Below are 72,089 nucleotides of genomic sequence, written 5' to 3'. Positions count from 1 at the left end.
AAGAATTTCTCCCAGGTTGTCTGTTTTATTGGCATACAGTTGCTTGTAGTAGTCTCTTATGACCCTTTGTTTTTCTCTGGTGTCCATTGTAACTTCTTTTTCATTTCTGATTTTATCGATTTTAGTCCTCTCCCTTTTTTTCTTGATAAGTCTGGCTAAAGGTTTATCAGTTTTGCTTATCTTTTCAAAGAACCATTGATCTTTGCTATTGTTTGCTTCATCTCTATTTCATTTATTACTGCTCTGATATTTATGATTTCTTTCCTTCTACTAACTTTAGGTTTTGTTTGTTCTTCTGTCTGTAGTTGCTTTAGGTGTAAGTTAGGTTGTTTATTTGAGATTTTTATTGTTTCTTGACGTAAGATTGTTTTGCTATAAACTCCCCTATTAGAACTGCTTTTGCTGCATCCCATAGGTTTTGGATTGTTGTGCTTTAATTTTCACTTGTCTCTAGGTATTTTTTGATTTCCGCTGATTTCTTCAGTGACCTCTTGGTTATTTAGTAGCATATTGTTTTGCTTCCATGTGTTTGTGTTTTTTACATTTTTTTTCCTGTAATTTATTTCTAATCTCATAGCATTGTGGTAGAAAAAGATGCTTGATATTATTTCAGTTTTATTAAATTTACCAAGGCTCACTTTGTGGTCCAGCATGTGTTCAATGCTGCAGAATGTCCCACATGCACATGAGAAGAATATGTATTCTGCTGCTTTTGGATGGAATGCTCTGTAAATATCAATTAAGTCTATCTGGTTTAAAGTGTCATTTAAGGTCTCTGTTTCCTTATTGATTTTTGTTCTAGATGATCTGTCCATTGATGAAAGTGGGGTGTTAAAGTCCCCCACTACTGTCGATTTCTCCATTTATAGTTATTAGCATTTGCCTTATATATTGAGGTGCTCCTATGTTGGGTGCATATATATTTACAAACATCTGCTTCTTGGATTGATCCCTTGATCATTATGTAGTGTCCTACTTTGTCTTTTATAACAGTCTTTATTTTAAAGTCTATTTTGTCTGATATGAGTATTGCTACTCCAGCTTTCTTTTGATTTCCATTTGTGTGGAATACCTTTTTCCATCCCCTTACTTTCAGTCTGTATGTGTCCCTAGGTCTGAAGTGGGTTTCTTGTAGACAGCATATATACAGGTCTTGTCTTTGTATCCATTCAGCCAGTCTATGTCTTTTGGTTGGAGCATTTAATGCATTTACATTTAAGGTAATTATTTATAGGTATGTTCTTATTGCCATTTTCTTAATTGTTTTGGGTTTGTTTTTGTAGGTCTTTTTGCTTCCCTTCCTCTTTTGTTCTATTCTCTTATGGTTTGATCACCATCTTTAGTGCTGTGTTTGGGTTGCTTTTTTCTTTTTTGTGTGTGTCATCTATTGTAGTTTTTGGGTTTGCTGTTTCCATAAGGTTTTGACATAGCAGTCTGCATATATTCAAGGTTGTTTTAAGTTGCTTTTTTCTTTCTCACCTAGAGAAGTACCTTTAGCATTTGTTCAAAGCTGACCTGGTGGTGTTGAATTCTCTTAGTTTTAGCTTGTTGGGAAAGCTTTTGATTTCTCCATCAAATCTGACTGAGAGCCTAGCTGGTTAAAGTATTCTTGGTTGCAGTTTCTTCTGTTTCACCACTTTACATATATCATGCCACTCCCTTCTGGCTTGCAGGGTTTCTACTGAAAAAATCAGCTAATGGCCTTATGGGAGTTCCTTTATGTATTATTTGTTGGTTTTCCCTTTTTGCTTTTAATATTTTTTCTTTGTCTTTAGTTTTTGTCAGTTAGATTACTGCATTTTCTCAGCATGTTTTTCTTTGGGTTTATCCTGCTTGGGACTCTCTGCACTTCCTGGATTGGGTGACTGTTTCCTTTACCATGTTAGAGAAATTTTCAGCTATTATCAGATATTTTCTCAGGTGCTTTCTCTCCTTCTTCTCCTTCTGCGACTGTTATTATGTGAATGTTGATGCATTTAATATTGTCTGAGGGGTCACTTAGTCTGTCTTCACTTCTTTTCTTTTCTTTTTTTTTTCTTTATTCTGTTCTGTGGCAGAGATTTCTACCATTCTGTATTCCAGCTCACTTATCTGTTTTTCTCTCTCACTTATTCTGCTATTAATTTATTCTAGTGTATTTCTCACTTTAGTTATTGTATTGTTCATCACTGTTTGTTTGTTCTTTAGTTCTTCTAGGTCTTTGATAAATATTTCTTGCATCTTCTCAATGCTTGCCTCCATTCTTTTTCCAAGATCTTGGATCATCTTCACTATCATTATTGTAAATTTTTTCCAGGAGCTTGGCTATTTCCACTTCACTTAGTTGTTCTTCTGGGGTTTCATTTTGTTCCTTCATCTGGGATATTCCTCTGCCTTCTCATTTTGACTAACTTTCTGTGTTTGCGGTTTGCATTTCACAGGCTGCAGGATTGTAGTTCTTGCTTCTACTGTCTGCCCTCTGGTAGATGAGACTGTCTAAGAGGGTTGTGCAAGCCTCCCAATGGGAGGGGCTAGTTGCTGCCCAGTGGTGGGTGGGGTTGGTTCTTGTCCCTCTAGTAGGCAGTCCATGCTCAGGGAGATTTTAAGCCACTAGTCTGCTGATGGGTAGGGCTTTGTTCCCATCCTGTTGGGTTTTTGGCCTGAGGTGACCCAACACTAGAGCCTACATGTTGTTTGGTGGGGCTAATGCAGTCTCTGGGAGGGCTCATGCCAGTGAATACTTCCCAGAACTGGTGCTGCCATTGTCTTTTTCCCTGCAGTGAGCCACAGCCACACCCCCACCTCTGCAGGAGACCCTCCAATACTAGCAGGTAGGTTTGGCCCAGGCTCTTATGGAGTCACTGTTTTTCTCCCATGCATCCTGGTGCACACAAGATTTTGTATGTGCCCTCCAAGAGTGGAGTTTCTGTTTCCCCCAGTCCTGTGGAAATCCTGTGATCAACCCCCAATGGCCTTCAAAGACAGATTCTCTGGGGACTCCTCTTCCCATTGCCAGACCCCTGGCTAGGAAGCCTCACATGGGGCTCAGAACTTCCCATCCTGTGGGATAACTTCTGTAGTATAACTGTTCTGCAATTGGTGGGTTGCCCACCTGGTGGGAATGGGATTTTATTTTATCACAATTGCACCCCTCCTACCATCTTGTTGTGGCTTTGTCTTTGTCTTTGGATATAGGGTGTCTTTTTTGGTAGGTTCCAGCATTTTTTTGTTGATGCTTGTTCAGCAGTTAGTTGTGATTTTGGTGTTTTTGTAAGAAGGGGGTGAGGTTATATCCTTCTACTCCATCATCTTGAGCTGTTCCTGTCATCTGAAATTTTCATTAGCCTTTTCCAATAAGCCTGTCAGTGAAATTATTTTGGGAACTTGACGTCTTTTGGAGTCTTCTGCCTGCTAATTACAACAGAGATATCATTCTGTTTGTTTGAGTTGGGAAACTTGCTTTCAAGTGCACTTCTTAAATGGATGATCTTGTCAATTTGAAACAGTCCCCATAATGGCTATTTTAATTTTAGGTTGTCTTAGTAAGATTTTGCCACTTTGGTATATATCTACAGAGACTATTGTTTTTAAACATAAAATATGCAGGTGTGCCAAAAGGTGGCATGCTTAATTATTTGACACTTGAAGATCTTATTTCTTTAGCTAAGCTTTGGATCTCTTCTAGCGAAATTAATACCTAAGAGGGATGTGTAACTGGGTTGGGGATTTTGTGTTGTTTTACAATGCACCTTGTTCCGTGGAAATTTTCTTGAAGTTGGTGTGTGACTTACTGTAGATCTAACTCATTCTATGATCAACTTATCCTAGCAAGGGGTTCTCAGAATTAGGTCATGAGCACTCTAACAGCTTTTAATTGCTCAGTCCCATACCCGTCAATTTTGCATCTTTGGCTTCCAAGGTTCCCATTAGCAATAGATCTATTACTATTTTCACAAGGATATATCTTTATAGTGACAGATGCCCTAAGGGCTAATAGTCCAACTTTTGTGTCTACTTAGATTTTGATGTGCCATTGGTTAAAACAGTCTGAATTTCTTGTCTTAATTTATTTCCCCCAAGTGCCCCCTAGGTTTATGCTTTGGACTTACCTTGAAGCTTTGTGGGTCTCCTAAAGGTTGCCTCCTTTTGCCAACTTGCAGTATAACTACCCTGGAAACTCTCCAGGGTCTCAAAACATTTCTGGGAACTTTAACAAGCCCCAGAACCTTTTCAGGTTTTTTATTTTTTATTTTTTTGAAAAAAAAAATTGTTTGGATTGGAGAGCTGCACACAAGAGAGAGATCTCAAATGTCAGTGAGTTACCCTAACATCCCTTGGTAATAGCAACCAGAAACAGTGAACTCAAAGTGTTCAGTGGGTCCCTTGCCTGTGAATTCATTATCCTGTAGGCTGTTAGCAGTCAGCTTCACAATCCATTCCTTCTTACCAAAAACTATTTAAAATGATTGAAGAAGACAATTTAGGTGATACAAACAAACTTTATTTAGCACTTCATGAAGTGGACAGTCTCCATTTAGAGAACTGAAAAATGGAGGTGGATAGAAAAAAGCTTTCATAAGGTAAACAATAAAGGGTAAGGAAGTATAAAGCACAGAGTTGGCTTGGCATTTTGGGAATGGCTGGCTGGATAAACTGTGTTTCTGGTCAAGAACATCAATTACAGATGTATGAAAGTTATCTAAGTGTGCTGACATGGCACTCAGGCAGGAGCAGCTCCATCTTGGGCCTAGAAATTTATTTCAACACTTTTCTAATATAATTTTTCTTTGACAGCAGCAGCAGTAACTTCCTGATATCCTGAAGCACAGTTGCAGTGATCGCCTATCTTAAATTTTACTCCTACATCCTATCAGATAATTTTGTAAATATCTAATTCCCTATGTTAAATCTATTCATTTTTGAAATAGCTAGAATACTGTACCCTGTTTGAAACCAAATTGAATCAAGAACCAAAAGGAGTACAAGATCTTTCCGGATACTACTATAAAATTTATGGAAAGATTAAATAATAGTTGAACAAAAATAAATGCTCAATATTATTATCAGTAATCGGTAAAATGCATAAAAACATCCACTCAATTGGTAAAGAGTAAAATTCTGAAAAGTAAAACATCCGGAAATCTACACTCTGTGTGAGAGTATAAACTGGTATATTTTAGAAAATTTGTTACTATAACCTATTATGATTGCACATGCTCATTTTTCTAATGCCTCAGCTGTGGGACATTTATAATAGAGAAAAATTATAGACATGCACCCAAAGAGACAAGTGATAAATATTCAAAGTGACTTTTCCATAAGAGCCAAATATGGAAATAATATAAATTACCATCAGTACTACAGGGGGTAAATAGATTGTGAGAGTTTCATGTCATTTGTTCAAAATCGGTGATTATGTGGGGTTTTTTTTTCCCTATAACAACAATTGTTATATCAAAACTCAATTAAGTGGGCAGAAACAGTCAAAAAGGAGTTCACAATTAAGTAAGATGAAACTTGTAATTTGAAGGATATGGTGGGTGGGATTAGAGTAGACAGATAAAATAAGAGTAAGGAGGAGACATCCTTTCAAGGAAGTTACAGCAGAATATTATCATTTTACAGCTATTGCATCAAGATGCTTATGAAACAATAACAATATGTTAAACTATGCATAGTTATATAATAAATATTATGAAACTTATGCATATATTTTATAGAAGTTGTTTACTTGTCTAACCTGCAGCCAAACAGATTATTATAAGTGTTTGAGGTCAGAGGCCAGTGTACGTATACCTTGTACTATAAAAAACTGTGACTTATTCATGATTAACAAAGAAATATATGCTTAATTTAAGGAAAGAGGAGGAAGTCTAGATTTTCCAAAGAAGAGAAAACTTAGAATTTTTGAATAAAACTTTGATTTTGATTAATTTTATAAAAGAATTATTTTATCCATAATAGGGAAAAAGTGTGGAGACTATCATGAGCATTACTGAATATAATAGAAAGTTCTTGAGTTGGTGAAGCACTGAGAGACTGAATGAGATATTTCCTACTTTCATTTTCACATGTCCCAGTAAAAATCAGCATAACCAAAAATTTAAAAAATCAGTTGGGTTGAGGACATATCAGATGTTAAACTGATAAGAACAGATACTACACTTGATGTCACAGAAAAAGGCCAATATCACTGCTGAACATAGATGCAAAAATCCTCAACAAAATACTAGCAAACAGAATCCAACAGCACATTAAAAGGATCATACACCATGATCAAGTGGGGTTTATCCCAGAAAGGCAAGGATTCTTCAAAATACGCAAGTCAATCAATGTGAGACACCATATTAACAAACGGGAGGATAAAAACCATATGACAATCTAAATAGATGCAGAAAAAGCTTTTGACAAGATTCAACATCCATTTATGATAAAAACTCTCCAGAAAGTAGGCATAGAGGGAACTTTCCTCAACATAATAAAGGACATAAATGACAAACTCACAGGCCACATCATTCTCAGTGGTGAAAAACTGAAACCATTTCCTCTAAGATCAGGAACAAGACAAAGTTGTCCACTCTCACCATTATTATTCAACATAGTTTGGGAAGTTTTAGCCATGACAATCAAAGAAGAAAAAGAAATAAAAGGAATCCAAATTGGAAAAGAAGATGTAAAACTGTCACTGTTTGCAGATGACATGATACTATACATAGAGAATCCTAAAGATGCTACCAGAAAACTCCTAGATCTAATCAATGAATTTGGTAAAGTAGCAGGATACAAAATAAATGCACAGAAATCTCTTGCATTTCTATACACTAATGACGAAAAATCTGAAAGTGAAATTAAGAAAACACTCCCATTTACCATTGCAACAAAAAGAATAAAATATCTAGGAATAAACCTACCTAAGGAGACAAAAGACCTGTATGCAGAAAATTATAAGACACTGATGAAAGAAATTAAAGATGATACAGACAGATGGAGAGATATACCATGTTCCTGGATTGGAAGAATCAACATTGTGAAAATGACTCTACTACCCAAAGCAATCTACAGATTCAATGCAATCCCTATCAAACTACCACTGGCATTTTTCACAGAACTAGAACAAAAAATTTCACAATTTGTATGGAAACACAAAAGACCGCGATTAGCCAAAGCAATCTTGAGAAAGAAAAACGGAGCTGGAGGAATCAGGCTCCCTGACTTCAGACTATAGTACAAAGCTACAGTAATCAAGACAGTATGGTACTGGCACAAAAACAGAAATATAGATCAATGGAACAGGATAGAAAGCCCAGAGATAAACCTACACATATATAGTTACCTTATCTTTGATAAAGGAGGCAAGCATATACAGTGGAGAAAAGACAGCCTCTTCAATAAGTTGTGCTGGGAAACTGGACAGCTACATATAAAAGAATGAAATTAGAACACTTCCTAATACCATACACAAAAATAAACTCAAAATGGATTAAAGACCTAAATGTAAGGCCAGACGCTATAAAACTCAGAAGAAAACATAGGCAGAACACTCTATGACATACATCACAACAAGATCCTTTATGACCTGCTTCCTACAGAGATGAAAATAAAAACAAACAAACAAAAAACAAATGGGACCTAATGAAACTTAAAAGCTTTTGCACAGCAAAGGAAACTATAAACAAGACAACCCTCAGAATGGGAGAAAATATTTGCAAACTAAGAAATTTACAAAGGATTAATCTCCAAAATATATAAGCAGCTCATGCAGCTCAATAACAAAAGAACAACCCAATCCAAAAATGGATGGAAGACCTAAATAGACATTTCCTCAAAAATATACAGATTGCCAACAAACACATGAAAGGATGTTCAACATCACTAATCATTAGAGAAATGCAAACCAAAACCACAATGAGGTATCACCTCACACCAGTCAGAATGGCCATCATTAAAAAATCTACAAACGATAAATGCTGGAGAGGGTGTGGAGAAAAAGGAACACTCTTGTACTGTTGGTGGGAATGTAAATTGATACAGCCACTATGGAGAACAGTATGGATGTTCCTTAAAACACTAAAAATAGAACTACCATATGACCCAGCAATCCTACTACTGGTCATATACCCAGAGAGAACCATAATGACTACCATTTGACCCAGCAATCCTACTACTGGTCATATACCCAGAGAGAACCATAATTCAAAAAGAGACCGGTACCACAATGTTCATTGCAACACTATTTACAATAACCAGGACATGGAAGCAACCTAAGTGTCCATTGACAGATGAATGGGTAAGGAAGATGTGGCACATATATACAATTGAATATTACTCAGCTATAAAAAGAAATGAAATTGAGTTAATTGTAGTTAGGTGGATGGACCTAGAGTCTGTCATACAGAGTGAAGTAAGTTAGAAAGAGAAAAACAAATACCGTATGCTAACACATATATATGAAATCTGAAAAAAAAAAAAAAAAAGGTTCTGATGAACCTAGCGGCAGGACAGGAATAAAGACACAGACATAGAGAATGGACTTGAGGACATGAGAAGGGGGAAGGGTAAACTGGGACAAAGTGGGAGAGTAGCATTGACATATTTACACTACTAGAAGTAAAATAAATAGCTAGTGGGAAGCAGCTGCATAGCACAGGGAGATCAGCTTGGTGCTTTGTGACCACCAAAATGGGTGGGATAGAGAGGGTGGGAGGGAGGCACAAGAGGGAGGAGATAAGGGGATATATGTATACATATAGCTGATTCACTTTGTTATACAGCAGAAACTAACACAACATTGTAAAGCAATTATACTCCAATAAAGATGTTAAAAAAAAAAAAATCAGTTGGGTAAAACCAATCATTCTTCAGTATTCCAAAGCATAGGAGCCTCAGTATTTTAGTCTTTTTCTCAGTCAAAGGGACATGGATAAAGATATTTGTATTGGGAAAGAGGAATGCAATTCAACAGAAAATTCCTGGTAAGAAAGGATGAGAGTTATCTCTCTTACTTAAAATAGAAATTTTCTATTAAATTTACTTTCTTTACTTTTTATGTTAACATCTAAGGAATTATTTCACAATTTTTTCCTATCATACTAGGTATTTAAGGAATAATTTTTTTCCTGTGATTGAAATGTTTACTTTACCCATTTTCTCTCAATAAAACACTATTTCATCATTAGAAATGGTGCAATAAACTTACAAAATAAAACAAGACACGTATGACAAGTAGTCAATTGTAAGATTACTATTCTAAAAAAATATGGTCAAAAGTAGAAATTTTACCTTCTTTATCCTGATTTAACATATTCTCAAGTTTGTTTTGGACCTAAAATAAATAACTCACAGTCTTCCCTACATAGAGGATTTATTTACACAATTGAAATGCCTGCTCTCTTTTCTTTTTTCTTTAAATGTGTTATTAAATGCAAATCTCCATAAGCAAACACCAAGCAAACCTTTATTCAATAAGCAGGTGTTTATTAATGCCCTCATGTGCATGCCATTTTACTAATTCTTTTGCAAGATGCATGAAGATATAAAACTAAATAGGAATACTGGTTTTATGTCCATTTACTTTTGAGCCCAGCCATGTAGAAAGCAATTAAGGATTGTTAAAAGGGGATTATATGGGATAAACAGAAGCCAAAAAAGGTAAAGAAGAAATTTTAAGAAGAATAATCAGTTTTATTTTAGCACAATATATTGATATTTAAAATAGTGAGGGAAAGGGGGATGAGGTCAGGGTGGATTGGGAGTTTGGGACTAGCAGACGCAAACTATTATATATAGAATGGATAGACAACAAGATCCCATTGTATAGCACAGGGAAGTCTATTCAATATCCTGTAATAAACCGTAATGAAAAAAATTGATATAGATATAGATATAACAGAATTGCTTTGCTGTACACAAGAAACTAACACAACACTGTAAATCAACTATACTTCAGTAAAAAAAAAAACAAAAAAAATAGTGAGGGATATGTTAAAAAATGAGTTTTATGTTGAAAAAGAGCCTGAATGAAAATTTGTTGACAATTAAAAATCAAAGCAATTAATGAGTATGTATTATGTGTCAGACACTCTGCCAGATACCTTTGATTAGAGAAGGGGAAAAAAATGTCTCATCTCACAGAACTGCATTCTAATAAAAGAGAGACTCTCATAAAAACTATAATACAAAGTGGTATCCATCATAACAGAATGTTTATAATTAAGAATACAATTCAACCTTGTTTTCAAAAATGACATAAGAAGGTACCATTTAAACTGAGCTTTAGGTATAAACAGAAGGATAAATGGAAGTTAAAATATGATGTAAAGCTGGGAAAATGGAAGGTGGTGACTTTTTTTTAATATGTAGTAAAGAAAATTGAAAAATATTTAATACATCTGCAGCAGTGGTAATTGAGACAGGTGTAATATAATATACATGGTTATCCTATATATATTAGTATAGCTGTGTGATTTAATTATAGAACTCTTGTCATCCTTGGTGTATTTAGAGGTAATATTTTTGTAATCTTTATATTATTTTTGTAATCAAGTTATATTAATTCCTTCCGTATGCTTTACCAAGAACCAAACATATACAGAATCCATTGGCTTCCTAGTCAATACTTAGTTCCTCCATTCTTGTGTAAAAACTATAACTATCTTGGTTTGAGGGAAGGGATAAAATTTTCAGCAGAATTTCAAATAAGGAAAGATATTTAGCTTGGCTGATAGATAAACGAGATCTTTTTCATTTAGCAGGAAAAACTTTGCAATTTAAGACAAAATAAATGGTGAGAGGCAAAGGGCAGACATGGAATGTTTTATGCAGATACAATCCAACTAATCACAGAAATAGAAAAAGAAAAAATGTAAGGACTAGTTGAGAAATGTACATCCTCATAGCAATAAGGACATGTACATACCCATGACCTCTATTTTCACAGCCAATCTTCAGTGAAATTACAAAACAAATTTACCTTTGGAATTTTTATGTTTCATTTCTCCTATTCCTTGAGATAGAAAATTTTCCATTTCCAAATATTTCCCATTCCCATTACGATTCTTCCATTGAATATCTTTTATATTATTCTTCATTCTCCAGATTTGTCTCTCTTTTACATATTCCTCAGATCATTAAGTAAACAGTTACCCTTTCAATTAGAGCTAAGTCTGGATCTGCTTGTCTCCTTAGACTATATCAAAGTCTTCAATCTGTCATACAATTGGCTAAAATATTTTTGGTTTCAATGGAAAAACTCTTTGAAGTGAGGCACGATAAATATTTTTGACACCCGTGTGGGAAAATGGGCTGGTTTTCTGTATCAGTAACTTTCATTAAATTGAATCGGCACTGTATTGCATTAGTTCTCTTTCCCACTGTTATAACATGAGAGTTCTTAATAAGATCATTTTGTACTGTATTAGACAAATTTAATATTCATGCATTATGAAGAAACATTGCTAATATGATAGAAAACTGCTAGGAGGAGCAAATGATTTCATTAAAACCTAAATAAAGCTCACTTTGCATTTTTCCCCTCCTTGAATACCTGTCTATACTAATCAGATGGTAGAAAAGGCAGATTGGACCCTAGAGACTAGGCAATACATAATCCATACTCTCATCACAATCTGATGTCACCTTTCAGACTTAAAATATTTCTACTAGATTGTAGTTGGAAGTTTTTAGTACAGAAATATTTAGAATGTTTTAATTTAAAATGATCATGAGTTGTTCTACTTTATCCTGGCCTTGCTAATTTGAGTCTATTATAGCTGCAGAAAGAAGACATTCATGAGCTGTACAATAACTAGCTGCATCTTCATGAGCTCTGAGTCAATCAAATGATGACACAAATTTCACATTCTCTTAATGCAACATCTGCTTCATCACTTGAAAGAATTACAACTCTTGCTTTGAAGGAGTCTTAATGACACAGACCAAATCTTAATAGATAAGTAACTAAGATGAACACACTCTTCCCTTCCATGCATAAGAAGAACACTATTTTAATTGGAACTGAATTAGACTGTATGGTGGATTTTGTGGATACTCAAATATTTAATTTGGGTTTAATAAGATCACTCATAATTCTAAAAATGAAAAAAAAAAAAATTAGGGCAAAGTATTGGAAAACCAAAATGTGTAAGTACATGAATTTGTTCCAGATTTTACTGGAATATCGAAGATTAAATTATCTTTCTATCCTTATTTTGAAGGTTATTTAACGGTGTGATTCAGCTACTGAACAGTCAAAATGCAGGAAAATGTATCATAAATAAGTTCTAGTTACTACTTATCACACAGACAGATATTAAGACAAAAGAACAGTTGAGAATACACCCAAAGGGCAATTGGTCATTTGTCTTTTGGAGTATACAAATCGTTTGGTAGAGAATAAATTAGGAAGTAGTAGAGGTGTGCCAATTCTGGGAAGAGTTCTTCATAGATAGAATTTGTGGAAAATTGCTTTTTAATCTGTGTGTATTTTATAAAATCATCCAAGCATAGTGTTTTACCAAAATTTAGAGCTATTCAAATTTATGTCTCAACTACAATTCTGTATAAACATATATCCAGACTGCTGAAGTTACCAATCAGTAGAGAATAGAGGAAAAGCTAAGCTAACTATGTTACATTCACAATGGTCCTGACCATTATTAGGTCCTTGGGAACACATTCAAGATGGGCCTTACATTTCTTAAGATTCAGGCTTTCAAAATCTTTTACCTAAAGAAAAAATAAGGAAAGCACATTATTAACACAACATAAAGCTCAGAAGTACCAATGCAAAAGAAAGACATTGCCTATTAAATATTGGTGCCAAATCTTCACCAATTACATGTGTAAAACATACTCACACTTGTTTGTATGTTGATGGCCAAACACTCAAATGAAAAAATTAATTTACTGATATTGAAAATTAAAAAAAGAACCCACAAACACTTTTATTACCATCCTATTGCTACTTGGACTTTTCTTCAATGTATGGTATTTAAGCTATTCATGCATTCTAGCCAAGGGTAACGTTAATCTGATTATAATGAGAAACAGAATATTATTACATAATTACATCTTTATAAAGCTCTCATATAATATTTGAACTTTTTAGATTTCACAAGTTATTGTTTCAAAAGATTCTCTTGGATTTAAACCAATCAGATATTATCTACATCCTAAATATTCTCTCACACTGTGTTATTCTCACACACATTGAACTAACTCATTGTTGATTCATGATATCCAAACTGTTTATTGTCTTACTTTCCATGTCCTTATGCTTCAAAAGAAACTGGCAAGGTGATGTAAGTCAAAGAATGCACAGAAACATAAATTTTAAGCTCTAGAAGAATTTACCAAACAAATTATAGAATTTATTTTATTTACCTGATGCAATGTACAGCTCAAGAAAATAAAATCTGATTAAAATTTAGGAGCATATCAATACAAAAAAGAAATGTTGTAGAAGTAGAAGATGATACCACAAAGAGGAATATGTCTAACATCTATTCAAAATAGAAACATGGCAAACAATTAAATTATCATGAAGTCAAATTATAAATTAGTCATCCGACAATAATGTAAAAAAGATTGCTACACCTCCAGATGTTTTGTAATATCATTTTTGGCATAAATTTTGAAGTAAGTTATACAGTTTGGAAAAATAATGAGGTCAGGAGTAGAATTCACTTTATCTCCTTATTTCTTAAAGAATAAATGTGATAGGCATCATCTTATTGATTTAGGTAATAATCTTGTAATTCCTTTTCAATCCAACCTTTAAAACATGCATATAGTTTATGCATATACTGTTATTTTGATTATTTATTTATGGTAAGCTGCTCCAATTATAGCAAATTGTAGCATCTGTGGTCTCGTTTATGGTGCTGAAGGAAAGTGATTACTGTATTATGAGGCAGCCAGACTCTAGAGTATAACAAAACATGAAATACAGCTAGGTTGAGCAAGTTCTTATTTTCCAGAAATGTGGTTTTCTCTGAGGAGTCACATCTTGTAGTTACCAGATGTTCCACAATAACTGTAACTCTGAAATTGCTTAGTTGTTATAACAAGATGATTTTACTACATAGGAAAAGATTGGCATTTTCTCTCCTGGAAGAAAATGAAATTAGCAATTTGAAAGGCAGTTTTAACTGAGCTATGTGGTTTACATTGATCAATCTATCTCATTAGAATATTAGCCAGCCAATCAGATCCTCTTCCTATCTATTTTCTAATCTCTGCCGTATGTCTAGGTCATAAAAATGCATTTTCTTTAATTCTGGCTACTATGGAATCTGCATTAGAAAACAAGATGACCTTTTCTCTTAGCCATCAAAAGTTTGGAAGATGAGTTTTATTATTTTAAGAAATGTTTTTGTTCTGATTTGAAGTACTTAAGAAGGCAATAAAGACAATTTTGGAAAATCATTTGATTTTTCCATCTTGCTTCCACTATAACCTTTTCTTATTCCTTGGTGGCAGTTTGAAATGACATAAATTGTTTGTCAATAACTATGGTCTGTCTTATATATACTTATCATAGAAATTTGAATGCATGTCACATCCAAAACTATGGATAAAGGAAACTACAAATAAATTTATCTAGAGAAAAAATATATTATGGGATTTATGTAGTGGACAAATATCATAGACACAAAAAGGAAGAGTTCCCATATTTCATTCCTGTAAATACAGTTTCTTTTAATGACATTGTAGTAGTACAACACTAGATGTCTTATTACCTTGGGACAAAATAGACTAGAAAAGTCCAGGAAAGAGTTTTCTTAAAGATGTTCAGAGAAGGTTCTTCTACTAGTAGATTTATGTCAAGCCCCAGCTATTTTATAAAGGACACAGGTAATATCTATTTAAATCAGAAATATATGGATAGGTTGATGCATCAAAAAACTCTGTGTATAGATCTCATAAAAATAAATAAAAGCATAAATACCTATAGTTCATTAAAAATATGTTTGATACACCATTTTTTCTTATTCACAAAAATGGAAAGTAAGTGCCCACCAGTAGGGAAATGAATGACATTTTTACATCCCATAGAATATTATACATTCATTAAAATGAATAGGTTAGAATTATGCCATTTAAGCTAGAGAGATTTTTCCAAGGTATTTTAAAACAAGAGTCTGATAATTGAAAATAATATCATAATCCTTTTTAAAAGCTATGACATATGTATATGTGTGTATGTGTGTCTACTTTTGGATATTGTAAAAGCACAGAGAAAAACATGAAAAGTTCTACTAGGTCATGAATGATGTGTGGATGATGACCAAAGTGAAGTCAAGTATTGGAGGGAAGCAGGAAGAAACAAACAAAAACTAAAAAACAATGTTGAAAGACTACTTAAATGTTAAAAAAAAATACTTGATATGATCATCTGAATGCATTTGGTACAGCATAACAATAAATGTCAGGCATATGTATATAGGAATAAATGAATGAGGTGAAACATTGCATTAAATAATAATTTTTAAATTGAGTCCTTCATTTATCATCCTATATAAAATTGTCTTTTTCATTAGTGTCTTTCCCAGAATCTGGATCTTTTCCTTTATAGCAGTATTCACAATTTTTATTTATAAGCTTTATTGTTATCTGCCCTTCTCCCTCACTACACTCTGAGATCAAAAAGACCAGTGACAATTTTGTTTAGTTCAGCACCTGGTGCAGTTATAAATACTTCTTTCATGAATACTGTATGAATGAATGAAGGGAAATGTAGCCATTATATGTTATGAATGGCAGATAAATAGTTAATAATATTAATGTATGTCATGAGGAAACTCAAAAATTGGAGCCCAAGAAAAAGACAAGGTACTGACAGGCCTTAGGAGGAAACCCAGAAAAGTGTGCTGTAATAAAAGCTTAGAAGACAGACAGCCTCAAGACAGAGTGGTTAGCCACTTGAAACAAACACTACTGAAAGGCTAAGCTAGAGGGAGAAAGAAAATGCCCCATAAATTTGGCATCATGGACACAGCTGGTGACATAGATTTAAGCCAAAATAATATTTCATAAAATAAACAACCAGACTAGCAATATTTAGCAATCAATCAGAATAGACAGTGTTCTAGTCCCAGAACAGGGTCATGGAGACACTCCATTATGTCAAGCATTAACCCTTTAAGTGCTAGACTTAGAAGAAGCTTGGGATGTTGAGAGAGGGGCTGGGACAACCCACACAGTGGGAAGGGACTCAGGAGCTCATGGCAGCAAATATTTCCCGGTATAGCAGTCTTTTAATACGTTAGCAAACTGTAGGGACATAGTTGTGCACAGCTGCTGAATAACAGTCTGAAATTAAGCAACATTGCAGAATGAAGGAGGCAGAAGCCAGACTGAAGTCAGTTATAAACATGGAACTTACTTTTCTGACAACACAGCAGATTAATGGTATAAAGAGTTAATATGAAAATGAACAGCATGGAAACATCTCCCTGATTAAGAAATAAAACCTTGCTGATAGTTTTGAAACTATCTGCTTGGCCACAAATACCTCATATTCCTTTCTCTTTCCACTGCTCTTTCTTGATTTTTGTGTTTCTTTGTCCTTTTTGTATTTTTAAAGATCTGCTTAATTTGTAGGTATCATTAAATAATAGTTTGTCTGGGGGTGGAAGGAGTAGGGGTTTAAAAACTTAATACAAACAGAATCATAATACATATTTATTTTTAAAATGTATTATTCAAAATAACTCTCATTCTTTCTTTCTCAGGAAGGTTCTGGATTTATTGCACTGTAATAGAGTCGATAATTCATTTTCAATGGAACAAAATCATTCCCAAGTGGGTGAAAATTAGTTTCTGGGGAAGAAAAAAACATTATTCATTTATGATTAAAACACACTATATCTGTAGTATTAAAATGCCATGTGTTGGGGGAGATTGAGGGAAAATGTTTAAAACATGCTTCTTAGGTGGACAATAATGAAAACAAAGTTAAAAGACACTTAAGTGGATTATAACAGTGGGTAAATTGAGAACAAAAAAGAAACAACTTCTCTTGTTCTTTTGTTTCTTCAAAGAAAAAGACAAAGAAAATAAGGAAGACCAGGGAATGACAGCCTTGCAGCAGACCTTCAGGCCAGCTAGTTCAGACTAGAGTAAGGTGAGCCTCAGGATACCCACTGCCAAGATAAATACCACCCGTTGCCAAGAAAATAAAAGCAAATGACTATTTGATGGCAGAACATACTGAGAGAAAAGAGTTGGGAAAAAGAAATGTATACAGAAAAATATACACATTAAAATATGATGCCGGCTATAAAAAGGGGGGGAGGAGAGAAGATGGCGGAAGAGTAAGACGCGGAGATCACCTTCCTTCCCACAGATACAGTAGAAATACAGCTAAACGTGGAACTGCTCCTACAGAACACCCACTGAACGCTGGCAGAAAACGTCCGACCTCCAAAAGGGCAAGAAACTCCCCCTGTACTTGGGTAGGGCAAAAGAAAAAAGAAATAACAGAGACAAAAGAATAGGGATGGCACCTGCACCAGTGGGAGGGAGCTGTGAAGGAGGAAAGATTTCCACGCACTAGGAAACCCCTTCGTGGGCAGAGACTGCGGGTGGCAGAGGGGGGAAGCTTCAGAGCCACGGAGGAGAGTGCAGTCACAGGGGTGCGGAGGGCAAAGCGCAGAGGTTCCTGCATGGAGGAGCGGTGCCGACCAGCACTCACCAGCCCGAGAGGCTTGTCTGCTCCCCCGCCGGGGCGGGCGGGGCTGGGAGCTGAGGCTCGGGCTTCGGAGGTCGGATCGCAGGGAGAGGACTGGGGTTGGCGGCGTGAACACAGCCTGAAGGGGTTAGTGCACCACAGCTAGCCGGGAGGGAGCCCGGGAAAAAGTCTGCAGCTGCTGCCGAAGAGGCAAGAGACTTTTTCTTCCCTCTTTGTTTCCTGGTGCGCAAGGAGAGGGGATTCAGAGCAGCGCCTAAACGAACTTCAGAGACAGGCGCGAGCCGCAGCTATCAGCGGGGACCCCACAGCAACAGGGGCACAGAGGGAAAAACGGAGAGATTCCCGCACAGAAGCTCGGCGCCGAGCAGCACTCAGCAGCCCGAGAGGCTTGTCTGCTCACCCGCCGGGGCGGGCGGGGCTGGGAGCTGAGGCTCCGGCTTCGGAGGTCAGATCACAGGGAGAGGACTGGGGTTGGCGGCATGAACACAGCCTGAAGGGGTTAGCGCACCACAGCTGGCTGGGAGGGAGACCGGGAAAAGGTCTGTAGCTGCCGAAGAGGCAAGAGACTTTTTCTTGCCTCTTTGTTTCGCTGCGCGCAAGGAGAGGGGATTCAGAGCGCCGCCTAAACGAACTCCAGAGAAGGGCGTGAGCCGCGGCGATCAGCACGGACCCCAGAGATGGGCGTGAGATGCTGGGGCTGCTGCTGCCACCTCCAAAAAACCTGTGTGTGAGCACAGGTCACTCTCCACACCGCCACTCCCGGTAGCCTGTGCAGCCCGCCACTGCCGGGGTTCCGTGATCCGGGGACAACTTCCCCGGGAGAACGCACTGCGCTCCTCAGGCTGGTGCAATGTCACGCCGGCCTCTGCTGCCGCAGGCTCGCCTCACCTCCTCCGTACCCCTCCCTCCCCGCGGCCTGAGTGAGCCAGCGCCCCTGAAGCAGCTGCTCCTTTAGCCCCGTTCTGTCTGGGCGGGGAATAGCCACCCTCAGGCGACCTACACACAGAGGTGGGTCCAAATCCAAAGCTGAACCCCAGGAGCTGTGCGAACAGGGAAGAGAAGGGGAAATCTCTCCCAGCAGCCTTAGAAGCAGCGGATTAAAACTCCACAAACAACTTGATGTGCCTGCATCTGTTGAATACCTGAATAGACAACGAATCATCCCAAATTCAGGAGGTGGACTTTGGGAGCAGGACATATTAATTTTTCCCCTTTTCCTTTTTTTTGTGAGTGTATATGTATATGCTTCTGGGTGAGATTTTGTCTGTATAGCTTTGCTTTACAATAGCTTTATTTTACTTCACTATATTATAGCCTCTTTCTTTCTTTCTTTCTATTTTTTCTCCCTTTTACTCTGAGCCGTGTGGATGAAAGGCTCTTGGTGCTCCAGCCAGGCATCAGGGCCGTGCCTCTGAGGTGGGAGAGCCAACTTCAGGACACTGGTCCACAAGAGACCTCCCAGCTCCACGTAATACCAAATGGCAAAAATCTCTCAGAGATCTCCATCTCAACATCAAGACCCAGCATCACTCAATGACCAGCAAGCTATAGTGCCGGACACCCTATGCCAAACAACGAGAAAGACAGGAACACAGCCCCATCCATTAGCAGAGAGGCTGCCTAAAATCATAATAAGGCCACAGACACCCCAAAATACACCACCAGACGTGGACGTGCCCACCAGAAAGACAAGATCCAGCCTCATCCACCAGAGATCAGGCACTAGTTCCCTACACCAGGAAGCCTACACAACCCACTGAACCAACCTTAGCCACTGGGGACAGATACCAAAAACAACGGGAACTACAAACCTGCAGTCTGTGAAAAGGGGACCCCAAACACAGTAAGATAAGCAAAATGAGATGACAGAAAAACACACAGCAGATGAAGGAGCAGGGTCAAAACACACCAGACTTAACAAATGAAGAGGAAATAGGTAGTCTACCTGAAAAAGAATTCAGAATAATGATAGTAAGGATGATCCAAAATCTTGGAAATAGAATAGACAAAATGCAAGAAACATTTAACAAGGACGTAGAAGAACTAAAGAGGAACCAAGCAATGATGAAAAACACAATAAATGAAATTAAAAATACTCTAGATGGGGTCAATAGCAGAATAACTGAGGCAGAAGAAAGGATAAGTGACCTGGAAGATAAAAGGGTGGAAATAACTACTACAGAGCAGGATAAAGAAAAAAGAATGAAAAGAACTGAGGACAGTCTCAGAGACCTCTGGGACAACATTAAAGGCACCAACATTTGAATTATAGGGGTCCCAGAAGAAGAAGAGAAAAAGAAAGGGACTGAGAAAATATTTGAAGAGCTTATAGTTGAAAAGTTCCCTAATATGGGAAAGGAAATAGTTAATCAAGTCCTGGAAGCACAGAGAGTCCCATACAGGATAAACCCAAGGAGAAACACGCCAAGACACATATTAATCAAACTGTCAAAAATTAAATATAAGGAAAACATATTAAAGGCAGCAAGGGAAAAACAACAAATAACACACAAGGGAATCCCCATAAGGTTAACAGCTAATCTTTCAGCAGAAATTCTGCAAGCCAGAAGGGAGTGGCAGGATATACTTAAAGTGATGAAGGAGAAACACCTACAACCAAGATTACTCTACCCAGCAAGGATCTCATTCAGATTCGATGGAGAAATTAAAACCTTTACAGACAAGCAAAAGCTGAGAAAGTTCAGCACCACAAAACCAGCTTTACAACAAATGCTAAAGGAACTTCTCTAGGCAAGAAACACAAGAGAAGGAAAACACCTACAATGACAAACCCAAAACATTTAAGAAAATGGGAATAGGAACATACATATCGATAATTACCTTGAATATAAATGGATTAAATGCTCCCACCAAAAGACACAGGCTGGCTGAATGGATACAAAAACAAGACCCATATATATGCTGTCTACAAGAGACCCACTTCCGACCTAGAGACACATACAGACTGAAAGTGAGGGGATGGAAAAAGATATTCCATGCAAATGGAAATCAAAAGAAAGCTGGAGTAGCAATTCTCATATCAGACAAAATAGACTTTAAAATAAACACTATTACAAGAGACAAAGAAGGACACTATATAATGATCAAGGGATCGATCCGAGAGGAAGCTATAACAATTGTAAATATTTATGCACCCAACATAGGAGCACCTCAATACATAAGGCAAATACTAACAGCCATAAAAGGGGAAATCGACAGCAACACAATCATTGTAGGGGACTTTAACACCCCACTTTCACCAATGGACAGATCATCCAAAATGAAAATAAATAAGGAAACACAAGCTTTAAATGATACATAAAACAATATGGACTTAATTGATATTTATAGGACATTCCACCCAAAACCAACAGAATACACATTTTTCTCAAGTGCTCATGGAACATTCTCCAGGATAGATCATATCTTGGGTCACAAATCAAGCCTTGGTAAGTTTAAGAAAATTGAAATCGTATCAAGTATCTTTTCTGACCACAACGCTATGAGACTAGATATCAATTACAGGAAAAGATCTGTAAAAAATACAAACACATGGAGGCTACACAATACATTACTTAATAACGAAGTGATTACTGAAGAAATCAAAGGGGAAATCAAAAAATACCTAGAAACAGATGACAATGGAGATACGACGACCCAAAACCTATGGGACACAGTAAAAGCAGTGCTAAGAGGGAAATTTATAGCAATACAAGCCTACCTCAAGAAACAGGAAACATCTCGAATAAACAACCTAACCTTGCACCTGAAGCAATTAGAGAAAGAAGAACAAAAAACCCCAAAGCCAGCAGAAGGAAAGAAATTATAAAGATCAATTCAGAAATAAATGAAAAAGAAATGAAGGAAACAATAGCAAAAATCTATGAAACTAAAAGCTGGTTCTTTGAGAAGATAAACAAAATTGATAAACCATTAGCCAGACTCATCAAGAGAAAAAGGGAGAAGACTCAGATCAATAGAATTAGAAATGAAAAATGAGAAGTAACCACTGACACTGCAGAAATACAAAAGATCATGAGAGATTACTACAAGCAAGTCTATGCCAATAAAATGGACAACCTGGAAGAAATGGACAGATTCTTAGAAATGCACAAACTGCCGAGACTGAACCAGGAAGAAATAGAAAATATGAACAGACCAATCACAAGCACTGAAATTGAAACTGTGATTAAACACCTTCCAACAAACAAAAGCCCAGGACCAGATGGCTTCACAGGCGAATTCTATCAAACATTTAGAGAAGAGCTAACACCTATCCTTCTCAAACTCTTCCAAAATATTGCAGAGGGAGGAACACTCCCAAACTCATTCTATGAGGCCACCATCACCCTGATACCAAAACCAGACAAAGATGTCACAAAGAAAGAAAACTACAGGCCAATATCACTGATGAGCATAGATGCAAAAATCCTAAACAAAATACTAGCAAACAGAATCCAACAGCACATTAAAAGGATCATACACCATGATCAAGTGGGGTTTATCCCAGGAATGCAAGGATTCTTCAATATACGCAAATCAATCAATGTGATACACCATATTAACAAATTGAAGGAGAAAAACCATATGATCATCTTAATAGATGCAGAGAAAGCTTTTGACAAAATTCAACACCCATTTATGATAAAAGCCCTGCAGAAAGTAGGCATAGAGGGAACTTTCCTCAACATAATAAAGGCCATAAATGACAAACCCACAGCCAACATTGTCCTCAATGGTGAAAAACTGAAACCATTTCCACTAAGATCAGGAACAAGACAAGGTTGCCCACCCTCACCACTATTATTCAACATAGTTTTGGAAGTGTTAGCCACAGCAATCAGAGAAGACAAAGAAATAAAAGGAATCCAAATCGGAAAAGAAGAAGTAAAGCTGTCACTATTTGCAGATGACATGATACTATACATAGAGAATCCTAAAGATGCTACCAGAAAACTCCTAGATCTAATCAATGAATTTGGTAAAGTAGCAGGATACAAAATAAATGCACAGAAATCTCTTGCATTTCTATACACTAATGACGAAAAATCTGAAAATGAAATTAAGAAAACACTCCCATTTACCATTGCAACAAAAAGAATAAAATATCTAGGAATAAACCTACCTAAGGAGACAAAAGACCTGTATGCAGAAAATTATAAGACACTGATGAAAGAAATTAAAGATGATACAGACAGATGGAGAGATATACCATGTTCCTGGATTGGAAGAATCAACATTGTGAAAATGACTCTACTACCCAAAGCAATCTACAGATTCAATGCAATCCCTATCAAACTACCACTGGCATTTTTCACAGAACTAGAACAAAAAATTTCACAATTTGTATGGAAACACAAAAGACCCCGAATAGCCAAAGCAATCTTGAGAACGAAAAATGGAGCTGGGGGAATCAGGCTCCCTGACTTCAGACTATATTACAAAGCTTCAGTAATCAAGACATTTTGGTACTGGCACAAAAACAGAAATATAGATCAATGGAACAGGATAGAAAGCCCAGAGATAAACCCACACACATATGGTCACCTTATCTTTGATAAAGGAGGCAAGCATATACAGTGGAGAAAAGAGAGCCTCTTCAATAAGTGGTGCTGGGAAAATTGGACAGGTACATGTAAAAGTATGAAATTAGAGCACTCCCTGACACCATGCAGAGAAATAAACTCAAAATGGATTAAAGACCTAAGTGTAAGGGCAGACACTATCAAACTCTTAGAGGAAAACAGAGGCAGAACACTCTATGACATACATCACAGCAAGATTCTTTTTGACCCAGCTCCCAGAGAAATGGAAATAAGAACAGAAATAAACAAATGGGACCTAATGAAACTTAAAAGCTTTTGCACAGCAAAGGAAACCATAAACAAGACCAAAAGACAACCATCAGAATGGGAGAAAATATTTGCAAATGAAGCAACTGACAAAGGATTAATCTCCAAGATTTACAAGCAGCTCATGCAGCTCAATAACAAAAAAACGAACAACCCAATCCAAAAATGGGCAGAAGACCTAAATAGACATTTCTCCAAAGAAGATATACAGATGGCCTACAGACACATGAAAGAATGCTCAACAGCATTAATCATTAGAGAAATGCAAATCAAAACTACAATGAGATATCATCTCACACCGCTCAGAATGGCCATCATCAAAAAATCTAGAAACACTAAATGCTGGAGAGGGTGTGGAGGAAAGGGAACACTCTTGCACTGTTGGTGGGAATGTAAATTGATACAGCCACTATGGAGAACAGTATGGAGGTTCCTTAAAAAACTACAAATAGAACTACCATACGACCCAGCAATCCCAATACTGGGCATATACCCTGAGACAACCATAGGTCAAAAAGAGTCATGTACCAAAATGTTCATTGCAGCTCTATTTATAATAGCCAGGATATGGAAGCAACCTAAATGTCCATCGACAGATGAATGGATAAAGAAGATGTGGCACATATATACAATGGAATGTTACTCAGCCATAAAAAGAAATGAAATGGAGGTATCTGTAATGAGGTGGATGGAGTTAGAGTCTGTCATACAGAGTGAAGTAAGTCAGAAAGAGAAAAACAAATACAGTATGCTAACACATATATACGGAATCTAAGAAAAAAAAAAAAAAAAGGCCATGAAGAACCTAGTGGCAAGACGGGAATAAAGACACAGACCTACTAGAGAATGGACTTTAGGATATGGGGAGGGGGTGGGGTGAGATGTGACAGGGTAAGAGAGTGTCATGGACATATATACACTACCAAATGTAAAATAGATAACTAGTGGGAAGCAGCCGCATAGCACAGGGAGATCAGCTCGGTGCTTTGTGACCACCTAGAGGGGTGGGATGGGGAGGGTGGGAGGGAGGGAGATGCAAGAGGGAAGAGAAATGGGAACATATTGTATATGTATAACTGATTCACTTTGTTATAAAGCAGAAGCTAACACACCATTGTAAGGCAATTATACTTCAATAAAGATGTTTAAAAAAAAAAAAAGATGTTATAAAAAGGAAATAGAATTTTTTTTAAATAAATTTATTTATTTGAAAAAAAAATATGATGCCAAATGAAGACAAATTGAAGCAGATAAAATTGAGGAATTGTAGCATTGAGGAAACTTTCTTGGAAGAAAACAAAATAAAGCACAACACAGCTCAATGACATTGTCCAGACAAGAAGGTAATAATCAAAATGAAGACTTGTATAATATATCCGCACTGTCAAAAGGATCTTTGCGTTTATTTAAATATACAACTGAATTATAAACAGAATTATAGGCAAAAAACAGAATGTGTATGTTATAAAGCTCAAAAAGATACACAAAATCATTCTTAACACAAATACAATGTTGGTAGAAATTAACGCAACATTTTAAATCAACTATACTTCAATAAAAATTTTTTTTAATTTTTAAAAAATCCAATGTTGGAAAAACTGTATGTCAAGAAGTGTATCCTTACTTATTTCCTAAATTGCCAATCAAGAAGACAATTGATATAATTTTTAAAAATTACATATTTACAGTAAAAAAGTAAAATCTTTCTTTATCTCTCCACCTCTCTAACTACCCATATTGCAAGTTTTAGTAGAAGGTCTGTGCCTTGACATGTCAAATCTGGAGGGTGTCAGGTGGCCTAAATGCAAGCTCCCTTTCCCACTGAACCTCATAGATAAAGACCCCCTCGCCAAATAACCCTCCTTATAGTAGGGAGCAGCATGGTGCCTGTTTATTGCTGAACAGCATGCTTCATTTCCCTACCAGCCTGCTGAATTATTCAAAGAAGTCAACCACATCTTCCCACTGGAACCAGGAGTCATCCCACTTCTTGTTATTATAAGGCATGTTTCCACAGATCCCGCTTGTTCAGTCTGCTCCAGAATGCAACTCCCATGTGGCCCTGCATGTTATATGGTGTCCTCCACCCAGGGCTGTGAGTACATGTGACTATGACCGGCTGTCCATCTCATCTGGCTGGTGCTGGGTGTCATATGTTTGGTCATCCCCTAACCCTAGGGCAGAAATCCCTCCTTCATCAACAGGGTGAAGAGGAGGTTATCAAAACACAAGGTATGACCAGCCAAAATATCATGTTCAGCCTACGCACTAGAGAGAAACACCTGCATTCTTTATATGTAATATTTAAAGCATAAAACTTTTTTCCCAAAAATTGGGATATTGATTTCTCCATGAGGAAAAAAGAAACTTTTACTTTCTTTTCACCTAAGCACTAAATATGAATAGCTGAGTAAATAAAAATATGATCTCATAATAGCTATGAAGGACTTTTAAAACTTGGAGCTTTGAGAATATTAAGAAGTTCTTCATTTAGTTTTTTATTTAACTATATTTTAATACAGGTACTAACTAGATAAATGATTCCATAAATAATTATTTTAGATGTTGGCCTATATAAATTGAGTGCATATACAAAATATTAATTTCCCATTTTCTGTATTTTTAAATTATCGTAAAATTATATTTTTTTCTCAAATTATGGAAACAATTAATAGCTTTGATTTGAAATGGAAGGAAGAGAAATAGTATGTTAATAACTGTAATAATATATTTTTCATTTTACTGAAAGAGGAAAATAGATATCTCATTTCATCCTTTAGAGAGAGGGAAAGGAGAGGAGGAGAGAGGAGGAAGCAAGGGGAAGAGGGGAGGAGATACTGAGAGAGACAGGGGGACAGAGCAAAGAAGATCCCACCCCTTGCAATTTTATTTGTAAATTTCAAAAAAAAAACTAATTAAAAAGTCACAGTGACATTTTTTGTAATAAGACTTTCTGTTTGTGACAGTCACTGGAAAATATGTTTTCAATCTTAAGTTAAGACATTTTACAAAGACTAGAGAACTGATTTACAATTTCTCATTGATCTTGCTGTCAGTCAGTCCTTCCACTAAATACAGAAGAAACAGGCCTTATGAGATGGGTCAGTGACAACAAAATTGATAATTAAAGAGTGGTTGTACAAGTATGACCTGAAAATGTAAGCAGAGTCAGCAAGGGAACAATAAAGGGTGATTTATATGGTTTATAGTAGCATGTAATTTGGAAGTAGGAGGTTTGAATAGGGCATGCCCACAAGGATATGAATAAGCTGATGTTAAAAAAAAGACAGAAATCTCACAGAGCATAAGTACTAAAGAATTAAGATGAAGGACAAATTCATGATATTGATATAGAAACCACATTTTACAGGAAAAACTAAAATATTGTGGAAATCTAATCTGAACGTATCAGACAACTGACATTACACTTCACAGAAATCCCTTTACTACAATCAGTCAACAAGTCAAGATTTGTCAAAGAGCCACTTATTCTGAGATATTTCCATGCATTTACCAAAGACTTTAGGGAAAACAAGCATTTGTTTTGCCTTTATGGTAAGAGTGACATCCAAATCACATAACATAGTAAGTTAGGACATCTCAGCATGCATAACACCCTGTGTAAGAAAATTTGAAGACTGTCAGGAGAGCAGATACTGCTAATTCTAGAAACATTCCAATAATTTGTATTTAGGTAGTCATACAGAACAAAAAAGACTTTACTCTTTTATCAACTCACTTTTTACCACTTTGCTTATCACTTTGTAGATAGTTTTCTCTTGGGTGAAGCATGCTGCCTCCAGAAGCCAAAGAGGATGTCCAGGTTTGTGCTAAATTCTTACCAGTTGGAGGGAGAGGTACAATTTGGGTTTTTTTTTTTTTACTAAAATAAAAATATTTTAGATGATTAATTCTACTTTTTTGGTGTATATGTCTATGAATTTTAATATTTGTTTGGTAAACATCAAAGTCAAGACACAGAGCAATACCATCATGTGCCCAAAATTCCTTTACTAAACTCTCCCCTGATCCATAATATCTAGCAATCACTGATCTGTTCTCCAGCACCATAATTTTGTCTTTTTGAGAATGTCATATAAATGTAATCATATAGCATGTAACCTTTTGAGATTGACTTCTTCCATTCAGGATAATGCCTTTGAGATTAATCCAAGTTGTCACATTTATCAATAGTTCATTCCATTTAATTTTCAAGAAAAGTTTCACTGTATGGATACATTACAGTTTGTTTATTCATTCACCAACTGAAGGACATTTGGGCCATTTCCAGTGTATTTGTTACAGTTATGAATAGAACTGCTATAAATATTTGTGTACAGGTTTTTGTGTGAATATATGTTTTCATTTCTCTAGAGTAAATACTCAGGAGTGGAATTTCAAGGTCAAGCAGTAAGTATGTTTATAAGAAACTTTAACCATTCTTCAGGGTGTTTGTACCAATTCACAATCCCACCAGCAATGTATAGTATTTCTAGTTCTACAATCTTACCAATAGTGAATGCCTTAGGTTACCTAAATCACTAAGCTCTAAAAACTTCACTGATAAGACATTATCCTGAATCTTTTATATTTTTATTTTCCATCCTATAGAGTACATGTTCTTCAACAAGGCTTCCAAGGCTAATTTTTACTTTTGCCCATTGCCAATTGACATGATGCCAGCAGAATATGCAGATGGTTCACATCCCTTTAGATGATAATTTAGAGAAGATGAGAAATAACATAGCCCTTGGGCAAGACTATCAATATATACTACAGTCTATCTTTTGTTAATGAAAACTCATTCTTGTCCTCCTTCCTTATGGAATATTATAGAACATATTTTTTGATAAAAGGCCTCTTACCTGTACCTGAGGCCATGTTATTCTGTTCTAATAAAGATAATATATTTATCATTGCAACTGCAATTAGTGTTACAACTTGGTTGAGTTTCCAGAAGTCCACTGTCATCTTCCAGTATCTATATTGCTTTTCTGGGGGGATTAAATGTGGTCATGATTGGAAACATGAACCCTGCATCTTACAGGTATTCAAAGATGGCAATAATCACTTTCATTCATCTTGGGGTACTGTTTTGATTCAATATCCTGACCAAGGTGAGAGAAGTATCATAAGCTTCTGGGTTCCTTCTCTATAACAAGAATCCTTACTCTATAGGCCAAGTAATCAGTGTGGGAATCCTGCCAACCCCTACCTTATATTTATACATTTGGTGACCAGGGAAATGAATACTGAGTGGGTCTGTGACCCAGAAAATAAAACATGAGCTATACCTCAGCCATGTTATGCCCTCACTCTAACATGGAGATTTAACATCATAAAATTAAACAGTGAGGGCAACAGAGTAGGTGCTTAATACATGTGTATTATTTCAGTGATATTTGTCACAAGGTATCCCATATGTATCTCAGATTCTTATTAAAGAGCTACATGACAGCTTGAAAACAAAAATGACTCCAGATGTGTATAAAATCATTTATCACTGCACAATCTAAATAAGTTGATAAATACTTCCAGTTGTAGTCTTCCATTTACTTTTAGTCACTGTTGCTATTTCATGCTTAAATTTTAGGTTTATGTTTCAGTTAGTTGTTTTTACTCTCTATATTTTCTATTTTGTTTCATTTTATATTCTTTACTTTCATTTTAAGCATATTTCAAAACCATGAGTAATCAAAATTTAAAGGATGTCACTGCTAGTAGTATAATTATGAGAGTACACAGATGGCTTATTAAGAGAGGGAACAAAAAAGCCTGAGCGAAACTGCAAAATACTAACTTTCAACATGGGAATCTTTCATCCTATAACATAAATTCACTGCCAGCAAGTTTTGTATACAGAAACCACACTAACAGTTCTAAAAGAGCATCAGAGGATTTTAATGGGACTGATATCCAAAATGTATTGATCCTCAGCTATAGTTGTATATCTCTTTTCCACTGAGATAATTTCAAAGTTTTCATTTGACTTTATAGCGTATTTTGTAGAAATAAATGTACTAAACAGCAAGAACCAAACCAAACAGTCCTGATACCAGCAGATGTTCTTAAGAAATATTTGGGAAAATATAGCATAAAAATATTTTATTCTTATTCTGAAATAAGGCTGATAGTGACTGTGAATGCAATGTCAGGCTGATTATTAAATGTACTTAATCCTTAAAAAGGTTTTAGTCAGACTTCAATAAATTTTTACTGTCTACATAGGCAGTCATGGGACTTAAGTTCTCTTATGTTTTGTATTTTTAATCAAACTTGACTGAGCTTATAAAAGAAAAATCAGTCAATTTGACCTGCATGTGCCTTCTTTTCCAATAACACAATCACACACCAAAACAATGATCTTTGCAGGGGTAAATGTTATTTCAAAGAATAAATAATTACTCTTTAAAATTTAAGCAACTATCTTTTTCTCTTTGGCATTATTAATTAAATAAAAAGAAGAAAGGAGATGTTTTCAACAGATATGCAAGGCAAGAAGTTTTGACATATTTGGGAGTAAGAGAATAAATATAAATAAGAATACAACTGCTGAGCATTATATTTTATAGAACTGTAACTGATAAAACACTTTAATAAAATGTTTTAATTAGTTTTACTTACACAACCCCTAAATAGATATTTAATTCTCTGGGTTCTCACTTTAAGGATAATCCAAATATATACATAATCATGTATGGAATTTGCTAGATGGCTGCTTCATAGCTGGAGAGTACCATGAAATTTCACCATCCAAATCTATATTTCTATCTATCATGGCTTGGCTTCATAAATACTACCTTAATTATGTGGGTGATTATAAGGAAAATAAAAACATTCTAAACAAGTTATTCACAAATAGCATAATAATACTTTTTCCATGCTTCTGTCCATGATATTGCCACAAGTGCAATGATCTTTTGATAAAGCAATATATATCACAGTTGAACAACTGAGGTTTCAGGACAGATTCAAGAAAGAAAGTTCTTCTTCTTCTCCCTCTTCCTCTTCTTCTTCTCCTTCTCCTTCTCCTTCTCCTCCTCCTCCTCCTCCTCCTCCTCCTCCTCCTCCTTCTTCTTCTTCTTCTTCTTCTTCTTCTTCTTCTTCTTCTTCTTCTTCTTCTTCTCCTCCTCCTCCTCCTCCTCCTCCTCCTCCTTCTCCTTCTTCTTTCTTCTTCTTCTTCTTCTTCTTCTTCTTCTTCTTCTTCTTCTTCTTCTTCTCCTCCTCCTCCTCCTCCTCCTTCTCCTTCTTCTTTCTTCTTCTTCTTCTTCTTCTTCTTCTTCTTCTCCTTCTCCTTCTTCTCCTTCTCCTTCTCCTCCTCCTCCTCCTCCTCCTCCTCCTCCTCCTCCTCCTTCTTCTTCTTCTTCTTCTTCTTCTTCTTCTTCTTCTTCTTCTTCTTCTTCTTCTTCTTCTTCTTCTTCTTCTTCTTCTTCTTCTTCTTCTTCTTCTTCTTCTTCTTCTTCTTCTTCTTCTTCTTCTTCTTCTTCTTCTTCTTCTTCTTCTTCTTCTTCTTCTCTTTCTCCTTCTCCTTCTCCTTCTCCTTCTCCTTCTCCTTCTCCTTCTCCTTCTTCTTCTTCTTCCTCTTCCTGTTAACTTGGTCATGATTTCTGGTAGCTGTCATTAGGTATTTGTAGGCTTCATTAGAGTAGGATCAACCAAATTCCAAATTCTCATACAATTTTCAACTCTTAGGGAAAAAAAAGCATGCTCTTCTATACCCACATATTTTTTTGAATGTTGAGAAAAATGTCAAGCTTATCAAACCCAGCAAACTAAGTTTTAAAGAAGAATGGTTATCTTCTGTTTTTTCACATGCTGTTAGAAGTGTCCATGAAGGTTCAGAAAACGAAAAGATTTGGTTCATGTTTCTTAAAGGGCCAAACAAACTTTCCTTGACAAGTCAAATGACTTGTAATGAATGACTTCAACATAAATGGCATGTTTTTTCAGTAAGAAATCCATCTTAAATCTCATGAATTCTTTTAAAAGTAAACTTTTGAACCTTAAGTGTGATCACTTAGAAAATCAACCAAATAAAGATAACAATCTATAAGGAGCTAATATTTACCAGACAACTTCAAGGATAAATTGGAATCCACATGTTTGAAGAGTTTTAACAGTCTTCATAAGTCCTTCATAACTCCTTTATATACAATCTTTATTTTAAAATATATTGGTCAATATATTTTATAAATTTATACAATCTTTATTTTTATAATACATATTATTTTCAATATAGTCTTCTCAGTGTTCTATTATCAATCATAACCGTATTCACGCTGAATATTAAAACCTTTAGTTTTTACTCAATTATCACTGTAGTTCTTCTCACACCCTCTAGCCTTTCTCATTTCTTTCCATGCTTCTTACTTTGTTTAACCATGATACTACAAATATCTCACTACTCGAGCTCTGTTATTATTCCTCACCTTTCTTTAAGCTAATATCACACATTCTTTCCAATTGCAGTATTTCATATAATAGCCCTTCCATTCCCCCCAACCCCCCCCCGCCCCTTAGTCCTTGGCATATTTTTCTTTGCAATTATTCTTTTGCTATGCCAGCTACTATCTCCATGAAAAGGTTGTGGTGTCCTACATTTTTAGAAAGCTTTTTCCAACCATCAGTTCTTCTGATAATTAGTATGAAACCCTTACCAGCAACTTTCTTTGCCTCTTTGCATCCTGAAAATTAATTATTTATGCAGCACATGTAGGATGACTTTGGTTTTCATCTATTCTTTTGTCAACCAGAGTTGCTATTCAGATACTGTATTAAATACCTAGTTCAAAATTTACCACATAATTGAAAGGAGAAATGGAATTTTGGAGGAAACAAAGAAATTTTCCCAAGAATATAGCATGTTTTAGTAAAATTAAAGAAGGCAAAAATTATAGATATAGCAAAGTTAATTTCATACATTTCAAAGGACATTACCATTCTTTATTTTTAAAGGGGACCTCAGTCCTCTACCATTGTTATTGAGAAATTGTTTTCTAAACTAATTATGCCTCTGAATAAATATTAATACATATGGTATTCTGTATCTGATGTTATACCTATGTTTATTTTTTTTTGCAAAATATCCCCTTTCTTTTAAGAGTCAGGTTTCAAATCCCAGGGGAATATTCCTACAAAAACTCCTCCTCAAAAGAACTAAGCATGATATGCTAGTGGCACAATGACAACTAGAAATGGAAGAACAGAAATGAGGGACAAAGGAAGAGTGTAACTAAACTAACCCCACCACTGCCACCCTGTGCATATATACACTACTACTGCTACTACCACTACTACTATTAGCAAACACTCATTCGATATATTGAATTATGAAACTGAGTTGAGCCATAATTATCTCAGCACTTAAGTAATAATATAATAATGAATACTTGAGTTTTAATTATATATCTTGCAGTCAAATAAATGTCAGGATAGTCAGAACGAAGTATCTAAAAAAACAAGAGACAAAAAATGAAATAAATGAGAGAGCAAGAGAGGAGAGAAATTTATCCCAAAGCTCATTTCTTCACACCTGGAACTTCTATTTGACTTTTTATCACTTGGCTCCTAATTTTATAAATTAATTAAATGTATATTATCATATTCATACATAATTTTGAAAAATATATATGAGAGTGGCATATATTTTTAAAATAATCTTATACATATATTAAAATGGACCATATTAAAACACAACAAATAAACAGATGACATCTAGCAGGTGAACACAAGAAAGTAGAAATAATTCCAAGCAGCTGTTTAGAATAATAGACGTATGGAGTTTCTAACCAACTGAAACTGTTGGTTGAACTGTTTTTGAGCCCTGAGTCACTTACTGACTTTATTTTATACATATTACATCATTTTAAGTAAACATTAGTAATTTCATATTTAAAATGGTGATTAAAAAGTAGCATCCAACTCATACTCCTGTTATGAACATGATGCTTTTGTCATAATAAATGAAAAATATTTAGCCTAGTGTCTAACACCTGATGAGAACTGAATAAAAACAAAATTATTTTATTATTAATAATGCCTCTAGGACCTTTTCTAAACTGTCAGTCAAAACTCTAATCATGATGCTCTAACTCTAATCATGAAAATTGGAATAGAACACTTAGAGTTCTTTCAAAGACAGAAGGTTTAAAGATGAAGCATGTTACATTGTAAGGTCTTTCACCCCAGGGTAGTGCCTTTGACTTTTCCAGCAGCTGGTTGAATCTAACACAATGCCTTACATGCAATAAGTACTAAATCATTTCTTGTAAGATGAATGAACTCTTTCATATGAAAGGCAACCCAAGTATCAAAGAATTATGCTTTGAATATAAAGTTATCTGAAAGAAAACAATACAGTAAAACAATGCATATTTTTAGGAAGATAATTTTATTGAAAATTGTGGATTAAGAGAGTAGTGAACTAATATTAATGGAAAAATACACAGTTCAACTCAGATTTTATCTTCTGTTAAAAATAATAGACTGAAAACAAAGTTTTCTCTAAGTTTTTAAATTGTGGATAGAAAATTAAACAACCTGACAGGTAATCTTTGTAAAATGTATAAAGTATCCTTTTTATTCAAATAACAATTTACAACCAGAATCACATTGACAGATATTCATAACTCTAAATATAATACATAGTAACTAGAAAAAAAATGATAAGGATTCCTTGCAACCCTTTCCATGGAGACTTTTTGTCTTTTATATCTTAAGTATCTCATAGCCAACAGTTGAGGTAGTCATTCACCTTGGTATCAGTTATTACACCCATACAATTTCTCCACCTTCATCCTGTAAAACTGTGTGCTTAAAAGGTCATCCTTTAAAGCTCTGTTTCCTCTCCCTCTCTCCAGTACTGTAATACACAGATCTACTGATCCCCTTGTAATCTTTACATGAAAGATTTTACATGAAAGTCTGTTTTAAATCTTGAGGCTTAAAAAAAACTACTCCTAAATAAGGTAAAGGCTCTTGTCACCAATTCCAATCTGTGCTGGTGAAGGAAGGGTTTCATCAAACCATCAAGCAATTCTCCATCACCAGTTGAGTGCTCAGTAATTCAACTCCGTTCTGATACTATCTAACCCAAGATAGTGTCAGGCCCCACAGTTAAGGGCTCAGTCCCACAAAACTGCTGTCCTCTTCTACACTTCAGATGCCAGTCACAAATCCAAATTCTCACCTTTGCTTCTGACAGATGATTATAGATCAGAAGTTCCCATGGTCCTCTTCTTGGGTTCAATTGATTTGTTAGAAAACTTCACAGAACTCAGAGAAACATTTTACTTACTGGATTTCCAGCTTCTTATAAAGAAGTATAACTAAGGACCTGATGGAAGAGATACATGATGGAAGAGATGCATAGGGCAAGGGATGAGGAAAGGGTGCAGTGCTTCCATGCTCTCTCTGAGAGTGTTACTCTCTCATCTCAACATACATTCACGAACCCAGAGGCTCTTCAAACCCAGTCCTGTTGGATTTTTATGGAGGCTTCTTTACATAAGCACATTTTGATTAAATCATTGGCCATTGGCAATTGATTCAAACTCCAGCTCCTCTCCCCTCCTCAGAGGTCATGGGGGTGGGACTCAGAGTTCCTAGCCTCTAATCATGTGGTTGGTTCTCCTAACAGCCAGATCCCATACTTAGGTGCTTTCCAAAGCTCACCTCATTAACCTAAACCCAGTTGTGGTGGAAAGCAGCTGATTTTGAATAACAAAACACCATTTCACCTCTTTGGCTTTGAAGCAATTTCAGGAACTGACAACAAGAGATTGAATTTTATAAAAAAAGATGCTCCCATTGCTCTTACTGCTCAGAAAATCCCAAGGTTTTGGAACCTGTAAGCCAGGAATCTTGGCTAGAGGTCACATATTATAGTAAGATCACATTCTTACTGTAAATCACAATGTCACACAGAGTATATAGATCAGAGGGAGAAGATCGAAGGTGGGTGGTTTTGAGGTTTGAGAATAGTTACCCAGGGTTGTGCCCTTGAGGATAGAATTTTAAAAGGCAAAAAGGGCTAAAGGGAATGATGATGTACACAAGGGGGTGAATACAATGATTGACTGTGAGATTTAAGCTGGGTAGGAATGGAAGTTGATGTTAGCGGATGAGTGTCAGCGAAAAAGGTGGTAGGATTAATAGCTTCTGCAGGTTGTTAGGAGTGAGCATTGAATAAATGAAATTCAATGCTGGGAAGTTGGAAGATGGAAGGAGGAAGAATGTTCTAGAAGTAACAAAGGAGGAGCCAGTAGGCTACTTATACTCTTTGTGTGGCCAGGGGTAGAGAGAACAGGCACCTCTTGAGAAAATTGAAGGGAAATAATCAGAGATCTCAGGGTAAAGCAAGGTTTCTGTGTGACAAAGAAGGTGATGGAACTGTTCAGAGAAGATTCTAGGGACATGGGGGAGTATTTATGACCTACTGTGATTGCATAATTGAAAAGAGATGGAAAAATACAGATATAAAAGGATACACTCCAATCTGTATGGGAATTAGTTTGAGGGAGATTGTGGATCCCTGTGAGTGTGGGTTTTTTTTTTTTGATAATTGGACAAAATATGACTAATAGTGGTATATAGGAAATTGTATGTTTCTAAGACTTGCAAACGGAGACGGCATCCTGAAAAGTTGCTGCCTTACCTGTAAACAAGCAGGATTTCATCTTGACCCATTTTAATGTGGAGATGGAAAGACTTAGTCCCATGAGTGTTAATGCTTCAACCCCTCTAGAGTGTGTGATTTGGAAGCTTTCTCATTTTAAGTATGTGGAGCTCTCTTGAATCCTGGTTTGAGGTCAAAGAAGTCAAGGCTGACAAATGTACTCATAAATCCATCTTTGTTCATGAGGAAATCTTTTGCATTGAAATTTAAAGTGCCCTCCTTGAAAATTCAGTAATTCCAACTATCAGCAGGTGTTCAAGAGCTATAGCGTACTTGCAACTTTGAATGGCAACCAGATTTATTAGCAGAACATGAAATTAGAATCCCAACAAATGCTGTAATTTTAATTTGTAGATACCAGAGTTTAGTAGTCATAATTACCTATGGAAAATATAACATTGCAATAAAATAAACAGAGAAATAAAAACAATAAAAAGGTGAATGATTTTCAATTAGTTCCTACCAAAGAGAGGAATGACTCTTTAACTGTAAATTATTTGGCAATCTTTCACTTATTAATATTTACTTATTATCAAACATTTCTGTATTGTCCATTCTGTGTGAAGTATCAGGCATTAAATTATATAATATATGCAGTTTCTTTTCTCACAGTTTGTCACCAAAAAAAGAAAAACACAATACAAATAATCTAGTACATTGAAAGCAATATTGCATTAAGCATTTCTTAAGGGTTCTAAGACAGTTAATATACTCCTGAAACTTATATTATTATAATTGAGTCATTTTATGCATGGGAATATTCTTATTTTTCTGAAAATTAAAATATTTTATTTAAGACACCATTATTTCTAAGATTCTTAACTTAATATATTTTTTTTCTCCTCCTTCTACAAAGTAAGCAAATAAAAGGAACAACTGCACACTCTGACCTATTATAATTATTCAAATAAGCTAATCACTAACATTTGCCTTTTCAAGCTTTGAATCTCAGAAACTCTGAGAGATAAAAATGAAGTAATTAGACCTGGTTTCCATAACCCCCATTTACGAAATATATATTATAGGCTACTTTGCTAGGTGCTTTTTTCTTTTTCCTTTATTATTTAATTATTGGCTCGAACTAACAATATTGTGATTACAAATAAAAACAAGATAAAAAAGTAAAAGATAAAAAAATAAGATAAAGAAAACAAAGAAGAGGAAACTCAGTTTTAGAGATTAATGAGATTCTCAAGGTAGTTTAGAAAAGTGCATGTGATGGTTAAAGTTATGTGTCAATTTGACTGGGCCATGATGCCCAGATACATGATTCTAAATATTATTACAAATATTATTCTCAATGTTTCTGCAAGGATAGTTTTGGGTAACAGTAACATTTAAATTTCTGGACTGTGAATAAATCAGATTGCCCTCCATAATTTGGTTGGGCCTCATCCAATCAGCTGAAGGTCTGAGTAGAACAAAGACTGATCTCCTTTAAGCCAGTGGGAATTCTAGCCCTCAGACTTGGACTAGAACATTGACTCTTCCCCGAATTTCCAGTTTGCCAGCCTACCCTGAAGATTTTGGACTTGTTAGGCTCCATAATCATGTGAGTTAATTCCTTAAAATAAACTTTGCTATATATAAATACCCATCCTGTTAATTCTGTTTCTCTGGAGAACCCTGACTAATACAGAGTGGATCAAGGATTATAACTCATAACTACCTGATCCCAAATCCTCTACTCTTTCTAATATGCAATGTACCTTCTTGCAAAATATAAACCTCAAAGAAAGATTCAGCCAGCTTTTAGAGTGTAGCATCTCTTGGCTGGATGTTTAGTTGATTGGGCAGAGATCAGAGTGAAGGATTAAAGTTCTAAATTAATATAAAGGAAGAATAGTATCACAGTACAGTAGTTAAGAGCACAGAATTGAGAACAAGATGCCAGGAGTTCTAACTCTAGCTCCACTGTCTACTCGAGAGAACTTGGGAAATTTATTTAATCTCCCTGTAATGAGGACTGTAGTATCTCTTCCAGACCCCCTTGCATATAGATCCCTTTAACTGTTTATGTTCATTCCATCCTCAACTATGTGTTATTTGCTTCAAATTGCTGTCCCAGGGGCTCTATTCAGAGGACTCCCATTTACAACTAAAACCATTTTGAATACATGTAGAGACTAGGAGTGGCTCGAAGCTTACAACTGCCTTGGGTATTGTACTCCAATGAGTACAATGAAGGAGGGTGAAAATTCAGCTCATTTGCCTTCAGGACAAAATATAAGGTCTAATTTATACTCTAGAGCTTCCCTCTGGGATAAGGGGACACCTAGCTAGGAATTACACCTTGCTTTGTTTCTTTATCTTTCTCAACCTGCTTTTACCACTTCCTACTGGTTTCCTCTGGGAGCTTTTTGGAAAATTGAATAAAGGTACCCAGTTTCTCATCTCTAAAATTGGAATGTAGTGGCTAAGTCAAAGGCTGTTGTGAGGGTTAAGTAAGTGACTGCATGTAAAACACTGATAACAATTACAAGCACATATCATATGGCAAATGTGTATTAGTATATTAAATATAAAATAGTGAAATGAATGTGCCAATCAACAAAACAAATAACTTGTGAATGTTTACTCATAGTAAACACATTTATGCACTAAAAAACAAGAAATCAGTTTTCCCACATTTACTTTCCATAGAGAGAGACAGACAATTTAGCCAATATTAAAAATGCAATCTAGTCAATACTGTGGAAGTAGGACATACTGAGTGCTAATGTCTTTTTTTAAAGTAATATAAAAGAGGCATCTTAGGCACTTAACTCAGCCCAGTAGTTAAGGAAAGGATTTGTCAGAAAGGCTAAATAGGAATTATACAATTTGAAAAGTGGGGACGATGATGGGAGAGTGAAATAGACAGAGGTAACAATATGTATAACTGTTGAAAGATTTAGAATAATTTTACAATTATCATTATTATTTGAGTTGAGTGCAGATGTGTATGTGTGTTTGTGAATGTATATTAAAGTACGTGGTGACGTGTGTGTGTGTGTGTGTGTGTGTGTGTGTGTATGTGTGTAAGTGTACATGCAGGTCTCTGTGTTGAAGTGTATTTGGGGGAGTAGGATTGGCAGTGAGGCTGAAGAGACAGGCAGAGACCATTTTAGTGTTCCATGATATAGTCAAGAGTTTGTATTTCAACTTAAAGGCAATGTCAAGTTAAGGAAGGATTTTAGTAGGGGAATGGAATGTTAGAAAGACAAGTCTGACAACTGTGTTGAAAATGAAATTGAGGGTAGAGATGGTAAATAGTTTTTCAATTCACATGCCAACTCTGATCAATTGGTAGTGACCGCCTAGAGTACTTGTTGAGAAAGATTTTGAGGTCTTGTCCAGGCTTAGTAGGAAAGAACACCATGATTGGTAATCAATGCCTTCCATTTATTTCTCATGTCTTATCCCTTTCTTTACTGAATCTATCTTCTACAGTGCATATGTGCTTTAGAAATCAGATGTAGATCAACTGATATTAACATAAAAATGTGTATGGAAAACTTGTCTTCTCTGAATGTTCCTAACCTTGAAAATGCAATGATATTTTTACTTGTCTTAGAAAGAAGTATATGGGTTAGCACAGACATTAACATGTAGATATATTAAAATTATTAATTTAATTATTTCAGCCAGTTTTTAAACACTGTTTGGAAACAAAGCTCTGATATCTGTACCTTGTAGTATCAGAATAAAAAAAAAAAAACATAAATAAGAAGGAAACTTTGATACTAGTTAAAATTATGAGAAACTATTGTGTTTGTAAATAAACGAATTTTGCCAAAACTTTCACCCTCTTCCACTTCAGTTACACTAAATACCCCTCCTGTTACATGTTTTGAATATTGTCCTACTGATTTAGATTTAATTGCTTAAGTGTTATAAAAGATTCCAAAGACAACTTTAAATAATAAATAGTCCCTGGTAGTGCAAAGAATAAAACATTTGGAGCCACACAAGCCTACTTTATAATCCTGACTGTGTCAGATTATAGACCAACAGTCAGATCTGAGGCAAGTTTTCCTTGGTGTGTATCGTCTCTAAACATGTGGTATTAATTTAATAAAGTTTTTATGAGGCTCAAACAGAATAATATGTATGTATGTAAAATGCAGTTGATAAAATAGTTTAATGACATCTGACAAGCTTTGAAAGTACAGCTCCTAGGTCACATAACATTAATTGTTTTAAAACACTTGAATTATCTTCAGAATAAATCAGATACTAAGAAATGTTTAAAAATAACAAAAAATCATATAATACCTATTTATTTTTAGTCCATTGTATACTGAAATGTTAGATATTGGGATTACTTTTAAAAGTTCATGGTTCACTAATAAGCTAATAGTACAAAAAGAGTTGTATGTGTGCCTTGTTTTCCATTAGGCAAAGAATAAGTTGAGTCAGATTTCCTAAGGATTTCTCAAGAGAAAATCATATAGTAAATATTAAATATAAATGTAACTGTATATCAGTTTTTACAAAACCACTCTGAATTGCTTTTATAGTACATGGCTATCAATGTATGAATTCTGAGTTGAAACCTGGCTTCAAATACTATTGCCCTCCTGAAAATGTCCACACAGGAGATCAGATGTGAGAGTAAATAGATCTTGTCACTTTTTAATGACTAATAATCACCTTTCCAAATGACACCTTCATTGATGGTACCATTTTAATTGCAATTTTTTGATTCTATAAAATAAGATAATGTTGGAAATAGAATTAATGATTTTACTTAAGATAATGATTTTCATTGTGCTTCATGTACTTTAAGAGAACTCTGAACTAAAGTGTAGTTGATCTGACATATATTGAGTTCCTTTCTACTCCAGCAGGTGCTGCATTAACATGACCTTAAGGTCTGGTGTTTTAAAACCTGGAAAATAGAGCAAAACTTGTCAAGAAAAATGACCCCTAGAGCCATCAAAGATTTGCAAAAATATCATTCTAAGTTAGCGTCCTTGGTCCAGCAATAAATATATAGTAATTTTGATAGAAACAAGCAAAATATGAAACCATTCTTCTAATACTGACACATATATTGTAGAAAATTCAATTTTTCAGAAGTGTTTCTTTTAATTTTCAAGAATATCACGTTCAATGGATCACCATTTAATATGCTTAGTGCATCACTGTTCAATTATATAAAGACAAAAATACTAGAGAAATGAGCCATTTTATACATTCTTACTATATTTAGAATTAAAATCTGTCTGTTTTGTGATCTCTAGAAATTTTATGTCACACATTATGATCTTCTTTTTATTTAGTAGAAGCATGGGGAAAGAAAATGTACTATCCAGTCACGGTTGAGTTTCTTTATGTTTCACTTCAGTTTTCTGTGCATTACTAGTAGCTTTTATTTCACAGTTGTTTCTTGTTTAAGTCTCACACAAGATGACAACAGCATGGGGCTAATCATTTTTGGCTTAATCTGAAATGCTGTTTACAGGGTATTTTAACAGCAGCAATTCTCATATGAGCAAGTAAAAATCATAAATGTTATCTGTAGCTCCCCAGATAAACCACAGATAGAAAAACAAACATGCAATGGAATTTGTAAAGTGATAAAGGAATTTAGTATTGTCTAAGCCATGCCTTTAGAGTTAGACCATGGGCAATATATATACATATATATATGAAATTTGGCGTACTCTTAAGAGGAACAAGGTAAAAATAAAGAAAATAAAAATGCTTACAAATCAAACTCTACAACTGAAATTCAATCTAAATTTATTCTATCAAGGTGAAATATATGCTAGGTATGAAAAAAGTTAACAATTATGAACTCATTGCTTTGTGTTTGTGTGTGTGTGTGTGTATGTGTTGGGAAGGGGTATTAAAAACAGAAACAGAAACAAAAACAAAAACAAAAAACAATACAAGACTTCTTGCCAAAAAGTGCATTGAAATTACTTCAACAGAAATGGATTGATGTAAACTTGGGAACAGGAACTATGTCTTGCAGATCCTTGGATGTTCTACCTCAAGCAAATGACCCTCTATCTGTTGGTTAAAAGAAAAAAATTAACAGATGGGATGGCCAATCCACTCACATTTAAACACAGTCTATCACTAAGATTATTCCCATCTAATATTGTTTTATATCTTAGAAAACATTTATGTAGGGTAGAACTCATTTTTTTTCTAGTATCATTTGAAATACTAATAAACCTCTCAGTGGTCATGTTTCAAATGCAAATCTTCATTAATTCATTCATTTCATCAGTGTTTGTAAATTTGGGGAAACTCTTACATTCTGGTCATAATCTTTAGACCTGTCTACATTTATCAATATCTGATTTAGAGTATGCATATCACAAAGAGAAGTGTTTTTGTCTCCTAATCATCTCAGATTAACATTGTAATGAACTCTTTGCATGGAGAACCATACCATCCGGTTATATAGTGAAGCTACTTTCTTCTTAGACCTATGTTATATTCCTGTATAACTTAAGCCTAAGATTACATCTGCTTTTTTTAAAAACGACAGTGAATTACGCTGATGATCACATTGTTTGTTTTAAATAAAACCCAAACTTTTTTCACATGAAGAAATCAGGTCAGATTTTCTTTTCTGCATATATGTAGTTGATGTTTCTGAAATTCATTGTAAAAATGTGTACTTAAGTCAAATGAAAATTAAAATTTTGGTTGGAAAGGTGATGACCCAAGACAAATACATGTACTTAAAATATATTGATTTATAAATATGAGGGATACTATTTTCATACTTTATGTATTTTAATTTTAATTATTCTGCTGAGACTGAGGTAAATGAATTTGGGAAAGATGCAGTACTTTCAGAGATATTGTCTGAGAGTCATACCCACATAAAAGTGATGGGCAAAAAAATCTGCAGCACGACAGCTTCTATTAATTATTACTAAATTTTCTTCTTTTGTTTTGTTGTTGCGTTCATAAACAAATCTCTTACCTATCACCTTCCCTAACTCACACTAGTTACTCCTACATGTACTGTACATACCCCCCAAGCAAAAGTAGGACTGAATTTTACCCATGTCAGTTCAGTAACTAAGTGAGCAAATGTAAGTTCACATGAGCTTGATTTGATACCAATGAATTTACAATCATAATGATACAGTGGATATTTGCAGTCAAAACCAGCTATTTCTAATAATTAAATAAAGTATACATACCCAAGTAAAAGTAAATTTCAAAAGCAGTAACCTTTCAGAGGGAGATGTGGAAGAAGAAATAGACTGTCCAATTAACCATGTGAAAAAATCTAGTCCAGAAAGTTCGGTTGTGGTTGGGAGGCATAAGGTAAATATGCTTAAAATGGACAGTTTTTTTGTGATGTATTTTATTTTCTCCTTATGAAAATTGTCCATAACTTATATTTATTTTTTTAGTTAATTTTTTATTGAAGTATAGTTGATTTACAATATTGTGCCATAGCTTATATTTCTAAAGATATTGATAGATTTACTTGTTGAAACTTATTGTGAAGAGATGCTTTCTGAAAGAAGAATTTGTATCCTGTACTCTACTACTTTTTGCAGGAGCAGCAATGTGTTTTACCTTAAGTTCGATCTAATCAGCATTGCTATTCTGCCTCCTATGATTTCTCATTTGAACTTATTTTTTTCTCACCAAGATTCACAGATACTATTTTTTGTTTTTCCACATCTCATATAACTTTTCTAGTATTTATCTTTCTATTTTTATTGAGTTCTCAGCTTAGTTTGCCAACCCCCTTAAATCTATTAATATGTTTCTATATTATTTCTTTAATAACTATGTTTCTGAGTTCTAAGTTCACTTCTTTTACTTATTACAAATGAAAACAATAAACTGTCTAAAAGATAATTAAATGACATAACCAAATACAAATGTAAATTAAAGCTTTGTTTATATACCATATCTTATCTATAAGATTGGCAAGCATTCAAAAGTTTGCAAAAATACTTTGTTGCCAAGGTTAAAAGGAAGAAAGAACTCATACATTTTTTTGTTGGGAAAGCAAAACCATACAACCATATGAGAAGGAATTTGGCAAATTACATATGCATTTCCCTTTTTACACTGATATCTCATTTCGAGAAATCTATCCTAAAATACACTGGCAAAAATCCAAAATACATATGCACAAGTATATCTGTTGCAGTAGTGTTTGCAATTTTAAACAGTGCATCCTGGATACAAGTTATTATTCATCAATAGATTGAATAAATTATATAGCCCCACCCTGCAATGGAGACTTGGCATCTGCTAAGAGTAATAATGTATATGTCTATATACTTTAATGATGTAATATTTGGGATTTATTTAAAAAATCAGAAGTAGAGAAAAGTGTGTACAGCATGTGGGCAAGGTATCAATTTACTGTCTCTCAGCTCCTAATCTACAATTCTTTGTCCTGTTTTGTTATACTGAAATAATATGCTCTAAAAACTTCTTTACGGCTAGCAAAAATGTTCAGCTTTGTCAAGAGAAAGGACTAGAGTGACATTGTAAAGAGACAGAGGTAGCACATCACTTCCTTCCCCAGTTCTGGTCCTGCTTCCTTTTTTTTCCATTTTTCCTTTTACCTTTGATGGTCACATTGTAAGAGAAAACAAAAATTAACAATAAGAGGCTTAATTCTCCCTGTTGAAAATAAGGGTGGAGACGACCCCCAACCTGCCTTTTCTTAGAGCATTTACTTTAGAAAACTTGTAAGTATTTTCTTTGCTTCTTTGAAATGTATGTGTTTTATCTTTTAAAACAGTAAATGAGTAAGCCAGGAACCTGGGAACCTAGTCAAGGCCTGGGAGCCATCTCTTTGAACTGTAATCATCAAGCAAAATATCAGCTCTATAACCCAGTCTCCTAGGAGTATGGGAGCTTCAGCTGGCTCCTGGCTCCAAATTGTGAGCCTAACCTTCCTCCCATTATAAAATATAAGAAATTATTTTTTTCTTTTAAAAGCATTTAGCAAAACAAGGGGCTACTCCAATTACCAAGTGATTTATGATGAACTATATGTAACAAATGGTGCTATTGAATCTTCTTACTCAAGGATTAGTTATTGTTTATTTTGAAAAAAAATGTATACAATGTTCACTTGGCTACATACAAGGGTAAGATTTCTTGCTGTCTTTGCAATCTCTTTAGGGATTGCCTGTAATGCACATCACATTCTGGTTTAATGCTTTTTCAATAATAAAACTGTTTTTATTTCTCTTCTATTTTCATGGAGAGGTTTTCAGGGGTGGCAGGAGATTTGTTTTCAATTATTTATTTCTCCAAAAGTGGTAGCAGATCTCACAGACTCCCAACCCAGAGGATGCTTTTATACAAGCTTATACACTCAAGCTCTCAGGCCATTGTCTCCCAGCCTCTAAAAGCCTATGTAGAGGTCACCTCTGTCTACAACGTCAGCCCACACCCTCCTGGTCAGTGGTCTATGTCTATGAACAAGTTGCTACCACCACTCAGACAAACACTTCCCTACTTAACAAGGGCTGCCATAGACCCTCTCTGGCTGTGTGCCCTGAGTTACCTGTTTCCCTACCAAGCAGCCACTTCCACAGCAGCTCTGGCTGTACCCTTCATCAACCCTTCCCAACTCAGTGGTCACTTGTATTATTCTGGTGTGTCCTGCCCCATGTCTCGTGGCAACCCTGGGTTGCTACAGCATAGCTCCAGCCTACGCTCTCAAGCAACTTGCTTTGACACCAGTAGGGTTTTTTGTTTTTGTGTTTGTCAGACCCTCTTCAAAGAGATTTTGAATCTTAGGGCTTGGACAACGGTCTTCTTTCTTTATCACTCTCCCTTTTTCTATAGAGAGTAGCTTCATGTTTGCCAGAATAGCTGGGTCTGGGAATCAAGGGGTAGAAGTGTGTGTGGCTCCTCTACTATTCCAAATGTCACACTCACAAAGGTTTTGCTTCCTATAACAACTGTTTTTACCTCTGATAGTTTGGAGGTCTTAGTTCTCACTTGGGTAATGATCTCACTAATGTATACAACAATGGTTCCGTTGAATTGGAAGATGAAATCAATGCCTAGTCATTTTGGAATCCATAAGCCACTAAATCAACATGTGAAAAAAGGGCTTACTCTATTGGGTGGAATGATTGATTCTGCTTACTCAGAGAAATTGGATTGTGCTATACAATGAAGACAAGAAAATATGTGTCTTCAGGCCAGGAGATTCTTTGAGGACATATTTTAGTACCTCTATTCCTAAATCATAAAGATTAATGAGAAACTACATCATCCAAAAAAGGCAGTAATTTTGAAAGCCAGACCACTCAAAAGTGAAGATTTATGTAACTCTACAGATAAGAATTCAAACTATTTGAAGATTTTACTAAGATTGAGGAAATGTGGAGTGAGTGGTAGGAGAAAGATGTCATGGCCATCAACTATGGCCTCACAATGATGACTTTAGTAGCTTTGCATATTTATTCTTTGCTTGTTAGCCGTATCTGTGTACATATATCCAATTTTATTCTTCTCTGTTTTTATTCCAAATTTTATTTTATTTACAATGTGTTAGAAGTTAACTTCACTATTTAGTCTTTTTAATTATTCTTAAATTTCTGTCAAAATACTACTGGATATTTAGTTATCTTTGTTCAGTTATACTTTGACAGAAATTGAGTAATTAACTGGAGATGGATAAATTTACTACTGAGACTCTTTTCCTCCCTTTTTTGGGGAGAAGGTGAAACTATTCTTGAAAGAAGGTGAAGCTATTCTTGAAAGAAGGTGAAACTATTCTTGAATAACTGTATCTTGCTAGGTTCGAAGAATGGTATATATAAAAGCTGAGTAGCAAAAGGGTGGACCATGACAGTTACTGATTTAGTTTCTATTTGCTTCAAATCCATCATATTGCCAAGCTTTGTGATATTGACACTCAACCCATAAACAATTTTTCTTTGCCAGGCTTTGTTAATAGAGTGTTGGAATGAATGCCACTGTAAGTCAAAAGCCTTGTTTATCGGTAAGGAACCACTCTTCTCTGCACCTCTGACTTCTTCCTCTTTCTCTACCCTGATCTAATCTACTTCAAGGAGAACGATGATTAGGGGTAGTTCAAAGACATATTGTCCAAAATGAAGACTCAGGACCATAAACACTTGTCTGTGTATTCTGAGTAACTTTGGGAAGCAGGGGAAATAAAACTTTTATGTCTCTGTTAGATGCGGGCACCAAAGTTACAATTTCTATCTTATAACAAGGGGGATGGGTTACCAAATTCAATGCATGGAGTTTGGGCAAATTTCATAGTGGGAAAGGAATATGAACATGCCCTTATTGTGAGATCCTTTAGGTCAAACCAATAAACTATTGTTGCTTCTACATCTGAGTGCATAATAGAAATTGAGTTACACGCTTGATCTTCACTGTACCATGATTACCAGAGTATACTGTCTTGATAATAAAGAGCTTCATGTAGAGAAGTGTTAGGCAGACAGACTCCCTTGGAATTTCTCCCCAAGTGGGTTGATCAGGATTTAGCATAAGTGACTCTATATCTGCTCTCCTAAGATCTGAATAGATGATGTCCTGTTAGTTGGCAAGTCCAAAGCTTCACTTGCATCAACCCTGATTGCATTGTTATTCAAACCTCTACCAGCAGAGGTAAGTGATAATCCCTGACAAAATACAGAGGCCCGCTCACCAAAAAAACTTTTTTGGAACTATGTGAGCATATTCATAATGTTCAATCCTTTGGGCAGTAGAGTCAAAACTGTCATAGTCAAAGCACTATTTTTCTTAACTTTGTAAGCCGTCTATCAAAAACAAAAAGGGGATGATCCCAGATCCTGCACCTTCCACATAAAGTGCCTGTCAACACCTTAGGATATCTTTTTCACTCCCATCCTCTTGACTCTTTCTCAGAATGCCTTTTGGCTGTTGGTGTGGGAAAGTTGGGCAGGTTGAAATAACTGCCCTCAAGTAATCCATCCAAAACCAAGAACTAGACTCAATTATTCAATTGAATTGGGAGCCCCAGTACCTATCAGTCATCTAGGAACCCATTCAACTTGCACCTCTTAGCAGATGTCAGTACAACTTGCAGGGCCCCAACAATTGTAACCAATGTTTTGGGCTTCTGGAACTGTGCTTTTTATCTGAAATCAACCCTAGTAATTTTTTTTTTTTTTTCTCTTAAACCCATGATGGCATGCACTTTAGGGCTGGTCACAAAAGATTTGCAAATGTTTAAGGAAACATTACTAGTAGATCATGTAGCCCTCAGATGACTAGGACGGTTTCTCCAAAATGAGCCAAACTTGGTTTTAGTGGATATGTAAAACCTGATATAGTCACCCTGAGAATCCACAGACAGTATTGCCTCCATGAAGTTTTCATTTTTCCATTTGCATTTCTGTTTTTATCCAGGAAAAAATTTAAAGTCATTGTCCAGATTGGTAGAATGGGGTACTTAGCTGAAGGAAAAACCTACTTTTTTCTCAATAGACCTGTTCTCAATAGAATCTATTTTACACTGTGACATAAAACTTCATGAGACATTAAAAAATTATTGTAAAAACAAGAAAGAAAAGAATTTGTCAATTATGGCTGAATATTTACTATATTTGATAACAATACAAATTATTTTTGCAAATAATTAAATCAAAATTACATATACATAAAAATATTTGTTATTCAGAGAGGTGTTCACACTAATTTTAATTCCTCAGTACTGACAAATGTGTGAATATTAACTAAGTTTGATTAAGGGGAAAAGTTGATTTCTTTGTTGTTTATGATTGACCTGTTTTTGTTATGAATGGAAATCATCATACTCTATGAGTATCCAAGCTTAAAAGCATGTCTCCCATTGGATAGAAACATAGGCATCATGATATGTAACTCTATTCAGTGTCACTTCTTTCCCCATCAGCTCTCTCTACTAAAAAGTTTATGAATATGCTTACAAAAAAATATCAAAACTCACCATAAAATGCATTATTTAAGGCAGTAGCATTTTAATTCATTACTTGTTATGGAAAATAAAAATAAATAATAAAAGCCTATTTTTTCATTTTTTATAGGTTTTTCTGATCAAATTAAAACAGTATTGTACTTTTCATTATTTTTCACTGTTTACATAACTAATTAACTCTCTGAGGTAGAAGGCAACACACCTGCAAAGTCTTCACTATGTTAAGGTCAGATAATCAATTTCCTATCCCAAAAGACAAAACTAATACAGTACAGAGGACTATCACTAAATACTAGCAGCTGCTTTTGTAAGACGAGCTTTTCTGGGGAATCCTGCAATAATGGAGTAGGTAGGAAACAGAATTTTATATATTTCTATCTTTGAATTCTGTGAAAGCCACATAGGTATTTTTTAACTACAGATGAAACAAGGATTAATTTTGCTTTGATTCAAGTAATTGCTACTAAACATAAATGCATTTGAAGCAAAACATGGAATGATTATGAAGAAAATATTTCCCTTTGTTCTGAATGTCCTTCGAGATTTAATCCTTAATAAATTTAACTCTAATTCTTACACATGTGAGAATTTTAGGAGTTTACCTACTATAAACCATTTAATGCAAGTGTTAACGTCATACTTACTACCTCTAAATATTATCATCAAAAGCTAATAGACTTTTATACCCTACTTATTTTAATAGAATTGACAACAGCCCTATGTATTATTTTCTCTTCATAAGTTCAAACTATGTTGCAATGTTCTGCAAAGACTGATTAAATATAAACAATCTCTAAATTTAATTAATGTTATAGATCAATTTCATAAGAAAATACATATGCAATTTTATTCTTCTCTAAGGGTTTTATCTTAAAATCTATTAATGCAATGTAACTCATTAATATTTCAAATCCTCCTTAGTTCTAATTCTAGGCATGATACTTGCAGGCAAGTCTTTGCCTGGAATGTAAACAAAAGAATCAGTAATCTTAATATTAAAATTATTTCTTTGCTTAGTTAGCTAACTAGTTAGATATCTTAGCAAAATTCAACACAATTGAGCAAACATTTCTTTTGTAATATTCTCTTTCTTAATCTCCATCAGATTACTAGTTTCTTTTCTCAGTTTTCTTTCATAGCTGTTTAACCTAATATGTCATTACTGGAATTCCTCGTCTGTCTTAGGCTCTCTTGCCTTCTTCTGTCCACTCTATCTCTAAAGAATTACTTTATTTACAAGTTTTTAAAAGCATCTGATATTATCTCTTAAATTATAGTTTTTAATCTATAAAAATCCAGATCCGTATGTTCAACTATATTCTTAATAACTCCAGTTGTAGATATATTTCTTAGCCACTTTTAAATTCATATGTTCAGAACTGAATGCCTGATTCCTTTACATCCTACTGCTTTCCCATCCCCACTCTGTACCCAGCCCTCCACCAATTTAGTGAAGCAATTTAGTCTACCTGTGTTCGCCATTTCAATACGTTTTATTTCATCTAAAGGGTTGATTCTTCCTAAAAGTTAGGGATTATCTTTGACACAATGTTATTGGTCCATTTCCTACCTACTTTGGTCTTTAAAATAGTATCAATTTGTAGATATCTAACATCTAAAATACATATATTCACTGTTCTCCATAACACCTGCCATCATTCTAGTACAACCACCATCATCTTGCATTACTTCAAGTCTCTAATATGTCTCTCCTCTTCCACTCCTTAGGTCCAAAACCCACTTTCAATTTATTCTTCATACAGTAGAGTGATTTTTAAATAAGCATAATACTCCAACCTTTCTATGATTCAAATAATTCAATCATTCTCCAGAGTAATTAGGCTAATTCACAAGCCTACATGTTTATTCCCTGCTTCTGTGCCATTTTCTATTCATGCTTTACTCACTACTCTTGTCTTTCTTGCTGTCACTTTCTACTTTATGTACCAGTTCTACTTACTGTGGACTTTTTTCTAGTTTCTTGTACACAATGTAGTCATTAAACCAAAGCAAATATTCTTCCCATTCCAAGGAATGACCTTCCGTTGCTCTTTTATTGACTACTTCCTATAGCATTTTGTTTTTCAAATAGACCTATTCTGACTCTCAAATCCCAAATAAGTATTGCTGTTATACTCACTTAAATTTATCTTTAGTTTTTCGCTATATTTATTAATCTTTTAAACTACATATCTATCCATAATTCCCTCTCACTCTTTCTCCATCCATCCACTTAGGTACCTTTGATCTATCTGTAGTCATTTATTTAGATTCTTATTAAATTTACATATCATTACAGGGTGTTTATTATATATCATTTGCTTTGTTTATCATTGTGCACCTAGAGACTGCCAATGCTAATAAATAGTATATATCAAGTATTTGTTGAATGAATGGATAAAAAAATTGAGTAAAATATTATGAATGAACAAACAAATGAGCAAATTTGTTATTTATACATATATGAACTGCTTAATTTCCTAATTTAACACATGTACATTTACTAATAATTATGTTTATTAAGTTTTCAAAACTTGAGTCAAAAGCAAAAATTTAATACACTCACATCAACTTTATATTTGATGCCAAGATGATTGCAAAGATTATTAAAGTTCAAAATAAAATAAAAATTACACGTAAAAGCATAACATTATCTTAACTAACAAACTTTTGGTTTACTTTAAATTTAACCAAACTTTTGGTTCAATTTAAATTTAAATTACTGTAACATTGTAGTCTCATGTACTGCTAAAAAAACTATAATATTCAGCCAACTTTGCATTATTTCCTGACAAATTATTATTATCTAATTGAAATAATTGGCAAATTTCAAACTGTCTTTGGGACTGAAACTTTCAGCTTTTGTCTTCACATAACTATTGGGTACACATTTGGCCATATAACAGAATAAGAGGAAACATATACACAAATGAATGTTTTTGCACAATAATCTAGAGTTTTAATATATTTTTAATACTTGTCATGCTTTTGTATTTAACAAAATTTGTTGTAGAACTAAATGATTACATATATTTTAGTCACTGAAAATAACAATGATCCTACACTCTTAGGGTAAGATGCTATTATACTATTATAGCATAGGTTTATCCATATTTTAAGAAATGTTGACTGATTTAATCATCATTGACAACAAATAACTTCTAAGTACCCACTAACCTATTCAAAAGTATTTTCAGTGTTAAGTCAGCAGAAGACTTTGAAGATGTTTTGCCTTTCTCCTTGGAGCAGCCACTTCTGCAAAAGTTGATAGCAGAGAAGTATCAAATATGCTTTATAATACATCAAGAATGCAAATAGGACCACTCAAGTACTCTGTTTATGACATAGATCCCTAAAAAAAAAAAAAATGAAAAACATATTGTAACATTTATAATAAAGTATGATTTATCTTTGCTATGATTTTATCATACTTTTCTTAATATAAATATTTACATTAACTCAAATTCAACAAAGAACTGATGAAAACCTCCTTAGCTTGGTACCATGGTTCACGAAATTATATAATGTGATCTCTGGCTTCAAGGAGCTTAAAACCAGAAATTAGCCACTGAGTTACATAGAGGTACCAGCGTACCTTGAAGCTATTGAGGGTTCAGTTCCAGACCACCACAATAAAGTGAATACTGCAATAGAGCGAGTCACATAAGGCTTTTTGATTTCCCAAGACATAAAGAAGTTATGTCTACTATCCTGCAGTCTATTACGTTGCAATAGCATTATGTCTAAAAAACAATGTACATATCTCAGTTAAATAATACTTTGTTGCTAAAAAATGCTAACCATCATCTGAGCCTTCAGTGAGTCATAATCTTTTTGTTGGTGAAGGGTCTTACCTCCATGTTGATGTCTGTTGTTGTTTAGTGTAGCCTCCTTCATTCATTTTCTAAGCTAGATCTTCTGGATAACTTGCTGCAGCTTCTACATCAGCACTTGCTCTTTCACCTTGCACTTCTATGTTACGAAGATGGCTTCTTTCCTTAAACTTCATGAACCATACTCTGCTAGCTTCAAACTTTTCTTCTGCAGCTTCCTCACCAGTCTCAGCCTTCATAGAATTAAAAAGAGTTACAGTCTTGTTCTGGATCAGGCTTTGGCTTGAGGGAATATTGTGGCTGGTTTGATCTTCTATCCAGACCACTAAAACTTTCTTCATATCAGCGAAAAGGCTGTTTTGCTATCTTACATTCATGTGTTCACTGGAGTAGTACTTTTAATTCCCTTCAAGAACTTTTCCTTTGTATTCACAACTTGGCTGTTTGGCATAAGAGACTTAGATTTAAGCCTATCTCAGCTTTCAATACGCCTTCCTTACTAAGTTTAACCATTTCTAACTTTTTATTTAAAGTGAGAGACTTGCAAGTCTTTCTTTCACTTGAACCTTAGAGGCCATTGTAAGGTTATTAATTGGCCTAATTTCAATATTGTTGTGCCTCAGGGAATAAGGAAGCCTGATGAGAGACAGCGAGAAAGAGGGGGTGGCACTGAGGAATAACTGGTGGGTAGAGCAGTAAGAACACAGAACATATATCAATTAAGTTTGCTGTCTTATATGGGCATGGTTTGTGGCACCTCAAAATATTAAAATGGTAACATTAAAGATCACTGACTATAGATCACCATAACAAATATAATAATAGAGAAAAAGTTTGAAATATTGTGAGAATTACCAAAATGTGACACAGACATGAAGTGAACAAATACTGCTGGAAACACTGTGCAGGTAGACTTGCTAGAAGCAAGGTTGTCGTAAACCATCAATTAGTAAAAAATGCAGTATATGTGAAGTGCAATAAAGTGAAATGCAATAAAATGAGGTCTGCCTGTACAGTATATTTATATTGACTGCTCTCAGAGAGATTTTGACAGACAAAAACAGACAGGGAAGGGAAACAAAAAGTATATTTGCCCTCAGGTCCTAGTAAATTTAGAAGTTAGTCTTTGAGCTGAATTTTAATAATGAGTATTGGTTAAGTAAAAATGGTAAATTAGCTATCTTCAGAAATATAGACAAAAGTTGGAAAAAGTAAGTGACAAGTGGTCTAATCTAGTTTTAATTTGAAAATCTAGAAATTCTTAGTGAAGAATAAAAATGAAAAAAAATTAAAGCCTGATCTTAAATGTGTATTATGTATTAAAGGTTTTGAGCTTTATTTTGGAGGAAATGAGAAGCTATTGAGTGCTTGTAAAACAGGAATGTTATAATCAGATCTGTGTTTTAAAGAGGTAACTTTATCCAAACATGACTACTACATAAGAAAATAGGCTCATTCCCATACAAATTCACTGGCCTTAGGATTATCCATCATTCAGAAGCAACTGGCATTAACAAAATGGCCAGAAAAAATTAATTTAAGGAAACCAAGCAACCAAGTTGCTGTCCCACATGATAGAATATATTTCATAAACAAAAAGTCTCTATATGTGGACATCTCTTCCATAGACAGAATGTATAGAAACCAAGGAAAGGAGATGGGAGTAGCTCATTACACTGTTAAAATTATCAACTGACTGGAGGAAATTTGCTTTTGTCCCTATAGTCTTGATCAGCTGGGAAGTCCTAATGCCCAAAGGATGAATGCTTCTCTGAGAGAAATAAGTCACAGTTCTGATAAAATAGAAGCTGAGACTGTCATTTTGGGGTCCTCATCCATTGAGCCTACAGCAGAGGAGAAGGTTGTGTATCAACTGTACTTAGAAAAAACTGGCTCACTGCTTCACAATAGAGACAGTGAAGCTTCTTTTTCTAACCATTATGACTCACTGTGGTACTTTTTAATTCTTCCTGAATAAGAGTCCCAATAAGGTCAACTCATAAAGATAAGGTCCCAAAAAACCCAGATGATATGGAATGAAGATTTGGGTTTCTCCACTAAGTGAAAGATTCTGTCCAGCTGAAGTTAAAGAGAACATGAAAGGGGAAGAAGGTGGATATTATTATAATATTAGGCCTCATGACTAAACATAAAGAGAAGACTAAGGCAATATGCTTTATCCAAAAACATTATTTCATTTTACCAACCCCCTCCCACTACCTCATATAAAGAACGCTGAAAAGCTAATATTTTAAGTTTCAGGTGGGTAGTAACAGTATGATTATACAATAGAGGATTAAAAACTGTTCCGGGAACACAATATTTCACTTAAGCAAAGAAAAGAAGGAGATGCTGATGGTAAAAAGTGTTGAAGATGAGAGATATCATTCACTTGTCTATAAAGATCCACTCCCCATCCTGCTATGTATTGCTCAGTGCCCCAGGATAGGGGCTGGTTCAGTGTACCTAATTTAGCTCTATAGTTTCCTTGCTTCCAGTTGGTTTCAGGCAACACATTACACTGGAAGTCTAACAGGAGACCAGAGGGAGAGATGAATGGAAGGTTGTGTTATGATTTTCTCCAGTTTCCTTTCACTTTTTACCAGCAGAGCCCCTCAGCTGAAGGCCACAGCTACTGCCAGATGACCTTTCACAGCTTCCTCTCTTTTTAGGTTTCATCAACCACACCCTCTTCTTGCCATTTTTTACCAAGACTGTTACCCCAGAATCATACCTCTGCTCCTCCCTTGAAGAGAAACCAATTACTCTTATCTCTGCTTCAGGAAGCTTGCAAGGAGATAAAAGCAAGAACTGATTGAAACCAACTAGGCCTAAGATAACAGAATATTTGACTTCCAGTAGACCTTGAGCTCACTGTAATTCATTAGCATGTTAAATGACACTCACCAGCGCCCTGACAGTTGATAATTGCCATGGCAACAACTGGAAAAGCCCATAAAAGGACTAAAAGGAGAGTTGCATCAGTTCCAGGTCCAAACCACACCCCTGTTCTCACATAACTCACGAATATTCCTCCTATGCTTTCCAAATCCCTCTCTTTTACCTCAACCCTACTATATATTTAGCGTCTCCAACTCAACTTGGGTTGAGAAGTTGATTTCCTTTGTGAACTAGGTTCCCCTTCTCTATTTTTGGTCATGGCGCAAAGCTTGTGCTGTTCCAATCTCAGCATACATTTTGTTATCCGCTGTGAGAATCTGATAGGAAAAGGAACCTCCCTGGCTGAGACAAGGGGTCATGGCCCGGGTTAAGACCCTGGAGAGGGTCCAGCAGACCAGTTCAGTAACACTTTAAGGCCTTGTAATGGTAACAGATTTTTCTCCAATCTACATGTCCCCACACTGTTACAGTTTTTTGTGATTTTCCTATACTTGTTACAAACTTTGTGTGCTCTGTGGGTTTGTCTAAGGCATTAATCTTGCTGGATTTTGGTTTGTTTCTCTAGAAAATGATAAAATTGATTATTGTGATCTCTAAATTGACATATAGGCTAATTAGATATTGCTTTGTCTATTATTGTGTTGCCAGCAGTTAATTAAAGGGTTGATAATCCGTAGGACCTCAATATACATCAAATGGATTTTTTTTTTAAGTCACACAATTCTATAGCATCCTTCTTTAGTAATTCAATGTGTGATAGATGCATCTGTGAGTTTTATACTATAATGCACTAATCAGTACGAAAAAGTGTAGTTCATTTTCATAGGCAAATTATTTTTACCACAATGTTGCTGAGTTAAAACTGATAAGCTTTAACACAAGTTTTATAGACAAACTTTTCATGATTTGTCAGTATTTAAAAGTGGAAACCATTGTTATTAACTTGTTGAAGGTCTATATAGAGTTATTCATTGCATTTGTGCTTTCATTTTTGCTTTCAAGTTATACTATATTAATATACCAGACCTTATTGACCTTATTTCATCAGACTATTTAAAGAAAATCTTTAAAGCAAAAACAAAATAGAAGTAGATGTAATAACTTGTAGAATCAATAAACATTATTTTTAAGTAAAGCCTATCTAATATCAGACTATTTAGTTATAAATATATATAATATCTATCATATATATTACTTATAATATATATAAATATATGTATTATTTATATTTAGGCTGTCAAACTCAATTGATTAATTACTTTATTAGCATGTGAGTTAACTGAATATATTTATAAAGAGAAACAGAGAGACAAAGACATGCCAATACATGCTGAAAGAATATTTTAAAATATATATTTGTTTTTCCTTTAGTTGAAGGAGAGATTTTTGTGGAAGAGTAAACCCCACAATCACAATTTCTCTTTTTTAATCTTAGATTTATTTCAACATTATTTCTTACAAGTTTAAAGTTTAATTAAAAAATAATTATTAGTGTATATTATTATAATATTTTATATATTTATAAATATTCTAAATTTAAATACATATAAAGTATTCAATTTTAATGCAGTGTCTATAATTTCTTATAAATGAGTGTTTATATACACACACTCTGACAAGTTTGTTCTTTTTCATCTGTGCCAAATTTCATGACATCCTTTAACATCTATATCTAAATATATTTTGTAGGATAGAAATGAATATATAGTCAAAAAATCCACCTGTTCCCTCTGAGAAATACATGGAAGAAACAATCTACTTGAGTTCCTATTAGTTAGGACTATCACAAACTTATAAATACTAATTTTTCACTTTTCCCTATTATTTCCCCAATGTGTAGTGTATGAAATGGCCTGATCTCACATGAGAAATAGAAAACTCTGGACTGATATAATAACGACATATGGTGAAAATACAAATTATTTTATTATTAAGTAGGGATATAAAATATACATAAAAAACATTTTATTATTTGATTTGAAAATAACTTTTTATATTTTGTATTTCTTTATCATCTCAAAGGGATTTACTTAAAAATAAACTCCAAGAATGACATTCTGGCAAATGCAACTTTTAAAACTAATTTCCATAACAACAGACTAGCAAGATCCTTCTCAGAAATATCTCTGAATGAAAGCAAATTGATGGATGTATACTTTCCATGTATCAAAATCAAATGACTTTGTCACCAAGAATTGGAGGAACACGGTTATAGTCATTTTTTCTGTTTATATTATTCTATATTGGTAAATTTCCTTCTCTTTCTTGAATGTCAGTTTCTTAGCAAATTACATTTGTAATTTGTTCTCTGTTTCCTCATTATGCACATTATATGAGAGTAGGGTTAGGCAGCCTTATTTTGCACTTTTAAATTTTCAGCCACTTCATTTCACTTTTAATTCCTGCTATATGGGCCATATTTTAAAGTTTGTACCTGTTTGCTAGTTGACTTAGCACTGTACCCTTGCAGTATCAGCAGGATCTAGCATATAGTAGACCAATAATACATTTAATGCACGAATAAATGACATAGTTATGTATAAAGCTAATTGTCAACTTATTTATATTACAAACCGACTTTTATCTCCCATAAAAAGTCTTGAAGTCTTAATCTCAACACTCTGATATTCTAGGAACATAAAATTATGCTATCATAAAAAATTTGATTATGTACCCCAAGACCACTTTTAACATAAATAGCTATACAGTTTCCCAGTATAGTTATTCTGAATTTCTTAAAAGTTTACATATTCTACTAGTTTTAATACATTCTCTTCTGAATGAGGGAGATATTTTTAAAATATCAAAATAATTTTATGGTGTTTTATGCATCAAATTAACAATCTGCACCTTTTAACCTTGGAATTTTATTTTATTTTAAAATAATGCTAGCAAGACATTACCTAATCAAGAAAAAAATTCTAAATTGTGATTATTATATTGATTCCAAATATGGAATGCAACATTAAGTTATTAATTTCAAACCCCTTTTCCTATGTCCTACATGACTTATCCAAGTTTGGGTCTAATTTTGAAATCAATAGAAAATACATGAGGATGGAATTGAGGCATGAATAAAAATATTATAGGTGCACAGTAAATGTGACCTTTCATTCTCTAAGGCTGAAAAATGAAAACAAAGATAATAGACAAAGTGTTAACGGCTTTCTACTAGAATTAAACTTCATAGTGATCTAAATTCATAGGTTTAGAAATAGAACCCTCTTCAAAATAAAAGATATTATGAACAAAATCTAAAAAACTTCGTAGAATTTTTTCTTAAAAAGCATGTTACACTTTCATAGATAAACAATGAAGCCCTAAAATAGACCTTTAACACATGTACAAATGAACAAAATAGAATTCAGGTTTATGCTGATTGCAAAGCACAGCAGCATTACCACCGAGTGTGAAAAGCAGCCACAAAGTCTCCATTTCCTAAATGCTTTCTTCAGTTGCTAATAAAAACAAAAATATTTCTTACCCTATCACATTCACATGTACATCTTACAGTCACAGTTCTGCCTCTGGCACTTTGTGGTGTCAGAGGCTACCATCTGGAAGGGGGTTGTGTATAGTAAATGAGTTTTAACAGAACTAGTTGAGTTTGTTTCCTCCAGAGGAAAAAGCCCCTAACTGCAAAATTCTTAATACAGCATTGCATTTTGCAGGAGAGTCTGCCCTACCTATTTGCTATATACACACTTGCCACCAGCTGTTTTAGGCACTCTTGGCTCCCCAGCTGAGGCAATTAAGGGAATAGGATTTGGCATTCTGTATAAATATGAGATAAGACACTGGAGCTGTTTCCAGGTTGGCAGAGCACGGGGTAAAAACAAGGCTTTGCTCAGAGTAGAGTTTTTAATCTTATAGACAATGATCGAGGAATGAAAAAGGCAGATGCTAAGAGGATAATGTGGGGAAATATGGAATCCTGGCCATCAGCAAAATATTGTAAATTAAATTAAGTACAGAAAAGTAGCTGCATCCTGCAAAACAGGCATGAGATAAAATGCTAAGGTTTGGGTAAGGGTAGCAGATTGGGATATTTTGCTCTATATGATACTTCTCCTATACACTGCATCTAGGTATACAGTAGCCATTATAGCTACATTCACTTCTGTTTCGATCATCTACTGTGCTGTTGAGTCCAAAGTCCTATAAAGAAAATAGCACGGAGGACAGGGATTTTGTAAAAGATGAATGGGGTAAGGATGTGCTCTTTACTAGAACTATTGTTCTAGTAAATAGAACTATTGTTAAAGAAAAAATAACTTCCTAATTAAACAAAAATTGTTTGGTGATATTTTAGCTTTAGCCAGTGAACATTCTCACTTTTATAACTTTTTTTTACATAGGCAATCTAAAAATAGATACAGGTACACTAAAATCTTAATCATTATGTTAATTTGTGTTGGCACTATTGCTTTTATTCTTCACTTTAAAATATCCTATAGTCAATATGTTATTTTTAAATGAAAATTTAAAAAAAAAAGATTTTTTTCTTTCTTATGCATATAAAACCAGTGATTGAAACTATTTTAAGTAGATATATAATTGTTTCTAGGGAAAAAAAAATCTGTGAATGCATAGATGATTTTCAAGCTATGTTTCCTACCTTGACTTCTAGTCCAGACACTAGACTCATATCAATAATTATTTACTTGATGCTTCAACAAAACAAACATCTCAAAACTAAAAAAGCCAAAAGAAAAATCTTGACTCTGCCATCACTTAAATTTCATATCCCTCACTCTTTCAATTTTGTGAAAGGAAACACTAGCATCCAGTTGTCAAACCTAAAATAATTGTGCTCCCTTTGATACTTCTCCTTCCCAACTACACTCTCCACACTGATTCCATCAGAAAATTCCACTTATGCTCCCACTAAACATATATGGACTCTGCCTATGTTCTTACATATACATTACTACCACCCTAACAAACACCACTGTCAACTCTCACTGAGATTACTGTAATAAGAGAAAAAGGAAGGAAGGAAGGAAGGAAGGAAGGAAGGAAGGAAGGAAGGAAGGAAGGAAGGAAGGAAGGAAGGAAGGAAGGAAGGAAAGAAGGAAGAAAGAAAGGAAGGAAGGTAAGCAACCACATTAGGAAGGGGGGAAAGATTGAAACTCCTTCCCCTAACTTATGAAAGCCTTAGGTGGTCTAGCCCTAGCCATATAGTTCATTACTCTTCATCTTACCTACTGTGTTAAACTCACACTACAGTTTTAGTTTTTCAAATATGAAAAGCTCTTAACCACTTAAGAATCTTTGAGATAGGTGTTCTGATTTCCTGGAATATTCTTACTTCTCCTCTTTCTATGGTGAATTCCTTGACCTTCAAATTTCTTCTTAAATGTCATCCTTTTGCCCATCCAATCTGAGGAAATAAAAAGTCACTATCACATTACCTACTTTAATTCCCTACACAACACTTAGCACTATCTCACATATGTCTCACACACACACAGAAAGTTTATCTGTATCACGCTATTAGCATAGAACCTCTTTAAGATCAGAGACTTTAATTGAGTTGAGTTTCTTTTAGAAAATATTTGGTAAAAAATAGGTGTTATTTTCCTATGGTTTATTTACTTTTTTGTGGGTGGCTTCACTTTTATTTTATTTATTTATTTATTTGTTTATTTTTAAACATCTTTATTGGAGTATAATTGCTTTACAATGGTGTGTTAGTTTCTGCTTTATAACAAAGTGAATCAGCTATACATACACATATATCACCATATCTCCTCCCTCTTGTGTCTCCCTCCCACCTGCTCTATCCCACCATTCTAGGTGGTCAAAAAGCACAGAGCTGATCTCCCTGTGTTATGTGGCTGCTTCCCACTAGCTATCTATTTTACATTTGATAGTGTATATATGTCCATGCCAATCTCTCACTTCGTCCCAGCTTACCCTTCCCCCTCCTCGTGTCCTCAAGTCCATTCTCTACGTCTCTGTCTTTATTCCTGTGCTGCCCCTAGGTTCTTCAAAACCTGTTTTTGTTTTTTTTTTTTTAGATTCCATATATATGTGTTAGCATACAGTATTTGTTTTTCTCTTTCTGACTTACTTCATTCTGTAGGACAGACTCGAGATCCATCCACCTCACTACAAATAATTCAATTTCCTTTCTTTTTACAGCTGAGTAATATTCCATTGTATATATGTGCCACATCTTCTTTATCCATTCATCTGTCGATGGACACTTAGGTTGCTTCCACGTCCTGGCTATTGTAAATAGAGCTGCAATGAACATTGTGGTACATGACTCTTTTTGAATTATGCTTTTCTCAGGGTATATGACCAGTAGTGGAATTGCTGGATCATATGGAAGTTCTATTTTTAGTTTTTTAAGGAAACTCCATACTGTTCTCCATAGTTGCTGTATCATTTTACATTCCCACCAAGAGTGCAAGAGGGTTCCCTTTATTCCACACCTTCTCCAGCATTTATTGTTTGTAGATTTTTTGATGATGGCCATTCTGACTGGTGTGAGGTGATACCACATTGTAGTTTTGATTTGCATTTCTCTAATGATTAATGATGTTGAGCATTCTTTCATGTGTTTGCTGGCAATCTGCATATCTTCTTTGGAGAAATGTCTATTTAGGTCTTCTGCCCATTTTTGGATTGGGTTGTTTGTTTCTTTGATATTGAGCTGCATGTGCTGCTTATAAAATTTGGAGGTTAATCCTTTGTCAGTTGCTTCATTTGCAAATATTTTCTCCCATTCTGAGGGTTGTATTTTCATCTTGTTTATGGTTTCTTTTGCTGTGAAAAATCTTTCAAGTTTCATTAGGTCTCATTTGTTTATTTTTGTTTTTATTTCCACTTCTCTAGAAGGTGGGTCAAAAAGGATCTTGCTGTGATTTATATCATAGAGTGTTCTGCCTATGTTTTCCTATAAGAGTTTTATAGTGTCTGGCCTTACGTATAGGTCTTTAATCGATTTTGAATTTGTTTTTGTGTATGGTGTTAGGGAGTGTTCTAATTTCATTCTTTTACATGTAGCTGTCCAGTTTTCCCAACACCACTTATTGAAGAGGCTGTCTTTTCTCCATAGTATATTCTTCCCTCCTTTATCAAGATAAGGTGACCATATGTTCATGGGTTTATCTCTGGGCTTTCTATCTTGTTCCAATGATCTATATTTCTGTTTTTGTGACAGTACCATACTGTCGTGATTACTGTAGCTTTGTAGTATAGTCTGAAGTCTGGGAGCCTGATTTCTCCAGCTCCATTTTTCGTTCTCAAGATTGCCTTCACTATTCGGGGTCTTTTGTGTTCCCATATAAATTGCAAAAATGTTTGTTCTAGTTCTGTGAAAAATGCCAGTGGTAGTTTGATAGGGGTTGCATGGAATCTGTAGATTGCTTTGGGTAGTTTAGTCATTTTCACAATGTTGATTCTTCCAATCCAAGAACATGGTATATCTCTCCATCTATCTGTATCATCTTTAATTTCTTTCATCAGTGTCTTAGAGCTTTCTGCATACAGCTCTTTTGTCTCCTTAGGTAGCTTTATTCCTAAGTATTTTATTCTTTTTTTCAGTGGTAAATGGGAGTGTTTCCTTAATTTCTCTTTCAGATTTTTCATCATTAGTGTATAGGAATGCAAGAAATTTCTCTGCTTTAATTTTGTATCCTGCTACTTTACCAGATTCATTGATTAGATCTACCAGTTTTCTGGTAGAGTCTTTAAGATTCTTTATGTATAGTATCATGTCATCTGCAAACAGTGACAGCTTTACTTCTTCTTTTCCGATATGGATTCCTTTTACTTCTTTTTCTTCTCTGATTGTTGTGGCTAAAACTTCCAAAATTAAGTTGAATAATCGTACTGAGAGGAGGCAACCTTGTCTTGATCCTGGTCCTCATGGAAATGGTTTCAGTTTTTCCCCATTGAGAATGATGTTGGCTGTTGGTTTGTCATATATTGCCTTTATTATGCTGAGGTAAGTTCCCTCTATGCATACTTTCTGGAGGGTTTTTATCATAAATGGGTGTTGAATTTTGTCAAAAGCTTTTTATGCATCTATTGAGATGATCATATGGTTTTTATCCTTCAATTAGTTAATATGGTGTATCACATTGATTGATTTGCATATATTGAAGAATCCTTGCATTCCTGGGATAAACCCCATTTGATCATGGTGTATGATCCTTTTAATGTGCTGTTGGATTCTGTTTGCTAGTATTTTGTTGAGGATTTTTGCATCTATGCTCATCAGTGATATTGGCCTATAGTTTTCTTTCTTTGTGACATCTTTGTCTGGTTTTAGTATCAGGGTGATGGTGGCCTCATAGAATGAGTTTGGGAGTGTTCCTCCTTCTGCTATATTTTGGAAGAGTTTGAGAAGGTTAGGTGTTAGCTCTTCTTTAAATGTTTGATAGAATTCTCCTGTGAAGCCATCTGGTCCTGGTCTTTTGTTTGTTGGAAAATTTTTAATCACAGTCTCAATTTCAGTGCATGTGGTTGGTCTGTTTATATTTTCTATTTCTTCCAGGTTCAGTCTCAGAAGGTTGTGCTTTTCTAAGAGTTTGTCCATTTCTTCCAGGTTGTCCATTTTATTGGCATATACTTGCTTGTAGTAAACTCTCATGAACCTTTGTATTTCTGCAGTGTCAGTTGTTATTTCTCCTTTTTCATTTCTAATTCTACTGATTTGAGTCTTCTGCCTTTTTTTCTTGATGACTCTGGCTAATGGTTTATCAATTTTGTTTATCTTCTCAAAGAACCAGCTTTTAGTTTTATTGATCTTTGCTACTGTTTCCTTCATTTCTTTTTCATTTATTTCTGCTCTGACCTTTATGATTTCTTTCCTTCTGCTAACTTTGGCATTTTTTGTTCTTCTTTCTCTGACTGCTTTAGGTGTACGTTTAGGTTGTGTACTTGAGATGTTTCTTGTTACTTGCGGTAGTATTGTATTGCTATAAACTTCCCTCTCAGAACTCCATTTGCTGCATCCCATAGGTTTTGGGTCATCATGTTTTCATTGTCATTTATTTCTAGGTATTTTTTGATTTCCTCTTTGATTTCTTCAGTAATCTCTTGGTCATAAAGTAGTGTATTGTTTAACCTCCATATGTTTGTATTTTTTACAGATTTTTTCCTATAATTGATATCTAGTCTCATAGTGTTTTGGTCAGAAAAGATACTTGATATGTTTTCAGTTTTCTTAAATTTACCAAAGCTTGATTTGTGACCAAAGATATGATCTATCCTGGAGAATGTTCCATGAACACTTGAGAAGAACGTGTATTCTGTTATTTTTGAATGGAATGTCCTATAAATTTCAGTTAAGTCCATCTTGTATAATTTATCATTTAAAGCTTGTGTTTCCTTATTTATTTTCATTTTGGAGGATCTGTGCATTGGTGAAAGTAGGGTGTTAAAGTTCCCTACTATGATTGTGTTACGATCGATTTCCTTTTTTATCACTGTTAGCATTTGCCTTATGTATTGAGGTGCTCCTATGTTGTGTGCATAAATATTTACAATTGTTATATCTTCTTCTTTGATTGATGTCTTGATCATTATGTAGTGTCCTTCTTTGTCTCTTGTAATAGTCTTTATTTTAAAGTCTATTTTGTCTGATATGAGACTTGCTACTCCAGCTTTCTTTTGATTTCCATTTGCATGGAATATCTTTTTCCATCCCCTCACTTTCAGTCTGTATGTATCCCTAGTTCTGAAGTGGGCCTCTTGTAGACAGCATTTATACAGTTCTTGTTTTGGTATCCATTCAGCTGGTCTATGTGTTTTGGTGGAAGGATTTAATCCATTTACATTTAAGGTTATTATCGATATGTATGCTTTTATTACCATTTCCTTAACTGTTTCTAGTTTGTTTTTGTAGGTCTTTTGCTCTCTTGTGTTTCCTGCCTAGAGAAGTTCCTTTAACACTTGTTGTAAAGCTGGTTGAGTGGTCCTGAATTTTCTTAGCTTTTCCTTGTGTGTAAAGGTTTTAATTTCTTGGTCAAATCTGAATGAGTTCCTTGCTTGGTAGAGTATTCTTGGTTGTAGGTTTTTCCTTTTCATCACTTTAAATATGTCCTGCCACTCCCTTCTGGCTTGCAGTTTCTGCTGAAAGATCAGCTGTTAACCTTATGGGGAATCCCTTGTATGACATTTGTTGTTTTTCCCTTGCTGCTTTTAATATTTTTTCTTTGTATGTAATTTTGATAGTTTGATTAACATGTGTCTTGGCATGTTTCTCCTTGGATTTATCCTGTATGTGACTCTCTGTGCTTCCTGGACTTGATTAATTATTTCCTTTCTCATATTAGTGAAGTTTACAACTATAATCTCTTCAAATATTTTCTCAGTCCTTTTCTTTTTCTTTTCATCTTCTTGAACCCCTGTAATGCGTATGTTGGTGCGTTTATTATTGTCACAGAGGTCTCTGAGACTGTCTTCAATTATTTTCAGTCTTTTTTCTTTATTCTGCTCTGCAGTAGTTATTTCCACTATTTTATCTTCCAGGTCACTTATCCGTTCTTTTGCCTCAGTTATTCTGCTATTGATCCCCTCTAGCGAATTTTCAATTTCATTTGTTGTGTTGTTCATCATTGTTTGTTTGTGCTTTAGTTCTTCTTTGTCTTTTTTAAAAGTTTATTTTATTTTCTCCATTCTATTTCCAAGATCTTGGATCATCTTTTTTATCATTACTCTGAATTCTTTTTTAGGTAGACTACCTATTTCCTCTTCATTTGTTTCATCTCGTGCATTTTTACCTTGCTCCTTTTCTGCTGTGTGTTTCTCTGTCTTCTCAATTTCCTATCTTACTGTGTTGTGGGTCTCCTTTTTGCAGGCTGCAAGTTTGTACTTCCTGTTGTTTTTGGTATCTGTCCCGAGTAGCTAAGGTTGGTTCAGTGGGTTGTTTAGGCTTCCTGGTGGAGGGGACTAGTGCCTGTGTTCTGGTGTATGAAGTTGGATCTTGTCTTTCTGGTGGGCAGTGGTGTGTTTTTGGGTGTCTGTGACCTTATTATGATTTTAGGTAGCCTCTCTACTAATGGGTGGGATTGTGTTCCCGGCTTGCTAGCATAGGGTGTCTGGCACTGTAGCTTGCTGGTCGTTGAGTGGAGTTGGGTCTTAGCGTTCAGATGGAGATCTCTAGGAGAGCTTTCACCCTTTTATAGTACATGGAGCCGGGAGGTCTCTGGTGGACCAGTGCCCTGAACTTGGCTCTCCCACCCCAGAGGTAAAGGCCTGCCACCTGGCTGGAGCACCAATACCCCATTAACCACACAGCTCTGAACAAAAGTGAGAAAAAAATATATTAAAAAATAGAATAAAGTTATTAAAATAAAAATAATTTTTAAAAATTAAAAATAATTTTTAAAAAAGTAAGAAAGAAAGAGGAGAGCAACGAAACCAAAAAGCAAATCCACCAATGATAACAAGCACTAACAACTATACTAAAAAAATAAAAATAAAAAAGACAGACAGAACCCTAGGACAAATGGTAAAAGCAAAGCTACTCAGACAAAATCACACAAAGAAGCATACACATACACACTCACAAAAAGAGAAAAAAGAAAAAAATATATATATCATTGCTTCCAAAGTCCACCGCCTCAATTTTGGGATGATTCGTTGTCTATTCAGGTATTCCACAGATGCAGGGTACCTCAAGTTGATTGTGGAGATTTAATCCACTGCTCCTGAGGCTGCTGGGAGAGATTTCCCTTTCTCTTCTTTGTTTGCACAGCTCCTTGGGTTCAGCTTTGGATTTGGCCCTGCCTCTGCATGTAGGTCACCTGAGGGTGTCTGTTCTTTGCTCAGACAAGGTGGGGTTAAAGGAGCAGCTGATTAGGGAGCTCTGCTTCACTCAGGCTTGGCGGGGGAGGGAGGGGTACAGAATGCAGGGTGAGCCTGTGGCAGCAGAGGCCTGCATGACATTGCAACAGCCTGAGGCATGCTGCGTGTTCTCCTGGGGAAGTTGTGCCTGGATCACAGGACCCTGGCAGTGGCAGGCTACACAGGCTCCTGGAAAGGGAGGTGTGGATAGTGACCTGTGCTTGCACACAGGCTTCTTGGTGGCTGCAGCAGCAGTCTTAGCATTTCATGCCCATCCCTGGTATCCCCGCTGATAGCCGTGGCTCACACCCATCTCTGGAGCTTGTTTAGTTGGCGTTCTGAATCCCCTCTCCTTGCGCACTCCAAAACAATGGTCTCTTGCCTCTTAGGCAGGTCCAGACTTTTTCCTGGACTCCCTTCTGGCTAGCTGTGGTGCATTAGCCCCCTTCAGGCTGTGTTCATGCAGCTAACCCCAGTCCTCTCCCTGGGATTTAACCTCTGAAGCCCGAGCCTCAGCTCCCAACCCCCATCTGTCTTGGTCGGTGGGTGAGCAGACAAGCCTCTTGGGCTAGTGAGTGCTGGTCTGCACCCATCCTCAGTGCGGGAACCTCTCCGTTTTGCCCTCTGCACCCCTGTTGCTGTGTTCTCCTCCTTGGCTCTGAAGCTTCCCTCCTGCCCACCCACTGTCTCTGCCAGTGAAGGGGCTTCCTAGTGTGTGGAAACTTTTCCTCCTTCACAGCTCCCTCCCAGTGGTGCAGGTCCCATCCCTATTCTTTTGTCTCTGTTTTTTCTTTTTACTTTTGCCCTACCCAGGTACATGGGGAGTTTCTTGCCTTTTCGGAAGTCTGAGATCTGCCTGCGTTCAGTAGGTGTTCTATAGGAGTTGTTCCACATGTAGATGTATTTCTGTTGTATTTGTGGGGAGGAAGGTGATCTCCACATCTTACTCCTCTGCCATCTTGAAGGTCTCTCTATTTTCCTATGATTAACTGTGTTTATCTACTAAGTATAGGTTAACATACTGAATTTTGCTTCCTTATTCTCTCTACATGTGGCTTACCACTTTCTATCAGGACAATGGTAATAACTTGCACTTCATGATAAAAAGACAGTGAACATTAATATATTATTTTTATAAAGTGCTCTTGTCTTAATTTTTTAAAAATACATTCATTCTAAAGATTATCAGCAACTGAGGGGCAATTAAGTGAAATGTTCCCAGTATTTGAAGTGAAGCATTTCTGGCAATTAGCACAAAGAAAATTATTTCTGAAGATGTGGTGACAGCACTGAAAGACAAATCCCTTAATGCTATGAGAAAATAGTGTGCATATAGTAATTTTTTAAAAAGACATTAATACTATTAGTCATTTTGATCTATCTTCATAGACCTTCATAGCTATACATATCTAAAATTATTATCCAGTTTTTATAAAAGTAATTGTATTGGTGTGAATTGTGCTAAAAGTAAGCTAGATGGTGCTAAAGAACACCATTCTATTTATTATATGCTCATATTTACAACATAATTGTTGTTGGTAAGAATGAATGACAATTTAGGGACCTAACACATTGACCTGAAATTTGGTATGGCACTATGAATTAACCAAAAAAGTTTATGAAGAAGTCATACTCAATAATATGATAAGATTAATATACTCATAAACTTGTATTGAAGTATAAGATACCACAATCACAAAATAATAATCCTTACTATATAGCAAGCCTATGCCAAATTTCTACTGCAGACATGTTACTGTTCTTTTGATAAATCTGTGGTAAATATATATTTTCATTATTTTGGGATAACTTTTTTATTTTCTTGCACATAATTTAAAAATTTAATTTCAATTTAAATTAAATTAAATTTTAAAACCTCAATATTGCTATTAACCCCACTTATGTCTGAAGGAAAACTGATGTTCCAATTAAAATTAACTCTTTTTTTTCCCTCAAATTAAAGGAGTCATTTTGGATTAAGTCAGCCTCCCTGAGGCTGCCCTGATCAGAAGAACCACTTGCTCGTCTGAATGACTCTGTTCCAGTTTGAGAAGGTTCTGAAGGGCAGGTGCCTACTTGGGCTTTGACTTTAGCTTTCTGGGGCACAGAGTCTTTAAGCCCAAAAAGACGATTGTGAGATAACACTTTAAAAAAAAAATAGCCATTTGATAGGTATATAGTGATATCTCATCGTGGTTTTAATTTTCATTTCCATAATGGCAAGAGATGAACACATTTTCATTCAATATTTTTTTTAATCCAGACACTAGCATGGTACCTTACACATTGTATGTGTTGCATGCATATACATTAAGTGACTCATAAATTTTCCAATCCATAAACAAGGTATATTATTTTATACTCACAAGATCCTCCATGGTGATGTTATACACACATCCGAATATGTCTCTGGTCCAGAAGAAACCAGGAATCTTTTTAATGGATGCCATAAAAGTAACAGTTGATCATAATCATCAGGAATTATGAGACTATGCACTGTTTTTCCAGTTAGTGAGAAATTATTAAGTGCTTTTTTGTAAGAATATAGGTTGATAGTGTGTGTCATATTCTCAAAGGGACCAGCAACTAGATTTGGGAGGGAGTGACTGATACAGGGAATTGAGGAAATAAAATATTTCTCTTAAAATAGGCAATGTGGACCCCCTATCCTTTTGTGATTTCTGTGGTGAAGGATGTTAGAAATTAAATTCAAACTCTGATTACTTAAGTTTACTCTTGCTTAAAATTGCATAAAACATTTTGGCGACAGGTATACAACAATAGAGTATAGTACTTGAAAATCAAGAGATAAAGAATAAAGGTTAGAACCAGAAGATTGTTGAGCTATGCTGAAATTTTTACCTAATAAACTCTTATGTAACATGTGGTGGGGTCATTAAATCCCCTCACCCCACAAAAAATAGCGCACTTCTTTATGTTTATTTTTATTTTGTTTAATTCAATACAATTGTGGAAAGTTTTCAGAAATAGAAATCCTCTACATGAAAGAACAGATGAATAAACTGACTATATTTCTTATGGTGTTTGAAAGGTAACCAAAGCTTTTTGCACAAGCCAGAATGTGAATGAAGCACACACATACACATATACAAGTGAATTGTAAAGTGCAAGAAATTGAGAACAAATGGATCAGTTCTGCTAGTAAAACCATAACAAAATCATCTTCTCAGAGTTGAGGCTGTTGTTTCTTCATTCAAAGCATGCATCTCAGACCATCCCAGAAGTTTAAAATGAAATATACAGATTAAGCTGGGTGAAATGTTAATCGTGTAAAGCAAAACTGAAGGATTTAAGTTTCACACAGCAGTATGCACCATATGCATGTTAAATATTGAAAGATAAAATTTCATCTAGCTAACTGAAAAATATATGTTAAATAAATTTAACATTAAGGAATATAAAATTACAATGATGCCCCTGAATATTTGATTTACTTAATGAAAAGCTGTTTAACAGGATGAACTTTTACAATGGAGTGAATATTATTAAAGATCAATTCAATATCATAATTTTTCTTTTATGTGTTCCACCTATCAAGACATCTTAAAAAAAAATGACAGCAGAATTGATTTACAGTAATCTTCCTAAAGTCAAAAATTTACAGTCCTCATATAAATAGTTTAATTAATATGAGCCCTTCTAAGACACCGAATGCTATAACAAGAAACAGAACCACGTTCCAAAGTGCCATCAAACAGGTCCAAGTACACTTAAGCAATGAAAACTTAATTTGATAGCAACAATAAGGTGGAAAACTATGGACCATATTAGTTACTTGCTATTAACTAGTTACTGCTAGTTACTTGCTATTTAGTTTAGGACCAAGTAGTGAAAAGCAGAAATGATAGAGCTCCCTACGTATTATTAAATAGGCTGAGACTAGTAAGTGTGCTTCATGTAATATGGAAGTTAATTCAGCGTTCTCCTTCACATTCCTTACTGGATAATGGAAAAGAATTTAGTAACATTATAAATCAGAGCTCATCTAATTGTATTTAATTCCAACTGCATTCAATAAATACCTTCTTCCTCATGTAGAAGCTTTAAAAATCCTTAGCAAATTGTAAACAGATTGAAACATGTGAGAAAGCAGTGTTTGATTTAATTTTGTTCCACCTACCTAAATCTACAGTTTACTTTGCCTACTAGAGGATTACATATCATTTTCATATGAAAAATATTACATGTTTAACTGACTACTACATTCTAGAAACACAGAGTGTATCATTCATAAAATAAACACTTTGGTTGCACACCTACTTTCCTGAAACAATTATGTTAATCATATTGTTTAGTACTTTCTTTCAAATTTACATGGTAGGCAGAATTCTAAGATGACTGCAAGATTTCTGCTCCCTTAGTGGACATTCTCTGTAATTTCCTCCTATTAAGTGTAGGTGGATCCTGTGACTACAAT

The sequence above is a fragment of the Balaenoptera physalus genome (assembly GCF_965194825.1).
Source record: "Balaenoptera physalus genome assembly, chromosome: 18".
NCBI lineage: Eukaryota > Metazoa > Chordata > Mammalia > Artiodactyla > Balaenopteridae > Balaenoptera > Balaenoptera physalus.
The sequence above is the reverse complement of the archived record's forward strand: the minus strand, read 5'-3'. Positions refer to the sequence as shown.